The 59,917-nt window shown below is 41.2% G+C and overlaps 4 protein-coding genes across 4 annotated transcripts; 3 read left to right on the top strand and 1 right to left on the bottom strand.

The window, feature by feature from the left end:
* Positions 1–4,111: 4,111 nt before the first annotated feature.
* LOC124193227 lies at positions 4,112–4,986 on the top strand. Its single transcript, XM_046586945.1, has 4 exons — positions 4,112–4,239; positions 4,337–4,447; positions 4,511–4,670; positions 4,736–4,986. Exons 1-4 carry the CDS (start codon positions 4,210–4,212, stop codon positions 4,885–4,887), a joined length of 453 nt encoding a protein of 150 aa, XP_046442901.1. The 5' UTR covers positions 4,112–4,209; the 3' UTR covers positions 4,888–4,986.
* A 17-nt stretch (positions 4,987–5,003) lies between these two features.
* Positions 5,004–7,193, top strand: LOC124193226 (protein angel homolog 2-like). The gene is made up of 3 exons (XM_046586944.1): positions 5,004–5,107; positions 5,271–6,677; positions 6,740–7,193. Exons 2-3 carry the CDS (start codon positions 5,362–5,364, stop codon positions 6,897–6,899), a joined length of 1,476 nt encoding a protein of 491 aa, XP_046442900.1. The 5' UTR covers positions 5,004–5,107; positions 5,271–5,361; the 3' UTR covers positions 6,900–7,193.
* A 1,115-nt stretch (positions 7,194–8,308) lies between these two features.
* LOC124193223 (peroxiredoxin-4-like) lies at positions 8,309–10,185 on the top strand. The gene is made up of 9 exons (XM_046586942.1): positions 8,309–8,599; positions 8,695–8,907; positions 9,113–9,147; positions 9,218–9,311; positions 9,392–9,459; positions 9,518–9,644; positions 9,712–9,803; positions 9,878–9,985; positions 10,045–10,185. Exons 2-9 carry the CDS (start codon positions 8,733–8,735, stop codon positions 10,102–10,104), a joined length of 759 nt encoding a protein of 252 aa, XP_046442898.1. The 5' UTR covers positions 8,309–8,599; positions 8,695–8,732; the 3' UTR covers positions 10,105–10,185.
* Positions 10,186–10,430: 245 nt separating this feature from the next.
* Positions 10,431–12,483, bottom strand: LOC124193225 (probable RNA-binding protein EIF1AD). Its single transcript, XM_046586943.1, has 3 exons — positions 11,012–12,483; positions 10,712–10,929; positions 10,431–10,641 (listed from the first exon to the last, which is right to left on the bottom strand). Exons 1-3 carry the CDS (start codon positions 11,096–11,098, stop codon positions 10,455–10,457), a joined length of 492 nt encoding a protein of 163 aa, XP_046442899.1. The 5' UTR covers positions 11,099–12,483; the 3' UTR covers positions 10,431–10,454.
* Between the last annotated feature and the right edge of the window lie 47,434 nt (positions 12,484–59,917).

Below are 59,917 nucleotides of genomic sequence, written 5' to 3'. Positions count from 1 at the left end.
AACGGGAATGAATACTCAACCAATTCGAAAACTTCCCGGAACGAAAAAAGAATTTCCTTTAGTCAAATCCAAAATCGACAATAAGAGACCGGTCAAATTGGCAAAACCAACAGTCAATGCGATCAAACCAATGACTTTGAATCCGGATAAAATCCATTTAGTACCAGCTAATTTCACCATGGCTGATGGGGCCCCACAAATGCCCAAAGTTGGATTCCGTTTTCAAGGATTTGGCTCGACCTCAATCACGGCAGCCATTCCCAAATCCCAGACTATCCGTCCATTACCAACTCATTTGGACAAAAAGATCCATCCGCGTGATTGGTCTTTTTCCCCGAAACCTGAATTGACAAGCGCTATTAAGAAGACTGACGGGACAGATTTGAAACCGAAACCTTTCAAAGCCAACCCTGTTCCCAGCAGTCACTACAATAAGCCTTACCAAACTCCTAAGAAAAGCAAGACTGTAATGACCAAGAAACCTGACGCCAAGAATACGGACGGGACAGATTTGAAGCCTTTCAAAGCCAAACCTGTTCTCTCGACTCCCAAGATAACCAAGACTGAAGTTGCCAAGAAAGGCAACGCTCCCGGACTTGTAAACCGAATGTGGCACTCGATGATTGACCCAATTTTGCATCCGCATAATGAAACATCACCTGAAAAAGTTCCTTTACCGGACAAGAAGAAAAATTTTGACAATTTCACGAGCAAAAGACAATTCCGAGCCAATCCTGCTCCTCCCACCACTTACAACCCGTCGATCCCTGTAGTGTCCCAAAAACGCCTACCTGTCAGGAAAGTAAAAAACATTAAACATTTGGATGCGGATGAAAAGACTGAGCTGCAGGAATTTGAGTTGACTGAAAAGGCAATTCATAAACAAGTGAATGCCCACAAAGAGATGACTCCGTCTCGTTCCCTGAAGAAAATTGGACCCGAAGAAGAAGATGTCCACAACGCTGACTTACCCGACCATCCCGGATTGGCGAACCGAATGTGGCATTCGATGGTCGATCCGATTTGGCATTCCAAGAAACCGGAACCGGATGAGAAACCGATTGCAGGAAATGAAGCGGAAGACAAACCGGATGAGAAGCAGACGGATTTTCAGGATGAGGCATCCACTGAAAAAGTCATTACCTCAGAACCGGAAAAGAAGGAAAGTGACACAGGTCATTCTCACCCTAAATTAGAAGAAACTGCTCAACCGATGGCAGACAATGCTGTCTTACCTGAACATCCCGGATTAGCAAGCCGAATGTGGCATTCACTTGTCGATCCGATTTTGCATAAAAAACAGGAACCGGATGAGAAATCTATCGCAGAAAATGATGCTGAAGAAAAACCGGATGAAAAGAAGTTGGATGTCCAGGACGAGGTCTTAGTTGATGAGGATCCCCAAACACCAGAAGCCGACACCTCAGAGAAATCTGAACTGGATGTTAAATTGCCGTCCAATCCGGAAGCACACCATGTCAAAAAGATAACAAAGGAGATTGTGACTGTAGCAGCAGTACCGGATGAAAATGAGATTGCACCAAACCCAGAGGCCGATCTGGATCCAATACGAGAGGCTGTTGAGATTTTGCCTTCTACTCGGACAGTTGAATCTCGGTTGGAGACGGAAGCCACTGGTACCCGGAAGGTAAGGAGACGACATGAAAAGAAACGTCGTCATTCTGAGAGTCATTTGTCTAGACCGAAACACTCTGAAGAGAAACCTGAAAAGCCCGAGGAACCCGTCCGTCCGGGACTACTAAGACGCGCCGTGGGGGGAATCAGTTCGACTGCGCTGTCCGCCGGTAGGTCGGTGTTGTTTGGTGTTGAATCGGTGTTGTCGAGTGTTGGATCGGTGGTCGGGTTGGGGAGAAACAGGACATCAATTTCTATTCCCGAAGAACCGGCTGCTAAGACTGACAAGAAGCATCGTCATCATAAGAAAAAGTCTCATCAGAAACGTACAGAAAAGGATCTATAAGTGACGGCGGTGACTGGTGGAATCAGGAAGGAACGGAGGAATCGAGGAGAAACGGAGGAGGAACCGAGGAGGAACGGAGGAGGAACCGAGGAGGAACCGAGGAGGAACCGAGGAGGAACCGAGGAGGAACGGAGTAGGATGACGCGCTACACTGGGGAGATGCTTGAGCAACGACTTTAACAGTTTTCTAGTTTGTCAATCATAAAATGAAATTTCCCTCAATTCAATAAAATAGAATTCAATCCAAATTCAATTTGTTAATCTCAATTAATTTTTTTATAACAAGTAAAAAAGTTTGGATTAAAAGCTAGAATGTCGACAACGGTTGATTACTGATTTCTATCGATATCTTAGCATGGCTATAGCTATAGGCTATATTGGCTAATTAGAATTGGTGTCGTCTGCTTTCGTTTGGAGAGAAAGAGACGAGGTTTAATTTTATCGAGGCTTTAATATTAAAACCATGCTTCAACCTTAAGCCTAAATACCATGCTTTAAGTTTAATACGAAAACGGGACGATCAATTTGGGAAACGTACGTGGCTGCACGATGAATAGCACAAAAAATAAAATTACGAAAATGTGGTCGTCTTGTCAACTCAGGTCGCGTATCTTTATGGAATCGCTTCATACACACTCCATGTTTTTAGAAGAAGAGAAACCTGCTTTTAATTTGGGTGCCATCTTTTTCCTGATACAGCCGAGCGAAATATCGTCCGGATTGCGCCGATTATGTCTCAAAAACAGGCCGTCGCTAGTTGTTTCCAACGTGCGTCTAGACGGAAGTTGAAAGATATTTTTATAGAAATGATTCCGGCCGCCTTTAGCGTTTCAGTGTTATCTCATTTTCAATTTTTCAGTTATTTTGTTTTCAGTGTTTCAGCGGATCACTCAACTTCAAAAGATTCTCTACGCCTTGTGTAATCACGGAATAATGATCCAACAGAAATTTTCATCAGCTTCGTCATCAAGCCAGTTGTTTTCATGTAGCCTACTTTAAAAGATTATTCTCAGCCATAGACGGTTGACTGCTCCATGGAATACAATTTATAGTGTGTTACTAGCTCATCATCAACAACTTTTACTGCAGCAGCAACAACAATGGAGTCAACAATAATTTCGACTTCGGCCGGATTGCGGATACTTAGTTATGAGTATTGCAGCCGTCAGCGCGGTAGACAGCGGCCGTGGAACTTATTCTGAACAGCATTCGTCGTCATCTATTCCCATCATAATCATGAACAGCCGAGTCATCCTTCGCAACAATTATTGGTAATCAGTGTTAGGAACGTCACCAATTGACTTAAGTCATGACTTAAGTCAAATTTTGACGTATACGTCGACTGCGACTGAAATAAAATTTATGCGTGACTTTTACGTTGACGTTTGACGTGAAAAAAATTTGGAATCTTAAAAAAAGTCAAAATAAAAACGTCATCTGGCAATGTTGACGAACAATGCCGTGGATCGGAAGATTTTTTCGACACCTCTATAGGAATGCTTGATAATTATCCACAGATTAAATCTTTGTTTGTAAAATATAATACTGTCATTCCAACTAGCGCTCCAGTAGAGCGTCTTTTTAGCTTAGCAGCATTAATTTTAACAATAAGAAGAAATAAGTTGTCCGATTCAATGTTGGAAATGTTAATATTTCTAAAAATTGCTTTAAACTTGTAAAAACCACCTGTCAAATAGCGTAAAAATACATGACTTATTTTGTGACTTAAGTCATGACGGTGACGTAATTTTTTTTGGCAGTTACGTTGACTTTTGTTTTTTGACTTTTGACGTTAGGTTTTCAAATGACGTATGACGTGCAAATTTTTTCTAAGTCACTGAAAACTCCGTGACGTTCCGAACACTGTTGGTAATTGAGTTACTTTTCCATTATTATACAAACAGAGCCCAGTTAAAGTTTACTTCACGTCGCAGTGTAAAACATGCTATTCTGCAGCATTAAACAAATAAGCGAAATTTTAAGCGTCGCGTGATATTGCAACATCTTCTTTAAAAAATATTGAGGATAATGTGAATACCGTACCCAACGACCGGATGGCAAGGAATGCCACACCGGCTTGAGCGCCAAGAAATTTTTTAAATAGTTTAAAAGATTTTCTGCTAGGTGGCGTTTCTGTTATTTACGAAGGTAGTCTGTAGACTTGGTAGGCTACTAACTTTATAGTTTATACGGTGAAATGATTGATTTATAATCGTCGGACGTTTAATATGAGTCGATCAATTTTTGAAAATTTTAAGGTGAAGATAACATTTTGTAGGAATAAATTCAATAATAAATAAAAAGGAAAATGTAAAAAAAAAATAATGCTTGCGTGGTATGTCGTTTACTTTTCAGATTAACAAGAACTGTCTTGTTCCAGTCGAATTCCGTTTCATTCGGTGCAAAATTATCATTAAAGAAAAAGAATATGACACCTTTGAATGGATGGACAGCCAACTGTGGAAAGTATTATAGCAGCTTTAAGTTAAGAAAAAATAAAAAAAATTTCAAATCATTTTCTATTTTAAGGAGTTGATAGAAGCAACCAAGACAGTTTTTCAAACATATGGCACCTTCAGTAAACTTTCTGCATTTGAACCTACTTCCACTTCAACTCCCAACTTAAAATTAGCATTCATAGTGAAGGACAATGACCTCAAACAGCCCATTTTCATGGAACCAAAAACAGGCAAACTAGGTTGTTTAAATTTAGACAATGTCCTATAATAACTTGTATTGACATAATTATTTTAGGGTTGTATGAATCATTGTCAAATTGTGAAAAAATGTTGATTATGAGTGTTAGTTTGAACAAGCCTGAAATCAAGCTAAAGGATTTGCACACAGCTTTATCACAGCAGAACCAGGAAGAAAGGCAGATAAAGATAAGCAGCTACTTTGTCTAGGCGTGATACTACTATGTTAATTGTGACAATTTTGTAAAATAAACAAACATTGACCGAGAATAATAATCATTCCGCAAATACAAAGGACTAATGCGTGGATATTTATTTTGGTGTCTGCTTTGATTGGCTGCGTAATAGTGGTAGACGTCGTTAGAGGTCGTTCAACCTCTGATACAAGTTTTCTCTTTCTTTCTTTCACCCTGTCATCACGTGATCTGACGTAAGTTTTTGCAAAATTGAGGTCACACTGTCACAGTATATTTCTCGTGGCTTGCAAGTGTTTCTGAGATGCTGCGCTACCTTCTTTGAGTGATATTGAAATTTCTTCCTTCTACAAGTCTTTCATAGCTTAAAGCAAATATGTTTACTTCAATACCTTGCAGGTGCCTCTTATTCCGCACGATTTCGTCATCCAGGTGCGGATTTTTGTGTCAACGACTTTCTCTTGTGACTTTTAATGGAAAAGACATCACAATGTCTAATGAACAACAAAAACATTTTAAAAGATATTCGTCTGTAAGATATTTCCATCATTCATCCAGCAACCAAGCGATCAGAAAAGCTGGTATGGGAACATCAGGATCACAAGCACCTACTCAGAACAGAACTCAAGTCAGTGGAAATCAGCAGCGAAGACAAGCATATGCATATGGATGTGCAAATCTTTTATATGAAGAATCAGAGATTGATCCCATCAAACTCAAAGAGAAGAAACTTCGTTATCGATTGAGTTCTTTAAGAAAATGGGAGTATACAAAGTTTGGCAGAGAGCTTCAACAACGACAAATCAGGCCCCCAGCACAGTCTCTTAAGTTTACAGTTCTATCTTACAATGTGTTGGCTCAACATCTTTTGGAAGAACATACTTACCTGTACAGGAAAGCAGATCCTGAGGCTCTTGACTGGAACAGTCGTGCTGAAAGAATTCTACGAGAAGTTAGAGACAATCAAGCAGATGTTTTATGCCTTCAAGAGGTTCAATCAGACCACTACGAAACATTCTATGTTCCCAAACTCACAGCAATGGGTTTTACGGGAGTTTTCAAGAAGCGAACCGGGGACAAACCGGATGGATGCGCTATATTTTTCCGAGATTCCAAGTTTGAATTGAAGAATAGCATATCAGTTGAATACTGCAAGCCAGACGTAGAGCTTCTTGACCGAGACAATATTGGTCTAATAGCATTACTTACCCCGCGCATTTTGCACTCAAGAAATTCTGCAGATGAAGATTTACCGTTTATCGTTGTTGCTACCACACATCTTCTTTACAATCCGAGACGACACGATATTAAGCTTGCTCAATTACAGCTGCTTTTCGCAGAATTAGACCTCATCGCTTTCAATTCAAGTAAAGCAACTTCCAAGAACAATAATGGAATTTCTTACCACCCCACAATCCTGACAGGAGATTTCAACTTGACACCGAACACTAGCATCTACGACTTCATCACACGTGGTTCTCTACAATTTAAAGGACTAAGTCGAAGGCAATTGACTCCTGAGGATCGTGGACACGTGCTTGATAAGGAATTGATACCACCGCATCTGAATGTCACAGACCAGTGCCAACACCTCCATGCAACTGAACGACGAATACCTCTTGTGGGCCATTCAAGCTCTCAATTGTCAAATGGTGAATCTTCTGTCGAACGGTTTTCCACTGGCCAGCTATCACATCAGCTTCAGTTGCAATCCGTTTATCCTCATCGTCTAAACCGTTTAAATGGAGCTAATGAAGCGACCACTTTCCAGAACGAATGGGTCACTGTTGACTACATTTTTCACAAGTATTCTTATCACATTTCGTCATATTTTTATAATTAAACTAATTCATGTGTTTTGTTAACAGCGGTTTTCAATTCAAGAACCCGAACCTGCAGTTGCTAAGTCGCTTAGGACTATTAGCGGGACAAGAATTAGATGGCCTTGGGGGCTTGCCATCATTGGCTTCACCTTCTGATCACTTGCCATTGGTAGCCCGTTTCCTCTGGAAGTATAAAGGACTTTAAATAAGAGTTACCAAAATGTCATTTGTATATATTATCCTGGAAATTTAATGTCAGAACACGACGGGTTGAAAACTCTTTGAAACTTTAGTCACTTCTCACTGAAAGTAATATCCTGATAGTCTGTTAATATACAGTACATTACATGTATTATGGTCTGTAAAGAAATTCTGAAATAACAAAATTCTTTTCCATATATAACTGCACTCTGTAGTTTGTTTATGTCTTTTTTTTCATAAAAATTTGTTTGAGCATCTTTTGTGGTTAAATCTATCAAATAGACACTTGGATCATTTATTTGTCGGAAATTTGTTTCTAAAGGATTAGTACAACTTAAAAAAAAAATAACTTTACATTATGATTTATTAAAATATAAACGAAGAAGAAAAAAAAACTTTTTCGAAGTTATTTGTGCTTTTACGAATTGCTTAAAGATGGAATATATTAAGTAACATATTGCTACTGGAAGGCGATTTTAACGACGATTTTTTGCTGAGCTTGGCAGCTTGATAAACATTGCAACCCGGAGTGGCAGAAATTTGAATTTGAAAACAAGTTATCAGTAGGGTGCAGCTCACGCCAATGCCAACTCGAAAGATAAACCATTGATCAACAGTAAACAGAATCAAGAATCAATTTGAAATATAATCTAGAACCGGCGGATGTTTTTTTTTACGTTCGAGACACTTCGCAAAAATAATCTGCATTTTTCAACCAATGAACAAAATAAAAATCGTCGAACCTTCTCGGGTCAATAATGAGTTGACGTAGGCTACCGTACGTCTGCACGAGGATGTCGACTATTCAACTATTAGGTCCAATAGGGCTCTTCGGGATCTGTTTTATTTAGCCGATTTATCTGGCAACGCAGCATGGTTCGAGACTTTTTTGAGGGAAGAACGGGGAGAAGAGGGAGAATGGGACGAATGGGGGAGAAGAGGAAACGTGGGTCCCCTTTTTTTTCGTACGCCCTCCTCCCTCCCACTCGTCCCATTCTCCCTCTTCTCCCCGTTCTTCCCTCAAAAAAGTCTCGAACCATGCTGCGTTGCCAGATAAATCGGCTAAATAAAACAGATCCCGAAGAGCCCCATACTAAATATAATCAAGGTAAGTTCTGAGTTTAGGGCTTTCGGGAGAGACACTTAATTCACGTTTGCTTACTTGAAGATTGTATTAGGCTAGTTCGCTACAATAGTGGTGTAATTTATGACACACAAAGGAAATATTTGTCTAATAACTTGTCCGAAATATCTTGCAGCTACTACAATAAATCCAAATCTAGTAATAAGAATCAAAATTTAAATAACTTAATGTATTTAGAAATAATTCTCAACTGATATTTTTCTCAAAAATTTTCGTGGGTAAAAATATATGCTTTATACTCGGGTAAACAGATGGCACTGTAACAGTGTTCACAAAATTGGGTTGAACGCCGCGGCCCGAAATATTTACTGCGTCATTCATGTTTGGTGTACACAGAACACAGTTTTGAAAGTGGCAGCGGTGGCAGGCAGCAGGGCAGAGTTGATTCTGCTACATTGTTGGTTTGCTACTGCCCTACTGTGGGCACTGGAATCTGGATATCAGTGCATGGGTGCATCAGTCAGACACTTGACAGTCTCTTTGAACACAGGTCATTGATTCGTATCAATATCACGTCAGTGAGTGATCACAGAAGGGATCAAACTGTATACTGCGAAAATGTAATTATTTAACTACATTATCAAACAATAAAATCAATGATTTTTATTGTTGTATTGATTGTCCATATGTATTTAATGGGTATTTTTTATGCTAGAGTGTTTTAAAACAGGTGGCTGTAGCGATAGCAAAAGAATGACGACGGACTCGAGAACGAAGTCGTACTATTACGTGGCACGATTAGCAATCTTCTTGTTCATAGCAAGTGCGGTAAATGGAGATGTCTGTCAGACTTATGCTGGGGGTGCTGTCTATCCAAGAGAAACAGGAAAAAGCAGTGGCCATTCGTTGCAATGGACAAAAGCCATGAGTATACTTTTATTACATTTGTGAATAATAAAATATATGATATTTAAAATCAGCATTATTTCTAAAATACAGTTTTTAATTGATCGTTCAGAATTTTTCTACATATTTATTGACATTTAGGAAAATTAATTGGTTATCAAACATTGAATTAAAAATATATGAACTGCAAACAATTTTAATGATCATTATTTCCTTTCTTATTTTAGTTTCAAAGCAAGCTCCTCTATGGGAGGGTACAGCGGTAAATACCTTTTGTATTTTCTTTGTATGCATTCTTTCATTATTTATTTTTTTTTTAATTTCCTGTTTAGGTGGTTAATGGCTCATTTAAGGACCTTAAATTGACTGATTACAAAGGCAAATACTTGGTCTTCTTCTTCTATCCCCTGGACTTTACTTTTGTCTGTAAGCTGTTTTATTATTCTTTCTAATCTTTCTGTAAAACAACAAACAAAAAACATTATTTTATATGAATGTCTTTGCAGGTCCCACAGAAATTTTGGCATTCAATGATAGAATTCAAGAATTTCGCGCGCTTAACACTGAACTTGTGGTAAAAAGTACATTTCATTTAAAAATTGAACTCAGCAGCTAATCCAGTTATTTCATAGGCTTGTTCAGTGGACTCACATTTCACTCACTTGGCTTGGGTTAACACTCCTCGAAAGGAAGGTGGACTCGGTCCTCTAAACATTCCGTTGCTCTCAGATTTATCACACAAGATTTCCACTGACTATGGTAGCTTTTTTCACAGTACTTAACCTTATAAATTTGCACCTACTTTATAATTTTTATATATTAATAGGTGTCTATTTGGAAGATGTTGGACATACACTTAGAGGTTTATTCATTATCGATGATAAGCAAGTTTTGAGGCAAATCACAATGAATGACTTGGTAATTTTAATGTGTAGAAATAGGATTTTCCAGTTTAGGATTTGTAATAATAAGCAATATGTGTTTCTACTCAGCCTGTAGGTAGGTCTGTTGATGAAACCTTGAGGCTTGTTCAAGCCTTTCAATATACCGATAATCACGGAGAAGTTTGTCCTGCTGGATGGAAACCCGGAGCCGACACGGTAAGGGATGACATAAGTAAAACGCAAAATAATTAATGCTATGAAATTTTCCTCATCAGATTATTCCCCATCCGATCGAGAAAAAACTATACTTCGAGAAACAAAAGGATGAAATTTGAATTATTAATTCACAAAAAAGATTCAATTTTGAATTGATTGTTGGTTATTGGGTTCAAGTTAAATAAATTGGATCAACAATATTTTAAATTGTTTGAAATTGAGTTTTAAATAATACAAATTGAATCTACTGACGCCAGGATAGACTGATGAGAGTAATAAAGGAAACCTGTTCAAAAAGTCTAGTTATTTTTCTAACTCTTACTCCTCCTCACACATCATTAGAATTGTATTTTTTGTCCAGAAACACATGGCCAAATAATTCCATATAACAAGTCATGAGTGCCCAGTGGTACAGAGTTTTGTAGCAAGTTATAACAAGGGAAAGCATATTAAAACATTTAGTTTATTTTTAATCGTCATCTTTGTTGGCACCAGAATCAGATACTTCATTTTCACTACTGTCTGTTGATTCATATACACACTGAGGTCTGTTTGTATTTACAAACAAATCATCACTTCCTGAAGAACTATCATCATCATCAGAACTAATGTCTGCACAAACTTCTGTTGAAGCTAATGGGACAAATTCCTTGGGCCTAAAGTTACATTTGAGATTTAAATGCTTCAGCAAATAAACATGGATAATGCATGGACTGTTTGACTTACCATTTCCCCTGACTCTGAATGTACTTGATTTGCTCTGCATACAGAATGGCAACAATTTCTGCCTTTACTTTTTCTCCTTCTTCAATGGGCTGAATCAAGACAAAATCACCTCGCTTAATCCACACATTTTTCCTAAATTTTGTTGGCATAGAAACTAAATATTTTTCACCTACAGAAGTTTCTATTTCATGCAAATTATTTCCTTTTCCTCCTAATATCTAGAGGTAATGTAATAATAAAATATGTTTTTAGTAAAATTTAAAAAATATAAAAAAGTCAAAAATTTCTTAATATACATACCTTAACTATTTTCTGATTATCTTCTGGGAGCACATAATCATCCAATACCTCCTTTGTGACATGCTTTCTTTTTGTAGCTTTGGACATCCGGAAAAATGTTTATTTCTGATTTTTCTTACTATTCTCTGAAGAGACGAGAATCGAAAACACGTGTACGTAAAGTAGCAGAAACTGCAGAACACAAACGCGCACAAATGACAGCATTGTAGCAGAAGACGCAAGTTTGACAGATTCTGGCTGGCATTGCCGGATGCTGCGCGATTTTTACGACCAATGCATAATTTTTTTAACTGTTGACCATAAAGCATAAACTGCGACCAATGACCAAGAAATCCAAAGATAAACGTACAACTAAACATCACGAATAAGTTAATCCTTGTTTTAAATGAACTGCCATGCGAAAACTGAAAATCCTCGTCCGGACTATCTAGTATCTACAGTCAAGTGGTGCAAAAAGAGCAAGAATTTAAGCGCCTCTCGTGGCTCTTCTGGGACTTCCTAATCGTTAATACATTTATTTCCCTCATTAAATCTAAAACCAAGTGTTAAATTATCTTTACTTGTTTCTTTTCCTACTGATGAAGTGATGAGACAGGTAAGGCACCCTTCAATGCTTCCACATCACACGGTACATAGCATATGTAGTTTTGAGTTTTGACATTCCTGAATTTCGAACTTTGAAGATTGAATTGTCAACACATATTTTTAAATATTTTTGCGAGCCCGAAGGGCGAAGCTAATAATCGCATACGCAGAAAAATAAAAACCATGTCACTTTGTATGTCTGTATGTCCCGCTCCATAGCTCGGAAGCGCCTAAAGCTCCTAAAGCGCCTCTAGTGAGTGTGTCAGCTACTACGTTCAGCTACTTTTGAGAGCCTAGATGGCTCTTTTTAACGTTTCCACTTCACAATTCTGACAGGCTACGCCCTAAAATCTCTGAAAATCGGCTTTCATTTACCCTAAAACCGGGATGGGGAAGCCAACACAGCCGTGAAGAGATCAGGAGTCTATAGCAGAGCCATTACTTATGGGTACGCGACGCGTCTCTTATGGCGGAAGATTCTCTCGGAGATGGCGTTGTCTTGATGGGTCCTCTACGGACATGCGTCCTTCAAACTCAGTTCCGCCCCCTCGAATTCCTATCAAGTGGTCCCGCCACTAGCGGCGATAGTCTCCACTTATTACACATACGGCGAAATCATCAAAATCTTACGAAATGATTGTAACAAAATGCATTCGACTTCAATAGGACTTAACTTAGTGGTTAGAGCGGCATGGTCCGGAGACAAAGATTGTAGGTGCCATCCTAGAGAAGGCCAAATCATTTTTTTTGTAATTTTACCTAAATTTAATTAGCTTGCAAAATATTGAGAGGAAACCAATTAAGACAGCAAGCCAAACCTATAAAGACTAAGCACAGTCTTGCCGTTCGCTCAAACTTTTTGAGCTGTGCGCCGCACCTCCCAAACTAGTTTAAGCTGTGCGCCCGCACCCCTCAAACTAGTTTGGGAGGTGCGGCGCACAAGGTTTTACGCTCATTGAACCGCTCATTTCGCCATGACATCTAGCGGTAAAAATTACACCTCTTGGTGAAATGACAGAATAGTGTCTTTGTATATAATAAGAGATCAGGTGGAAATCAATATGATTCAAATCAGTTTTTTACGCTGATTCTCATAGTCTTTTTAATTTATTTTTAAAATTATTATTTCCCCAAGTAATCTCTCTTCATAGTTGAAATAAACTCCCCCCCACTTTATAACGCACCCCCCTCCATTTTTGGTGGAAGAAGTGACCTTCATCCAAATCCCCCTTTTCGTGTTCCCCCATTAGACCCTTAGGGCAAAAGAGGGTTGAAGGCAGCACGGTGAGAGAGGGGGAGAGGCAATCAGAGGCATGGTCGCGCTGATTGGCTGATATCGTTTGAGCGGATGTTGAGCGTTCACAGCTCAAACTTTTTTGTGCGGCGCACCTCCCAAGCTCAAACTTAGTTGAGCTGTGCGCCGCTCAAAAGTTTGAGCTTGGGAGGTGCGCCGCACAAACTTTGAGCCGCTCGTTGCAAGACTGCTAAGCAGTAAAGCAATAGTCTCCCAAAACGGTATGGAGCAGTTGGACATCGTCTGGAAATCTCATTTGTGTCCAATAAGGGCCAATCAGCGTACAGCGTTTTAAAGAGGCTGTACGCTGATTGGCCCTTTTGGACACAAATCAGATTTCCAGACCTGGCAACGCAGGATGTCCAACTGCTCCATTGTTAGAACTTAGAAATTGCAAATGGTAGTAAGGTAGCGCCTGGCACGTAGTGTTGTTACACACCCACCAGGTGGCAGTAAAACTTGATAGGAATTCAAGACGACGCCAAAAGCTTATGGAAGCCATTAACGTTGAGAGCCGTAACCATAGTAAATGGCTCTGTCTATAGCTCTGGCTCTGCTCAAAGAGTTGAAACTGGAAAATAATAAGGTATAAAATTTTTAATTTTTGGCAACGCCGAAAAAATTGTGCGCGCATAATAGAAAAGGTTTGAATTCATGCGGATTAGAGCTTTTATCATTAGCCATTTTAGTGGAGTCAAGACTCAAGATATACAAAAAGGGGGGTTACCGGGAACAAACTGCATCACGAACCTCTTCATGCGAACTTTATTCTTTGTATTAATTTTTAATTGTAGTAAAAACCCTCCGAAAAAATATTAATATTTACTGTAAAAAAATGCTAAAGAAAATGTAAACCTTGGAAAAATCAGAATAATCTAATGAATTTACGTAAATAAATTATTTTTAAAGCTAAAAAATGTTCCTTATCCTTTTTTCATCATATTGCCAAGTTTTAGTGTCGTGATCGTGAAGGACTATGCTGAAAATTTCGTCAAGTCAGGAAAAGCTGTTTACAAGGTACCTTATGGTCAGTCCCTTCGTAAATTCATTGTTTCTAGCTATGTATTTTTCCTGAATTTTTTCTATTTTTCTAAAAAAATAGTTAAGATAAGTTTCAGACTGTAAAATACAATTGCAATTACAGTATGTATTATCTTTATTAAGTTATTCAGATTTAAATATTGCCGATTCCGCAATAGTTCACTCAGCTGTCGCCGCATACATAACCAAACGCAATTTGTATGCGGCGGCGGCTGGGTATCTATAGGCATGGCCTAATAAATGGTTAAGGCCTGTAGACTTCTATCCACTGCCATGAAGGCGAGAGGCGTGGCCAAATTCCCTAGCCCTGCTCCTGTGATAGCCAATCACAAGAAAAAATTAGGGTTGAACTTCACCCTACATCTGGCGTTTTAAGATGTAAATCTCGTTGTAAAGTGATGAAGGCGTAATAACAAGTTGTTAGATGCCACGAAATGCGTTTTTATTACTTAGTTCATCAGCAGTTGTTGAGGAAAACGACTAAATAGGGTAAAACTACATGTTCATAATTCCCGCAAAATTTGTCTATTCAATTACTCCGTGAAACGCAACCTTTGTTTTAAACTGCAAATTAATAGATTTTCCTCCCGATCGAAAATTGAACGCCGTACCATGGCATGGTGGCAGACTTCGCTAACCTCACGGCTACCATTGCTGAATGCTGAGCGTAAAAAAAATTTGTATATCTAGTTACCAGCTACATTCTAACCAGATAGCAGTATAGAACGCCAGATGACGAAGTTTAACCCTCAATTTTTCGTCTGATTGGCTCTTGCCCGGGAGAAGGATAGGGAATTTTGCAGCTTCTCTCGCCGACATATGGCAACATCCAAGTTTACAGGCCTTAACCATTAAGTAGACCATGCTATAGGGCTCTTCGGGGGTCTGTTTTATTTAGGCGTTTTTCGGGCTGTATTTTCAAGTATCATGTATTTTCAAAGATCATGGAGTAAGAACAATTGTAAACAAGAACAGTGTAAGCGCGTACTAAACAAAGGAGTAGAGCGAGCTTATTCCTTTGTTCTTACTCCATAATCTTTGAAAATACATCATTCCCGCACCTGCTTCTTCACGCTGCGTTGCCAGATAAAACGACTAAATATTCATTTCTCTCCCAAAATTTATGTGGCAATGCTGCAACCCCTCATTTCTTAGCTGCCTTCTCTCACCCCCCCCCCCCCCCCCCCCCCAATTTCTTCTAGAAACAGGGCAAAACACTCCCGCTCTCCCATCGACAGGTCGATGTCTCTCGCTCTCTATCGTCTATCCGAGAGGAGATTTTGAGGAAAGAGATTCCAATGCTGCGTTTCATAAGTCGAAACTACTCTTAGACTTATGAAACGCAGCATTGTCGGGGACATTCCACGACAAAATTCTTTTATTGATGATTAATGATTAATGGTGTTTTTGACGACCGCCTTTTTAAGAGCCACATCGCAAAGTAGATTCCTCTTCTCCAAAGTTTCAGGGTCGTCTTTGAAGAACAACGTCATAATTCACTAGACATTTAAACAATTTAAACATTAATATTCAGTTATGCTAAGCTGGGAAATTAACAAACAGAAAAATGTGGAATGATACAAATCTACATGTAAAAACAGAATATTTACTGATATTGTGAATAGTGACAAAAAAAAATTTGTTTGTCATAAAATGATGTAAGTACAGACCGTTAACGGATTTACCTCTTATGTTCATCCACTCGGTGGATCCTCATTTTATCCTTTCCGGAAGCCCCAATCTCAAATCTCACCCTGTAATTTTCCCCTACTTTCAGAATCCTACGTACTACCATACTGCTGTCAAAAAATATGTCGAACCTATTTACCTATTACCTAATTTCACCTTTGAGGGCTTCGGTGACCAAGACGTTTTTCCTGGCCGCCTTTTTGTCACTCACGCCTTCCAGTGCGGTTCTATCCATATCAGGATCTTCAGTGGATTCATTTTCTTCCAAATGCTTCCTCAGGAAATGAGCACGGGTGTTTGAATAGGACGAATAGTTTTTAAAGCTCCACTCAATAGATGAGGTACATTGATATCTAGTTGAAAAAATACAACATTTTAAGAGATGGCATGATTAATTGATAATGAAAGCATGGTTTAAGAGCTTAATGGTAGGGACACTCCTATCCCTGAGAAGTGTTGTCGTTTTCAGGATTGTCTGTTTAGCAGCGCATCTGTGGATCCTCATTTTCTCCTTTCCCGCGAGCCCGTTCTCGAATTTTACTTGGAAATTTCTCCCTTCTTGCAGAATCCCACATACTACCTAAATTTGAAATTTCTTATTATTTATTTTACGCCAAAAGGTAAAATTGATTACCTCATCCCCTTCCGGTTTAGCCCCTTTTAGGGTAGCAACAGCTAAGTGCCGGACTCGTAAGCGCCGAGCAGTGATATTTGAGTGGCACTTGAAATGCAAATAGGAAAATACATTATTATTAACAACAACAAAGAAAAGGCTTAATAAATTACCTAGTTTTACTCTTTGATGGATCCGTTTCGTCCGACAAAGTGTTTACTGCTCTTTCTTTCTCCTTAGTCTGTTACTCAAGGTTTTTTTTCGTGTTGCTATCGGCCGCCTTTCTAAGGGCACATCGCCAAGTGCCTTCCTTCCCTTAGGCTTAGGCTTTGGCTTATGCTGTGTCTCAGTCTCGGGCTCAGTTTCTCCATGAACGTCGATTAGGTGCCTTTTCATATTCCATTTATACTTGCTTGTTGTACAACACCAATCATTCGATGTCAATGGGCATTGAAATCTGTGAAAAAATTTTTTTTATTGAAAGGCGTTAAAGGATATCGGATCCGTTACAATTTATGGACTGCTAGTCGGTGCTCCTTCATTTCACCTTTCCCCTCTAGTCCTTTTGGAAATTTCACGTCGCAGCACTTTCCATCATCATTCTTAATATAACAACATACCTAAATTTGATTTAATGCGAAAGTGGATTAAAACCTTTAAGAAAAAAAGGTTAAATTTATTTACCATGTTATTGATTTCTTTGGCCCCTACTAACTCGTTGACCACAGCTTCGGCCATATTGTTGTCCTTCCTCTTGTTGTTGCTGTTGACAATGATTTAGCTTGCAAGTGCTGCCGAGTTGCTGGGATGTTTGTTGGCTATCTCAAATCTAAAAGAGAAAATAAAAAAGAGAATAAGAAAATTATTTTTCTCGGTGGAAATAAAGTTCGTCGATCGATCCTACTATTTTTTATATTTATTAATGCTAGTTATTATTCAAAATCAATGCTTACATTGATTAATGGTCCAGTTAACTATGGCGTCGTATGTTGGTCGTATGCTGGTGTATTGTTTATGGGGTGTTGTATTGTTTATGGGTCGACACTTATTTATTAAATAAATAAGCTATTCTTTGCTATTCTTGGCTGGGTTTACCACCAGTGTACCGGTGACTCCTGGGTATGGTGGATTCACGACAGCAGCGAAAGAATACTGGACCACGTAGCCAACTTGCTACACAACAACGTCAACATACGCAACACCTTACTACACCAAGGTTCCAGAGTATTGCACCACAACTTATGGTAATTAATAATTCGAATGAAAATGAATAATTAAAAAATGGGCAGTATTGAAGTGTTACTTGCGTGACGTGTCATGTTCGAATAACCCATATCAAGTGCGACATTCAGATGTAAATTACGGTTTACGTTACGCATTTTTACCACATAGTTTCGACTCGTAACTGATTATTTGTTACAAGATTAATTTAGTTATTTTCATACATCCTTCAGTACAAACAAGAAAACACAAACAGAAAATTTTGATGGAACATTAGAAAATTGCAGCTTCAATGTTCACATCTTATCTCTTGTTTTCTGCACCTGAAGTTGAGGATAGAAATGCACATGGTTGCATGATGATATCACTTTAAATAATTGATGGCAATATAAGAACTTATATGATCTAAATAACAGATAGCAAACGTAGTTTTCGTTAAGAAAGCAAGTTATGGTTAGCTATTAAACAAATGAAATTTATTTTAAACGTTGATGTGCTCAATAGCCAGTTCTAACATGTTCACTTTTTTTTTTCAAATTGAGAATCTGAAAGTAAAGTACGCTTAGCATTTTTTGTAAGACGATTTGAATCCGTATTAATTGATCGAAACAATTTTGTTCTCTCTTAACCCTGCGGGTATAAGACTCGTATCTCTTCTATTCGTCAGTTTATTACTAGGACATAATGGTCTTAACAAATATCAATTTTGACCAGTACCATTCAACGGTACAGACGTAACTCAAGTGATTCTCGGTAGCCGACCTACATATTTCTCCTATTTTCATTGACTTCCCACTGCATGCGGACTTGATCGATTACGAAGAAAAAATGAAACTAACGACGCAGTTCAACTTGAAACGTCGGTTAGCAACGTAGTTTTCCGCAAAAAAATGCGCACAGAGAACCTTTAACAAAATGTGGGCCGTCTTCCGTTCTTAGATTCCATCGCCAACTCGGAGAGAGGGACAAAAACGAGCACGGCATTTAATATCTCCCCAAAAAAGGGCGTTGGCCACGGTATAACAAAGCAAGTCCAATACGCATAAATGACTCGACCTCCTCGTCTAATAAAAAACCCTCTATGCATTATTACGTCACGAAAAATCTAGATCAGAAGAAAAGAGTTTATCGAAGAGAGCGCGTGCGCATTTTGCATTCGTCTGTCTGATTTCCTGATTTAAAATCCTCCGACTGCAATTCATCATGAGCTCCTCCCTCCTCGATCTCTGAGTCTGAATCGTCAGAGAATTCGGCTTCATCTGCTGGCGGAATTGATTCTGTTGAGGAAATTTCTGGTTCCTGAGCTAAAAGATTAACTGAGGAATTTGGAGCCATTCCTTTAGAAGTCTTAGAGGTTTGAGATTTTGTCTCTTCTTTGGTTTTGTTATTTTTGAAAGCCCCTACAATTCGGTGACCTAGCTCTTTAAATTTCTGATCTAATTCGCGAGCTTAATTTTGTAATTTTTTCAAAAATTTATTAGGTATGTTTTCTGTTGATCCTGTGGAACCTTCTTCCGAATGCTGATTCTTTGCTTTTACCTGCAGCTCTGCTTTTCCCTCTGCCTCTGATTCTTCTCCTGAAGCCTCTCCCCCATCGCTGATGGTGCTTTCCTCATCGCTGGCGTTTATGACTGTGTTATGAGCTTGAGCCTCACGAGCCTTGACTAAGGCATCGAAAGCCTGTTCAGGATCATCATTTGCTATAATTTCTTCAAAATTTGCGGCGTCGGCTTCTCCCCCGAAGCAGTGATATTTTAATTGTATTTTTGAGGGCTTAAATAATTAAATCGAGTAATTAAATTTGTACGATTTGGGTACCATCTGACGAACTTAAAAAATAGATATAAGCTATCTTCTCGTTGTTTTGAGAATCTGGTGAGTCCACTATTTTTACAGATTTGACTTCTTTTTGGAATTTAAGAAGCTCTTTATTTGCATCTGCTCTTAAATTCTTAAGCAATAATTTCTCAGGATTGTATCCTTTTAACAATCTTTGCACAGGATTATACCCTGATTTAAATTTGATGACAGGATGCTCTTTAGGGCCGGAGACATTCTCTTGTGCACCAGACGCAAAAAATCCTTCTATATCATCGGCAACACCAGGGAATAAGTTTCCTGCTGCCTGTGCATTAGAGAGATACCCTTTAATCGTCACACTTGAAACTTTTTTTTTGTTGTATTTGAGTTCCACCGTTGTGAAAACATGTTCTTTTTGATCCGGATTCTCTTGATTATGGGTCCGGAAACTAGCGATACCTTGCTTAGGGGTCACAAGATAAATCTCAGCATCTTCCAAGACATTGTTTGGAATTCCTGTGAAGAAAGTGTGAGTTTTTTCAACAAGATCTCCCCTTTGCTTAAATCTATTATAAAATGCCTTTGCAACTCTTTGACTTGTTTTTTTCTATTTGATCTTGTGGAAAATCAGGAGAAACCTTTAAATGAATTTTTCCACTTTCATGGGGGTCTCTTCTTCTGATATCTCTCAAAAAATTCGAAAATGTTATATCTTTTTTTGCATCTCTAGTGAAAATCCATTGATTAACACCGGAAGGCTCTTTGGTAAGGACGATATGCTTTCCAACAGAAAATCTGTGTGTTAAAGGTTTTTGCCCTTTTGCCCCGGACGGAGTGGTGGATGCCTGATTTTCTTGAGGTGAAAGAGATATTGGAACGCCACCCGTCTCCACAGCCGGTTGTGAAGCCTGCACAAATTTTTGGGAGCTTGGTTTTGGAACAACCATTGGGGCAAGTGTTGGAGCAACCATTGGTGCAGGCGTTGTACTGTTCATTGAGGGTGAAGACAGGCCAGACCCTGTTGCGGCTGGAAGGGTAATTTTTTGTTGTCCTGCTCCTTGAAAGCCCAAGTTATATATTTCCGTTGTTTTTTGGGCAGCTGTTTCGTTATCAGATTTTTGTCTTCGAAGACAATGGGTTTTTCCATTCTCAAAATGACACAAGAATTCTTCACCCTCTTGGGATTTAAGGAGGGATTCCTTCCCTAGATCGCCCCCAAACATTCAAGTTCTCCCTTTTCACCCTGATAACAGATTAATTTTGGGCCACCCTCTGATTTAAAAATAGTCAATGAGGAGAGCGGCTCTAAAAGAGAGCTCTCTAAGCTTTGACCTTCTTGTCGTTCAGGGTTTTTTTTGCTCTATTTTTTTTTTTTATTTTTTAAGCTGTCTTGTTCATCGGAAATATCATCACACACAATTTGTTGAGTGATGGGATCGATTAGGCAATTGGACAATTGATCTATTGTGTTGAAGGAAGATTGGGCAATAACAGATCTTTCAGCTTTTTGAATTTCTTCAAATTCTGTCCCCATCACAAGGGGTTGAGCTACAAAATCCTTTTCCGCAAACACCCAAGGAGAAAAGGTAGCATTCCCTAAAACACTGCACAAAAACCAGAAATAAAAACAAATTTTTCATATGATCCTGAAAAAAATAAAAACCAAAACAATTGGAATTATTTTTATGAAAAAATTTAAGAAATTCATTATTTTTATTCTGATAAAAAAAGCCCGCAAGCCATTGATTTAAAATTTTAATTTAATTTTTTTAAAGAAAAAACTTCACTTTAGAGGACATCTCTAACAAGACAAGTTTCAGTTAAATATATCAAAACAACTCCTACAGTAATCTTCATAGGTATTTTGTTTTCAGTGATTATGGGTAGGATTAATTCAGTGAAATATATTGTTTTTTTATAGGCTATTCTTAAACAATTCTCCCCAACGGAGATCCTGTTTTTTCACTACAGGTCTTTTGGTAACAGGCTTGACGCTCTTATCGGGCTGTCATGAAGAAAAAAAATCACCTCCTCTTTCTGTCCCAGAGGTGTCAATATTAAAATAGGAACCCCAGACAGCCCACTTCTTTATGGATTTTCCTGGTGGAACCGATGGTTCCCTTATGGTGGAAGTCCGTGCACGCGTGGAAGGTATTCTGTTGGAGCAACTTTTCACAGAGGGAAAAAGAGTTTTCCAAGGAGAGCCTCTTTTTAAAATTGATCCCCGTCCTTTTGAAGCTGAGGGACCCCCCTTTCATCGGAGGCGAAAGTCTTTATTTCCCTAACGGACGACTCTCTTTATCCTTACGTCGGTCGTCTGATATTTTTGATCCGCTGATTGATCTCAAAACAGGAACGTTTCCTCTTCAAGCCTATTTCCCTAATCCGAATAATCTATTGAAAGCGGGGCAATTTGTGCGCGTTCGTCTTCAATGGGGGGAAATCCCTGACGCTCTTTGTGTTCCAAGACGTTCAGTATTTGAAGGAGCCAAAGGACAATTTGTTTTTGTGAAAACCCCTGATAACAAAGCCGACATGCGGATTGTGGAGGGAAAAGCTTGGGGAGACAATTTTTTTCTCGTCACAAAAGGTCTCTCAGCAGGAGAAGAAATTGTCGTCGATGGTGTGATGAAACTTCAAAAGGGCAGTCCCCTTAAGGTCACCTCTTTTGTAAAGAATCAGGTCCCTTCTCCCTTTAAGGAGAAGACTTAGATGTTTTCGAAATTTTTTATTCATCGCCTTATTTTTTCAGTGGTGATCTTTATCACCCTGACCATGACAGGTCTTGGGTTGATGTACACCATGCCCGTTTCTCAATTTCCAGACATTGCGCCGCCGACAGTGGTGGTCAGCGGAACCTATCCAGGAGCCATTGCTGAAGCTGCAGAAAAAACCGTGACCGTTCCTCTGGCGACAAAAATAAATGGGGTTGAGGACATGATTTACATGTCTTCCGTTTCCAAAAATAACGGTGTCAGCGAAACAACCGTCACTTTTGATGTAGGGTCCAACACTGATATGGTGGTCGTCAATACCCTGACGCGGGCTAATCTGGCAGTTCTTCTATCCGAGGTGATGAAAACAGGCCTTTCCGTCAGTAAAAAATCCCCCAACACTCTTCAAGTCATTTTTTTTGAATCCCCCGACAGCCGATTTTACGAGATTTACTTAACCAACTTCGTTTTGATCAACGTGGTGGAAAGTCTCAAAAGAGTTCCAGGCGTTGGAGATGTGACGATTGCTGGGTCAAAACAGTATTCCATGCGCATTTGGTTGAATCCCGATCAAATGACCAAACTTGGTCTCACAGCTACAGATGTTGCCCAAGCCCTTCAGGAGCAAAATGCCTAGTACTCTACCGGACGCATTGGCATATATGTCTCCTTCAGCAGAGGCCCTCGATATGACCTACAACATCACGTCGAAAGGGCGCTTTCAAACCCCGGAAGAATTCGAAAATATTATTTTACAAACAAACCCGGATAATCCTTCCAATGTGCGCATTAAAGATATTGGTCGCGTCGAACTAGGAGCAGAAGGATACGAATTTATGGGGCGTCTTGACGGCGCTAAAGCAGTGATGACCCTGATTTACGCATAACCAGGAGCCAACGAACTTGCTGTAGCTCAAGCAGTTCAGAAGGAGATGAAAAAACTTTCTCGTCAATTCCCTCAAGGAATCAAATATAGCATTCCCCACGACACAACGGTTTTCGTGGATATTTCCATTCACGAAGTGGTGAAAACGCTTTTTGAAGCCACTGTTCTTGTGTTTTTTGTTGTGTACATGTTTTTACAGAACTGGCGGGAAACACTGATTCCGATTGTGGCCATTCCCGTCTCTTTGATCGCAACGGGCCTATGACGTTCCGGCCCTATACCATTCCGGCCCTACCATTCCGGCCCAAATTTGGAAAATTTACGCTAGGGCCAGAAGGGTGTCCTCTCCGGTCCCAATTTTTGAAAACCCTTCCGGCCCCATCTTTATATTTACTAGAAATTTGCCTTTGAAGGCCATTCGGCACTTTACGTTTAGTAGCTGTTAGTCCAGAATCATTTTCATTGATTCATTTAATGGCGAATTGACAGATACAAAAACAAATACAAAACAAAAAATCCACATGTTGCTGCTAGAATCGATCAGACTCATTCCAACGACTTTCTTGTTACCTAAAGGTGTAAAAATTGCGAGCAGAATGGTTCTACCAACAATAATGTTGCACAGAAAGTGTGATTTCAACGGGGTTCAACCACCCTTTTAATAAGAAAGAGTTCTAGTCAATAGTGCCAATGATAATAGTGAGCGGTACTACAGTATATCACTTAATACCCAGCCAAGTTGTAAAAGGCTGAAAACAAACGAGGCATAAGCAACAATTGCCAGAGATTCAAGACACTAGATTAGACATTTTTAAATCCCGCTCATAAACTGGTCGCTATTAGTGTTCGGGTAACAAATGGCATGACAATATTGACTTCTATCACGGCCGTGTTCAAACTAGCGATTCATTAAAAAAAAAAAAAAAACTTTTGAAAGTAATTAGCCTGTGAAAACACTTCGAGTTGTTGCAACCACTGCTGGTCTGTGAATGCATCCACCTCGTTAATTAACGTCATAACGTCAGCAAATTTTTAGGAATATTATTGCTTAAAAGGCTAGAAAGGAGTGACATCGATAGTAAATTCCAAAACCAAAATGATTCAAAATATGAACACGCTGCCATGACTGCACAATAAGCAGAGTACATGGCGATCCGAATATCTAAAATGAGAAATTTCCCAAAATACAAATGAGTTGCAATAAGCAGATTCAGGTAACTTCCCCATGTCAGCTGTAAAACATTAAACACAGACCTAAACAGAAAAGTGTTTCCCGTTTTCCTGTGTGCCAAGTGCGCAATTCTTGTAAATCATTTCTTCACAGTTTCACAGGTGTCAAAGGATTCAACATTTATTGTAAACAAACATACGGTACGAATAGTCATCCGTTGAGATGAAAGTGTATGCTGTTAGGCAACGCCCAACTATTCCACCGCGAAGAAAAAAAGTAGTGGTAAGCAAATGGTCGGCCATGATAGATTCATTTACTGTCTCTACCTCCCCATTTCAGATAACTATCGGATATTTCCTTTTCAAAATTTCGTATTACTTTTACTCATCGAACAAAAGAATGGCCGACAGGAGGAAAGCCGTTTCCTCCATACTTCGCTTTGGGGCCGGAAAGGACACCCTTCCGGCCCTACCTGTGATTTTCCAAATTGGGGCCGGAATGGTAGGGCCGGAATGGTATAGGGCCGGAACGTCCGAGACCCGATCGCAACCTTTATTGGCATGAGCTTTTTGGGGTACTCCATCAATACTTTGGCCCTTTTGACCCCCCCCCCCCGCGAGGCCACCATTAAGGCCATGGAAAAGTCAACAGCCCTATGATCGCCATTGTGTGCGTTTTATGTTCTGTGTTTATTCCTGTTGCTTTTTTGGGCGGATTAACGGGAAAACTGTATGAACAATTTGCCATTACCATTGCCATGTCGATGATCATTTCAGGATTTACGGCTTTAACATTAAGCCCTGCTTTGTCAGCTCTTCTCTTAAAGCCAACATCCAAGCCTTCAAATCTGTTTTTCCGAACCTTCAATGCCTATTTTGAGAAAGCAGTCCATCTCTATGGTCGTGCCGTTGCCCTGACAATCAAACGGTCTTTAATCGCTTTTTTGCATTTTGATGGACTCATTTTTGTGGTGGTGGGGTTGTTTTAAAAACACCCCGACTAGCCTCGTTCCTGAAGAAGATCAAGGATACCTGGTGGCTCTTGTGAAAATACCTGAGGCTTCCTCGCTCAACCGCTCCTTCAAGGTGACGGAAAGGCTCGAAGGGATGGCACGCGATATCCCAGGCGTAGAGAACACCATCAGCCTGATCGGATTTGATTTCTTGACGGGACAGCTGAAGCCAAACTCGGCCTCTTGCTTTATTCGATTGAAAGATTGGCAGGATCGTCCCTCAGAAGAAGAACATGCAAAAACAATCTTAAAAAACTTCTATCCAAAGTTTCTGAGATTCAAGAAGGACTTGTTTTAGTCTTTCATCCCCCCCCCCATTCCAGGGCTTGGAAAAACGGCGGGCGCAGAATTTTATATCGAAGATCGGAGCGGAAAAGTGCTTCAATCCCTCCAGGAAGCGACTCAAAAATTTCTTCAAGAAGCACAAAATCTTCCAGAAATAGCCCAAGTGTCGACAACCCTTAAAAGCAATGTGCCTCAGTACTTCACTAACGTTAACATTGAAAAAGCTAAAAGCATGGGTGTTGCCTTGGACGATATCTTTATGACCTTAAATGCTTTTTTGAGGTATTATTATGTGAATGATTTTAACTGGTTAGGACGCGTCTTTAAAGTCAAAATTCAGGGAGAGGAAGAATTCCGCTCAAATCCGAAGAGTCTCAAAGAATTGTATGTGTGCTCTCGGACAACCCAAGCCATGATCACCCTCAGCAGCCTGTGTACTTTTGAGCAAGTAGCAGGTCCAGAAATGATCGATCACTTCAATGGTTATGCAGCAGACTATATGAATGCTGCTCCTAAAGCAGGGTATAGCTTTGGTCAATTGTCGGGAGCTTTGGAAAAACTGGCTCTCAAAAATTTACCCTCTGAGATGAACCTTTCCTGGACAGGTGCTGTTTACCAAGCCCAAAAATCTGGGTCGAAATCGGTTTTTGCTTTTATTTTGGGGTTTATTATGGTGGTGTTGATTTTGGCCGCTCAATACGAAAAAATTCTCCTGCCCTTTTCTGTCTTCTTGTCGATTCCCTTTGGTGTGCTGGGCGCTTTAGTTACTGTCAATCTAAGGGGCCTTTCAAATGATATCTACTTTCAAATAGGCCTTCTCACCCTCATCGGATTGTGTGCTAAAAATGCCATCTTGATTGTGGAATTTGCGATTCTTGGGCGAGAAAAGAGTCTTTCGATCATAGAGGCCACGATCCACGCCGCTCGAATCCGCTTCCGGCCCATCTTAATGACCTCTCTTGCCTTTATTTTGGGAGTCCTTCCCCTCTTTCTCAGTCATGGCGCAGGTGCTGCCAGCCGGCATTCCATTGGAACAGGTATTTTAGGAGGCATGGTAGCCGCCACTTTTTTGGCCATCTTTTTTATTCCGCTCTTTTATGAGAGAGTTCAGCATTTGAGTGAATTCATCAAAAATTTCTCTTTCCGTCGTTCGGTCCATAAGGATTCCACCCCATGATCTGGAGAACATTTTCTTTAGGAGCTCTCATGCTTTTAAGTGCTTGAGCGGTAGGGTCTGATTATGTCCCTCCCGTTGTGGAGACGCCCGCTCAATGGAGAGTTTCTTTGAAGGAAGCGGGCGCTTATGCTTCTTTGGAATGGTGGAAATTTCTTCAAGATCCTCAGCTGAATAAACTGATTGAGACAGCCCTTCGTGAAAATCAAGACTTGAAAATGGCTGTTGTCCGCATTGAAGAGCACCGAGCCATTTTAGGCGTCAAGAAAAGTGCTCTTTTTCCCGCTATAGATCTGTCAGGAAATGCAACCCATTATTACTTAAAGGAGAACGCCCTAACCACAGCCGGAGTAGCAGCTCCTTCGGATGAATCTAATTCCTTTAGTTACAACGCGTCCCAAATGTCGGGATCTCTTTCTTATGAAATTGACTTTTGGGGCAAGATCCGTCGCCAAGGAAAAGTCGCTTTTGCGTCTCTGATGGCGCAAGAAGAAAATCGCCAAAACCTGATTCTTTCCTTAGTCACTAATGTGGCTCAGTCTTATATCTGTCTTTTGGCTCTTGATCATCAATTACAAATTGTGCGGGAGGTTCACGCCAATCGAATCCAAAACGAAAAATTGATACGGGATCGGTTTCGGTTTGGCTTATCCTCAGATCTTGAATTGAAGCAGGCAGAATCAGAAACAGCCCTTGCAGCAGAGCAAATTCCTCTTTTCGAAAAAAATATCGCCCCAAAAGAAAACGCCCTTTCCGTTTTGCTGGGACACAATCCTTAAGCGATTCCACGCGGCCGATCATTTAAATCCCTTAAAAAATTAGCCTGGAAAGTGCCTTCTTTACCTTCCACTCTTTTGAAACGACGCCCCGATATTCGTCAAGCCGAAAACTTAATCAAAGCAACAACGCAGAAATTGGCGTGGCTATGGCGGACTATTTTCCACAAGTCAATCTCGTCGGTGTTCTGGGATTAGGGTCCATAGAACTCAGACGCTTGTTCGACAGACGGTCATTTTTGGAGCAACATGCAGCAAGCTTTTCCCTCCCCCTCTTTAACGCTGGGCGAATCGAAGAAAATGTGAACATCACTAAAGCACGCCATCAACAGGCTCTTATTTCTTACGAGTAACCTGAGCCCCGTTCAAATCCGGGGAACTTTTGTCTAGCGTAAAGTCGGACTGTTTTACTATTCGCTTTTCTTTAGCTTAATCATCTGCCCGTAATAGATTTTATCGTGGGAAATCTGCCCAGTCAGTACCTTACTTGAAGATTTCGTCATCACGGCGATGCTATAGACATTTGGTGGTGATGCTGGTTGTTGCGTCATCAAAGATTGCATAATCACGGCGACGACATCTGGTGGTGATTTGTTTGGGCATGTTTGGGCATGTTCCATTTTGGGGGAGGAGCCTGTGTTGACACAGACACAGGCTCCTCCCCCAAAAGCTTGCTGTTTTATTAAATATAGATGCTCAAACAGTTCAGGTAGTCTTTCAAGAAGTGGAAGATTCCCTCATCGATTCTCAAAAAACAGCCGAGAAAGAAAAAGCCAAACGACAAAGTGTCGAGAGCCTTTCAAAGACACTTCAATTAGCAAAGGTTCGCTACCTAGAACGAATCAGCAGCTATCTGGATGTCGCGGGTGCAGAAAATCAGCTTCTTTCCGCGCGCCTTTCTCTGGTAGATGTTGAAACACAAGCCTTTCTAGCCACCAATAATCTGTATAAAGCCCTGGGGGCCTGGGGGGTGGTTGGGAAAAAACATCCCCAGCGTTTCCTGAAAATGCCCAGGCAAAGGGGCGGAAAGGGTATTTTTTTTTTGCGTTTGGGGATGGGTGAACCTCAACGTACGAGCGTGAAGATGCACCGTTGATCGCCCCGAAAGATGAGCCTTTTTACCCCCATATTTTCCGTCTCCTAAAAAAGGGCAACCCAAGGTGGCCATTTGAAGGCGCAACTGGTGGGTACGCCCCGTTTCGGGATGCAACTCCACAAAGACAATTCTCCTTCTTGTCCAAGATCACGGTAAGTACAGATAGCGTCAAGGGCTCCGAAGTTTCAGCAAAAACTGCCTCCATCTTTTCGCCTTGACGTCCAGGCCTTTTAGCCATCCACATTTCGTGCTTTCCTTCCCTATGAGGTAAGGCACCCACACAAACAGCCCAATAAGTTTTTTGAATCTGGCGCTGTTGGAATAGGGCCCCAAGGGCTGTCGCCACAGACGGCGTTAAAGCTACAAGCAAAAGGCGACTTGTAGCTTTATCCAGACGATGAACTAAATAGGCTTTTTGATTTCTTTCCTTCAACAAAGGTTGAGGATCTCATCCACAGAGGTCTTAAGGCCTGTCCCCCTCGAGTCGCAACCCCCTGAGGCTTGTTCAAAATCAAAAGCCCTTCCTCTTCTCTCATAATCCAAGAAGCGATTTCTTGAGATCTCTTGAGGGTTTCGTGGGAGACGAGAGGTTGCGGACGAGTTAAAGAGAGGGCTGCCCTTGAAGAGAGGCATTAACCGAAAGACAATCGCCTGCTTTCAAACGTGTACTCGTCATTGCCTTGATGGTATTCAGACGAATTTTTTTCTGGCGTAAACTTTTCTGGAAGAGGCCCTGGGACATTCCCGGCAAATGACGACTGAACCACCGATCCAGACGAACGTCTAGATCTTCACAAGGAACCACATAAGAGGCAAAAGAAGTAAATGACATAAGACTGTTATGCCACAAAAATTGTAGAACTGGAAGAAATCTTTTGTCCCAGCTCTTCCAAAAACATTTTGAGCTTTTGATATCCTTCAGAATTTGTTGTGTCCTGCAAAAGACGTAGCTTGTGATCATGACTCAAGCGACAAGGCAAAGAAGTTTGAGACAAATGCTCTAAAAGGCCCTGGGGGTTGGGGAAGTTGTTTTGATAAAACGTCAAGACCGCATTCTTTTCCCCCATGTATAATTTCTCCACCCACGCCTTTTGGCACAAAATCTTTTAAGTCATAATTTGCAAAAGATTTTTGACATCTTGAGGCAAGGGTCCAAAACGATCAATCAACTCGGCTTCAAAGGCCTCAACATCTGACGCCTTTTGCAAATCACTTAAGCGACGATACAGACCTAGCCGCAAATTTAAATCCGTAATATAGGTTTCAGGAAATCGTAAAGAGGCAGGAAAATGGATGAGGGGCGTCCAAGAGGGTCGGAGAGAGAGATCTTTCCCTTCTCTGGATTCTTGGCGCAGCGTCTCGACCGTCTCTTGCAGCATCTGTTGATAAAATTCAACTCCCACCTCTCGAATATGACCCGATTGCTCTTCCCCCACCAGGTTTCCAGCACCTCGAATGTCCGCGTCGTGACTCGCCACCGCAAATCCAGCCCCCAGGTAATCCAGAGAATGAATGACCTCAAGGCGCCTTTGAGCCGTCACAGAAATCCCCCCACTCTCAGGTGTTGTGAGATAAGCATACCCCTGAATTTTTCCCCGGCCCACCTGACCGCGTAGTTGATAAAGCTGAGCTAAACCGAACAAATCAGCCCTTTAGACGATCAGGGTATGGGCCGTTGCAATATCGTCACAATGTTCGTACTCAAAAGCACATCAAAAGCACCGGTTTCAAAATTCCACTTTCTTCAGTCACTTTTTCCAGTTGGACAGGAGACATCTGACAGTGGGCCACATCAAAACGCACCTCTGGTACCAATTCTTTCAACTGAGACGCCAATTTCTCGAGATACTCCACCCGTGGACAAACGTAGAAAACTTGTCACCCCCGGTGATATTCCCGCAAAATAGCCACTCGAATCACCATAGGATCAAAGGGCAACAAAAAGGTTTGTACCGCCAACCGTGACAAAGGAGGCGTTGTGATCAGGCTCATCTCCCTCAGGCCGCTTAAGGCCATTTTCAACGTACGGGGAATCGGTGTGGCCGGAAGGGTTAAGACGTGGACGTTGGCTTTTAATTTTTTCAGCTTTTCCTTTTGGGCGACCCCAAAATGCTGCTCTTCATCAACAACCAACAAGCCTAAATTGTGAAAATGTAAATTTTTGCGCAAAAGAGCATGAGTCGCGGTCACAATATGGCTTTGACCTGACGCCATGGCTTCCGTGACTTCAGAGGCTTCACGCGCTGACACCAGCCGAGACAACTGGACGACACGGTAAGGAGTTCCTGCAAATCGATTTTGAAAGGTCTGAAAATGTTGCCGTACTAATAGGGTTGTGGGGGCAATCAAAGCCACTTGATAGCCTGCAGACGCCGCGATAAAAGCCGCCCTTAAAGCGATTTCCGTCTTTCCAAAGCCCACATTACCGCCAATCAAACGATCCATAGGGCGGTCGCCTTGCAAATCCTCAAGGGTCTCTTGAATCGCCCGTAGCTGATCATCCGTTTCCACATAAGGGAACTGGCGGCAAAAAGCTTCAAACGCATGGGGGTTTGCGTTTTCAAAGAGGGGTCCCTGCTGCATAGCCCGCTCTGCCGCTACCTTCATCAGGTATTCCGCTACCACCTTTAAAAGATTCTTAACACGCGCCTTGCATACCTGCCATTGAGAAAGCCCCAGACGATCCAGCGTTGCAGAAACCTCCTGAGAGCCGCACCGTGAAATCAAGTTTATGTTTTCCACAGGAACGTACAGCTTATCTTCACCGGCATAAATCAGCATCAGACAATTATGCACCCCCTTAGCCAACAGCTAAGGGGGTGTTTCCCTGTTTATAAGCGACCAGTAGGTTTGGAAATTTCGCCAACAAAAGAACGCACGCAAAAGCCCCTTTAAATTGACGAAAAAGGGGAAACAGAACCTCAGGCAGGTCTGCTATTTCCGAGATCCCCCCCCCCCCCCAAAGCCCTGTCAATCCATAACGCTAAGACTTCTGTGTCGGTTTCTCCCTCAAAAGACACACCCTCTTCGATGAGCTGGGTCTTAAGGGAGAGATAATTTTCAAGAATCCCATTGTGCACCACTAAAACCCGCTCATTTCCTTGAGGGTGGGCATTACGCTCACTGGGAACACCATGGGTCGCCCAACGGGTATGACCAATGCCTGTTGCGCCCTCAAGAGGGGATTGAAGATCTTCAAGGGCCGAGACTTTTCCCTGCGTGCGCCGCCGCTCTAGCTTTTCGCCTGCCGTGACACCGATTCCCGCAGAATCATAGCCCCGATATTCCAAACGCCGCAAACCCTCCAGAAGGCGGAAAACAACCCCTTCGTTTCGGCTTGTGATTCCGATAATGCCACACATCAGTCCCTTAAAACCTCCGCTTTTGTGCTACCTAAAAATCTTTTTAAATAAATAAACAAACGGATAACCCTAAGAAAATGGCAAAGCCAAAAATATCTGTCGTCGTGTTTAAAAGAGGCCCCGCACTTAAGGCAGGATCCATGCCTAAGCGTGCCACCAAAATGGGAAGCAAAGTCACCGCAAATCCCGCCCAAAACATGTTAAAAACCATGGCAATTCCCAACACCAGACTGAGGGAGAAATCCCCGTACCATAAAAGGGAAATTGATCCCACCAAAATGGCACAAATGAATCCGTTTAAAAGGGAAACAGCCACCTTCTTCAAGACGGCTCGCTTCATATTCAATTGATTAAGCTCTTGATTGGCAAGGGCCCTCACCGTCACTGTAATAACCTGCATTCCAGCACTGCCTCCCATGGCTGCCACAATTGGCATGAGGACGGCGAGTGCGACTTTTTTCTCAAGGGCCATTTGAAAATGAGAAATCACTGCAGAGGCCAAAAGGGTATTCAGAAGGGTCACCACTTACCATTGAAGTCGGGCAAAGCTTGTGGAAAAATCGGAAAATAAAAGTCTGAAGAAGCAATACCCCCTAAATGCATAATGTCTTCTTCCGCTTCTTCGTCGATCACGTCCATGACGTCATCGAGGGTGACCATCCCTAAAAGACACCCCTCCTCGTTCACCACAGGCGCAGAAAGCAGAGAGTACCGTTTGAACATCAAAGCCACACGCTCTTGGTCTGTCTCCACAGGAATCGGCTGAAGCCCTTGGGTCATAATTTCCTCGAGGGTTGCCTTCTGAGACGAACTCAAGAGGCGAGACAGCGGCATAAGTCCAAGGGGATGGTTTTCCCTATCAATCACAACTAAATCATAAAACACATCAGGAAGAGCCTTGTTCCGGGCAACATAACGAATCGCTTGAACAACAGTGCATTCTTTAGACAGAGCCACGATCTCTTTTTGCATCAGACGACCGGCGCTATCTTCAGGATAACTGAGGCTTTTTTCGAGACTTTGTCTTTCCTCTGACGTGATGGAACTTAAGACTTGCTCTTGCTGGTCTTCATCGAGATCTTCGATCACCAAAAATGCATCGTCACTTTCGAGATCAGAAACGGCTGCATCCAGCTCCTGGGGATTCAACAGACGCGTCACCTCATCGCGAACCGTTTCATCCAAGAATGCTAAAACTTCAGGATCTAGATGAGGCAAAATAGCGTGGATCAAATCCGCCCGCAAATTGGGGCGCAAATATTGGATCAACTGGGCCGTATCACCGGCATGCAAATCCTCGAGTAAAGAGGGTAAAGCTTCTAAATTGCCTTCCTCCAACACAGACAAAACCTGTGCGGCACGTTCTTCAAGAGCAAGAAGATTAATTTCAGCCAACACAAAGAAAAACCCTAAAGTTCAAATGCAAAGAAAGTCTTTTTCTTCTTACGCGGCCTCTGCTGGAAAAGCAAGAGGGGGACGGCTAAGCTCCTCCCCCTTGGGCCTATTTTTTTCCCCAACGCGATAATCTCTTATGAGTCATCCTCAAGTGATCATGGGATTTGCCGTAGGGTCCAAAAATCAGAAAACCCCTCAGAACGGAAGGATTCCAAGACCGGAAAGACAAAAAAACGCGGGTGGCTGCTGTGCCGGCATTGGCGGTTCAACAAATGGGTCTCCTATGGGATGAACACCGAAAGAAGCAAGCATTGGGGGTTTGACTTTTGTGTCAGAGGCCTTTATCTTTCAGCTCTATATTAGCAAAGTACTTTTTTTCAGGAGCGCTGGACGAAAATGGTGATGGCTTTAAAAGCTGAAGAACGGAAGGGAAATGGTCCAAAAAGAGACGTTCGGGGACTTCGCAAGGAAGGCCGCGTTCCAGCTGTGATTTATGAGGGTAAGGACGCCCCGCAGTCTATCTCCATCGCGTTAAAAGATATTGTGAAGGAAATTGGCCGTCCTGAATTTTTAAACCATATTCTTGAATTAGAGTGTGGCGGGAAGCAGGGTCGTGTGCTTCCGCGCAATGTGCAATACCACCCTGTCACAGATGTGCCCCTTCATATTGATTTTATGCGTGTCAGCAAAGATGCCCTCGTGACGGTTGCGATTCCGTTGAAATTTATCAACGCCGACAAATTTGTGTGCCGATATTCGGTCAAGAGAGCGCATGTTAACTGCAGCTTCAACATCAGCGACTGTAAAAGAAATATTGGACTTAAGTTGTGCTGAAAGGGGTGACTCAAATTTGAGCGTCGATTTTTCAGGCACTTCTTCTCTTTGAAACTCGATAGGTTTGAGTGTTCGGTTCAGCAAAACTGGAGAAACCGATGGATTTGAACTTGGCGGGGTCTGCCGAGATGTTTGGCGGGATCGATTGGTATGAAAAGATGAAGGGGGAGAAACTGTCGGTATATAAGTCCTGGCGGTGTTGGATTGCTTTCAAATCCGGGTATCGCTCGGGTGTCTCTTGTGTATCGAGTCGAAACACGCCTTCGATCCGCATATGCTTTTGCCTCAGGTGAGATAGAGAATGTGGCTATATCATCTGGATCTGTCCTTTTCTGAGAAGTAAGAAAGAGCGAAGAAAAGCGCACCTGGCTTGTACCATCTTCCAGAGAAGGCTCAGCTGACATAAAGAGCGCTCAAATCAAATTCCCTTACAAAGCTTCCACAAAGCTTCAACTTATTTAATGTGCACATGCCACATGTATGTAGTTCCGCCAACACTTCTTGCCAAACGTTTTGGCACTCAGCCAGAGTCTGGTAATGGCGCTCCATTTTCTCTTCTTTGATTTCTAAAATTTCGGAACGAGGTCGTACCTAGTTTGGACCAATAATCCCGTTTTGTTAATTCAAGATCTATGGGCATGAATGAAGTTTTAGACAACTAACTTTCGCAAGACCTATCTTTTTTCAAAGAAAATTTCTCATCAATTTTTTCATTGATATCAACACTGGCAACGGATGTAATTATTTGAATTTTTCTTCACATTTCCGGTGAGTTCGCTCCGAGAAAATTACGATGATATGCTTGAACTTATTGAGATCACATCGATCCATAATTTTCATCAATCGAGGCTATGCTTGATGGTGAAAGAACTGGAGCAAATGTTGTTATATTTTATCAATCAGCAAGCCGTACAGGTCGACGAGAGTGCTGATCAAACAGACGACCCTGTATGCGTGATCACTGCGTCTTACTTTGTTATTATCAATTGTATATGCACCGGTGGTTACATTAAATTGGTCTTTGAGTCTTCTGTCAATTTTATTTTCGATATTTGGTGTTTGATCCTGCCTTTCCACAATAAAGGTAGTCGTATAATTTTAATAATAAGACTACTTCACTTCCTACTTTGGTTATGCTCTTCTCATGGGATGTTTCTAAGTAAAAAATTTTTTTCACCTCCCTCGGAAAAAATTCGCTGTTTCTTATTACGCGAATCAAGACAAGAAATTCTTGAAGTTTTAAGAGATTGCATTTTCTCTTCAGAATTACAAGCTGTTAGCCGCTTCTTGGAAACGCTATCTCTTATTTTCGGCCTTGAAGTCAGGAGTGATTTGATTTGCGATTTGCGATTTGCTTGAGCTTCCCCCCAAATTTTTCACCGATTATTTTGAAAAAAATCCTTGTCGATTGAGAATGAAAGCTAACTCTTCGATGAACTCGTTTAAGCAAATTATTGAAATCATTTGTACCTCAGAGAAGCCCTACTCGCTTTCTCTGGAAGATATTGAACAACATCGTATTTATCTTTCGATCCCTCAATTATTTTTATAGCCATTCACTATGCTATGTCTCATTTTAGCAACTTCTTCGGAACATCGAAAATAATTCCAACGTTATCTTTGTCGTCGAATATATTTGACTACATACTTTCCGAGAATATTTCGATCAAGTCTGGTCTGAAGCTGAACGAGGATTACTCAATAATAAGGACAAGAGGAGTTATCACGTCAATCGACGATGTCGATTCAAATGCTGGCAGGCCTTTCAAAAAGAAAAAAACGCATCCAAATGAAATCGAAACAGAGGAGATTATTAAGATAGATTCTTCTACAATTGAGGAGAATCATGAAACTTTGTTAGAAAATATTAAGAAAGCTATCGCTGAAGATGGTTTTTCTCTTTCTCTTCCCCATGCGGACTGTTTTGATCCAACGCTATCACAGAAAGTAGAGCAATTTGTTTCTCGGTTCTCGGGGATTTTTTTTTATCTTCCAATCTTTATCTTACACCTTATCCCAGACGAAGTGGCGACGAAGAATCCTAATCCCCGAGAACCGATCACAGTGCCAGATCCCAAGGTATTCAGAGCCATCACGATGACCATGATGTTTGGGTCTATCAAGTTAGCGGTCAAAAGCACTGGCTCGTGTCATCTTCCGAATCCTATGTGCGCTTTCCAGCGTTGTATGGTACTCGTTTAAAGCCATCTTCATCATTTTTGTGTTCATCAAGCAGCACTGCTTCTCCTGGTACTGGTACTTCTGGTAGCGAATTCTATTCGTTTCATTTGGAACAAAACGAAATTCTTTACATCCCTCGAGGTTTTGTGCACCGAGCATTTACGTGTACATGTGCGATATCCTCCGATCTTTCGGCAAAGAGCCCTCCGTTGTGTTGCGAGTCTAGTGAGTCTAGCGAGCCCGTTCTGTTTTCCAATACTAGTAATGACGATGACGACAACACGGATACACGAGGATACACGGATACACGAGGACAGTGTGCATGTTTCGTATGGTTTGCAGTGCGATATAACGGTGAGTTCCCTGATCTATGTTTTGTATCTCGATTGCTGTTCATCTGTGATGCGATCATTCTACGCGTCTCCGCCAATCACTGATTTCGTTTGCCTTGTCTATCATTATTCATGGTTGCTCGACTGCTATCGGCGCCGCTGTGACGATTCTGCGCATGTGCCTGCGCCTGGACTTATTTCTGCAGCGTCTCTCGCTTGTTTGGAGTCCACGAGCACGTCTCTTCGCCGCGTGTGTCCTCTGTTGGTGAATGGTGTCGAGAAAAGGAGGCCGTCGGGTACACTTGTTGCGCTCCATGCGCACGTGAGTTCTCTTGCGACGACGATCGGCGTTGAGAGGCTCGCGAGCCTGCTTGTTCGACTTGCGTCTCCGAGTGAGTGTGACTGCGATGCATGTGGGCGTGCTTCGGTTCTCTGCGAAAGTTGGCCCGAGAAATACCTCGCGGCAACTCAGTCCGTGAGCGCGTTCTGTGAGGAGTGCACCGACTACGTTGTCGCCTCGCGCAGAGCCCTGGCACACAGCAGCGAGGAGAGCACGGCTGCAGACGAGTATTATGTCGCGCTTCAGAAGTTGCGCCATTCGCGGCACGCGATCCTTCGGCACCTTTCGCGCCGCGTGCACATGTGTTCAAATCTCGACGGTTTGAATTTGAATTGAATGAAACACCAAGTGACAAACTAGGCAGGCAGGTAGACAGGCAAAGCGGGGTGGATGTGGTGGACTTTTGTGGTGGACTTTTGTGGTGGACTTTTGTGATCAAGATACTGTTGGACTGACTTTTGTGCGCGAAATACTGTTAGATCTAAGAACGAACGGAGAACGGTAGAGCGATGTAGGGTCGATAGAAAAGTAGTAGCGAGACAGACGGCGAGAAACAATGCTACACGAGAGCACGAGAGCTGACCACACGAGCAGCAATATAAATGGCATGCAGAGAAATGGAAGCACAACAAACAATAAGAAAACAAAAAAAGAAACAAACTTTGCGCTCATTTATGAACCAACAACAACAACAACAATGTCCTCAAGTCTAAGGGAAGGGAAGGGAAGGGCTTTAGTCAGAAGTGCTAATCTTCACGTTGCTGCTGTTGTTGTCACTGTTGCCGTTTTCATCGACGGCGAACTCGATCAAGGCCAGCGCCGGCGAGCGTCTGGACGCCTAATTCGCAAGACTGCCAGCAGATGTAAGGCAATGGGCGTCAAGCTCAACATCACAGTTCTCACTGCTTCCCGCCGCAACCATCTCGATGTTCTTCTTCGCGTCTTCCGACAACATTGACATCGCGTTTAGTCGCGTCGGTCCACGAAAATTAATATGACCCGAAGCGATCCAATACACAGCGCCAATCAAAAACACTAGACCGACAACCAGCATCGTGTAATTCATATTATCAGCAGTCACAAGAAGCTCAGTCGGCAAGAAAAGAAATACAGACGTTACCGAGAGCCACAGCACAGACAACAAACCGAGTGGCTTCGAAATAATACCGAGCGTAAATAATTTCTTTTTAGCTTCAGGATTAGAATGGAGAATATCTAGCTGATTCCCCGGAAGGAGGCGAAGAAAAATCGGAATCGCGTACGAAACCTGAAAGCCGACTGTAGCTAACCCTAAAATTGCTTGCTGAGAAGGGAGAATAGGACAATAAAATGAAAAGATGCAAAATAACAAAAATACCTGGGCTATAAGTCCATTCTCGTTATTAACGGGCATTAATAAGATGATAATGTCAAACATCAAAATCATGATTAGCCCTTTCACCGGAGTTCTCAAGGTTTTGTGAACTCCTTCCATGTATTTTGAAAATGGAAACGCTTTGTCACGGAGCAGAGCGTAAGTGATTCTTCCAGTTACCGCAACACTTGCTAATCCAGCAAAAAAGGAGTTAACGACAACAATCCAGGCCACTACTGCACCACCAGTTGTTCCGAGCTAAACAGAAAATAAAGCCTCAGTTCCGACAGAAATTAAAATTTACCGTGTAAACAAATATAGTGATAGCTGGGTTCTCAGTAGGATCCTCCAACGCAGAACTAACATCTGGGTAAAAGAGCGATGGGTAAAAATCCAACTAAAAAGAAAAAACCTTGCATTGCGAAAAGCATTGGGAAAAGAACACGGATCCAGCAAGCGCAGTAGCCACGCACGTCCGAATAAGGCCACGCGGCGCTGCTTTGACTGAGTCTGTGGTCTCTTCTGCCATATGCCCAGATGCCTCGTATCCTGAAAAGGAAAATAGAATGGATAGCATGCCCGTCGCAAGAAGGTAGCCAGTGGTTTCGCTTGGCGTATTTATGGCTGCTTCAGTGAAAACAAAGCCGACGCTGTTCAGAGAAGGCGTTACGACGAGCATGGCGATACCGATCCCGATAACACTAGTAACTTGCGTGATTGCAGCGAGATTATTGAGCCAACCAACCTAGAAAATAAGGAATATAGTTATTCTAATAATAAAAAAAAGAACTTTCTCGATATTTATCATGTTCAAAAAGGTCCATACGGTGAGAACTGCGACAAAAACAGCAACAGTTTCACTGTCATCGGAGTAATGTTAGCTTCAGCTGTCCCATTATTGAAAGTGTTTCCGTAGCTTGCGACCATGGCACCGTTCACTAGAGATGCAAAAGCAGTTGCGAATCCAGCGTCTCCGGACGCATTTCTATGAATGATATCATGTATATTTAAGATCATATAATAAAAATACCCGAGAAAATTGAACCAACCGCATATGAACGCGGCTAAAGGTGACCACTTAACACTAGTCAACTGTCCTGCCCAATGGTAGACACTACCCGCACTTGGATAAGCACTACAAATCTCTGCCATACAGGATCCCACTCCTATTGTGGCTATTGATCCTACGATCCATCCCCAGGGTAGCCATTCCACTTGTGAGACTTCCACATAGAGATGCCAGGACAGCCACTAACCGAATTTTAAAATAACGATAAAAAATAGTCACCTTCAGTAAACCCGAAAGCGAAATTCATTAGTCCACCGAGGCCCCGGTTCTGAAACAAATATGAATAAACAACACAATATCATTATTGACTAGTTCTTGCTTGGATCCTAAAAAATTGAGCAAACAATGATTGTTTTAACCCATCGATTCCATGAGAAGGTCGTCTTTGTTCGTTTTATCAAGAACAATTTCTTCGGGGTCCACCGATTCACATAAATAGAAACATGTACTTCGGAGGCATCTAATAAAAAAGAACAATTAGATTAAGATCAAACAAAGACTAATGAGCGAGAAATCGCACGGCAAATGCAAACGCAGTCCCAAGAGCAAAGTTGATTTATCTCACCCCGTGTTCGACATTAGCCAGTAAAGTTATTGCTAAAGTTTTACAAAGGTGTGTGCTTCACCTTTGTGGGAGAGCATGACTTTGGTGGCGTTCCCGGGTCGAAAAAAGAGGGATTGAACACGTGTTAAAAAGGGGGTGTCATTCCCAACACACGAAGAGAATTTAAACAGATGTTTAGGGTTCGCGTGCATTTCCACTCTCTCTTTAATTTCGACGATGGAGTGTCGAAATAAGCATAAACTTTCGGTTCTTTTTTTTTGTCTGGTTTTCTTTTTCTTCGACAACAAGTCGGTGCTTGCTTCCGCTGCAGACAATTTATGCGTAGATGATGATCTTTCGGTGTATCTTTTGGGTTATTTTCATGCGAATTACGATAGCTCTTTTCGCCTTCACTGGAAATTTTTTGGGTGGCAATTTGCCATTTTTTTCGGCAAATTGCCACTTTTCTCCCATTTTTTGTGGCAAATTGCCGAAATAATGGCAAATTGCCATTAAGTTGCCAATATTTCGGGAGTAATTTGGCAACATTATGGCAATTTGCCATTATTTCGGCAATTATTTGGCAATTTGCCAATAAAATTGCCAAAGATAATGGCAAATTGCCATTTTGTTGCCGATTAATTGCCATCTAACTACCATTACGTTGCTTATATTTAATTAATTTAATTGTTTTAACTAAAAGCATTTATTGAGCTATCGGAGCATACAATATAGGGTCCCTGCCTATGCGCATAACAACTTCATATTTACTTTCTAGTTCTCCGTGATTTGCAAGAATACAGCCCACTTGTATTATTTGTTCCGAAGTTATAAACGTCGCAGCTACGGCATCCATAGTTTCATCGCTTCTGTCTATGTACCAAAGGCAGCGATGGTGGCCCACAGTGGGGCAAACATTAACTTTGAACTAATAATAGATGTGATTCCCTGTTGAAAGGTTTGATCGCGTAGATGTCTGAGACGCTTGCGAACGTAGTAAAACAATGACGGCCACGTTGGTCCTCTTTGTAAAATCTTGAAGCGTGTCGCGGCGAAAAACGGTTATGAAGATGGATCGTAGAGTCTTTGGTTCTTTTGTTACTTGCATCTCGCTCAGTACAACCGACTAATATATTTCCAACCCTAATTTTGTCGTAAGTGTATACGATAGATTGCTCGGCATTCGCATGTTGCAAAAAAACTCGATGTTGTTGTGGGTATTTTCTTTCCATCTCTTCGATAAACGCGTCGAATATTTCACCTCGAATCAGACGATTTTTAACAGGTTTTCCTTTCGATATACAGCATACCTTGTCCTTCTTAAAGTCGAACACAAAATTAAGCCTTTCCTTTTCTATTGAACTTTTTCCAATATCAGAGATAAATTCTTGTTTGTTAATTTCTTTGACGAGAGTTAGTTCTGGTTTCTTTGGCGAATGACATTTCTTTTTGAGTACAAACTGAAGTCTTTCAAATATCATCGACCACCAGCCCATTACTGGACCAAAGTCTTTAATATGATCCGGTAAATGGAGAATGAGATAGCTGTTGAGCGAATGAAACCACTTTGATTTGTCGTAGTGCTGCAGCGCTAGCATCGACAAACTTCTAGCAAGGTCCATTTTTAACTCGAATAAAGACTCCTCTGTGTGCGACGAGGAAAGACAACGATTCAAACAGATTCTAAATAAAACAAGCCACCTCAATCGAGGATGATCACAAGGAGAAGGGTGGGCTTCGGTATCTCGATGAATAGTGGAGTTTATGAGAAAAATCAGCAATTCTGAGGCAAGGAGAAATTTATCAGCGCTGGCAATTGAATGGCAACAAATTGGTAACATTGTGGCAACGAATTGGTACATTAATGCATGGAAAGATGGTGGCAAGATATTGGCAAGATAGTGGTAACGAATTGGCAATGGAATGGCAAAAAAGCGGTAAATATTAAAAAAAATGGAATTTAAGCGTAAAAATATTACAAACCTTTTCAAAACGCTTGATCCTTCTAAAGGGAAATTTGGAATACTATATAGCGAAAGATCAGACTGACTAGAGCACAGCACGTCAAAAAAAAACACGGAGATTTTTAGGAAGACAAAACGCAGACCCCGAGCCCTTAGAAAGCGCACTTAAGATGCAAGAAACCTCGTTTCCGATGACATGCATCGGGTCGTTCAGAAGTTGTCTGCATACATCAACAGAAGGGTCGGATGTAAGGATGAGTGGTGTTTTTATTTGGCCTTTAAGTTTGTTGATCAGTTCGTTTTTTTGGCGTTTGTTTCCCACTAATTGCTCAATTTTTTCTCCTCTAGCAAAAATTATTGCATTTGTTGTTTTTTTTGGAGGCGGAAGCAAATGAGGATCTTCGTCGTTTTGTTCCTCATCGCTCGATTGATTTTCGTCACTTTGAAAATCGTGATGAGGAACAAATCCATTATTATATTCGTCGCGCTCTTCTTCAATATCGCTATCATCATCGTCGCTATCATCGTCGCTTTCAGACTCCTCACGTTTAGATTCGTCGCTTTCAGACTCTTCGGAGCCTTGATCTTGAGGATCCTGATCTTGATGCTGAGCTTCCTCTTGACTTTCATCTTCGTTGTCTTCACTATCGCTATCATCTTCTTCTGCTTGCGCATCGATCTCAATCTCAGAATCTGAGAGTGTACCATTTGCTAGTTCTAGCAGTTGTCGCCGAAGAAGGTGTCTAGGAGACAACCAACGATACGGCTGGTTAAACACCGGCGCCTTGTCCTGCTTTTGTTCTTTTCCCCTTTTCGGAGGCTTGTAAAACGCTTTAACGAAAGTCACATCTAAGTGATGGCACGGATGTTTTGAAGGTAATTGCCAATTACTAATTGGCGATGGCAGGTTAAACCTGGCATCCATCGGTAATCTCCTGTACAAAGGGCCATATCCAGATAAATGACTTCCCAGTCGTTAACACCTTGCCCTGTCGAAACTCGTAATCCGTTGCGCAGTGAATTAATTTCTTCGTGAAAAGTTTTAAAACAGAGTTCAGCGTTTTTTGTTGTAGGTCCAGGGCAGGGCGTGTGTGGATCTAACTGCAAAAATTTTATAAAGCATGGCGCAAGGCCATATTGACCAAATTTTGAGTGCGGATACAAGGAAATCGAGTCGGCCGATACTTGGACACAAACAATAATGCGACCTTCATTTTCGCGTTTCTTCGATTTGAAGTAGTCAGCGCTTGTGAAAGAGTTGATGGCGGCAGAGCCGAGCTCTGGAACTTCGACAGCTGCTGTTTTTTTTATTTGATTGCGCAATCTTTTATTTAACCATATTCTTGAAATAATAGATTCGACACTGGTAAATATATTTAATGTATATTTAAAGAGAAATACGGAAGATTGAAAGCGATATAAACTATATATACGTGGCAAATAAGTGGCAAAAGATTGGCAAAGATTTGTCATATACATGAACAATCTTTTGCCACTTATTTGCCACTTATTTGCCATACAAAAAATGATCGTATAAATTTACCTTCGATAATAAAAGTTCACGTCAAAATGAGACCTTGGTGTCTCACATATATAGGGCAAGCCGGCACATTTGAAACCGAACCATCTTCGTTTTCCAAGGCAATGGTAAAAGGAGCTTCATCTTCGTGAAACATATGACATTGTTGGATGCACATTTTCTTCAGCCTCCAATCTCCAAGCTCGCTTTTCATTCCCAAGTCTTTGAAAATTTCCTCCAGAGAACTAGGTATTGCTTTCTTCTTTCCGTCTCGTTGCTTGATTTTGACCCCTGCCGAAGAAAATACTTTGAGAAACTGGTTGAAGTGCGATATGCACTGGTTGGTTCGCGATCTTGTTTCCGACAATTTATAGAGGAGCGACTTGTATTCACAAGGTTGTTTCTCTGGATCCTCTTCCTCGAAGGCAGCGGCGCACCAAGCATTGTTCGGATGCAGTAAAAATTCCTTTTCTTCTGCTTTTTCTTCTCCTTGAGCAATTTCAAATAAATGATCTTCGTGGATATGCAGGTCTGCTTCTTCATCGGTAAAATGCTCGCTTTCTTCGTATTCTTCGTCATCATCTTCTTCGCGGGCATACGCGGAAGGAGAATTCGATCGAGATCTCGGAGAAGGCGGAGAAGACGAACCTTCCCGCAATTGGCCAAGTTTTTCTTCATGATCATGATCATAGCTGAAAAATAATGTTAATATTAGTTTCAAATGCAATTTACCTATTGTAAATTGATCGAAATCTTGGAACATCTTTGTGCCTGTGTCTTGTAGTATGAGACCTAATGCTGCCTTTACAATTCTTGCACCAGCACGGCTGTATTTTGTTAGTTAATATTAAAATTTGAAAATATTTACTCCGCTTCTGTCTCTTCGAGGAGTTGCTTCAGCAGCTTGGCGAAGAAAGTTTTGTTCAAAACTTAAATTCTGCCCTTCGTCTTCGACGTAGACCCAGTTTGGTCTGGCTCTTGGAGGCGCCATCATAACGGGTCAATGCTACCAATGCTACCAATGCTACCAATGTTGAAAGTACAAAAAAGGTGGGCTTATGAACATATGTAAGCGCATCGTACTTTTTTTTCGAGGAAAAGCAAGTGTTAAAGTTCTATGAGAAAAAAAGGTGGCAAAGATGTTGCTGTTGCAAAAGCCAAAGCTCGAGCAAAAGACAAAGATGATCCTATAGCTAAGCTTTCAGATACAATTAGGATCGTGCTTTAATTTTCGTTTTATTTCCATACTCGGACTCTGACTCAGTTTCAGATGGTATTATCTGAATGCCAGGTTAATTAGAGTAGAAGATGAAAAGCGAGACGAAAACAGCGAATCTCATATTTCACAACCAAAAGGTAAAATTAATTTTTGATTATTATTTTCACCCAGCTGCAGTTAAAGTGGCATCTAAAAAATCACGAGAAAGTGAAATGGTGGTTGATAGCCTTCTTCAGTTGCAAGGCGATCGTGCCAATATCGCTCCTAGTACTATTACCGTCACCGTGCCTAACCCCATTTCCTTTCCCGTGCCTAATCCCATTTCCGTCCCCGTGCTTAATCCCATTTCCGTCCCCGTGCCTTTCCTATTTCCGACACCACTGTTGATACTTTTAATTCGCCATCAGAAACCGGTTGTCAGATTTACCCGATTGCTGAGCAAGATGACAGGTTTGCACCTAGTTCATTGATAAATATTTATACCATCTTCTATAAACTTGGAAATAACGGAGTTCCCGCGTCAATAAACATTGACAACTCTATTGGAGAAAGTTACATTTCCGATGTCGTCAACCTCGTTGAAACCTTACATCGACAACAGGGTCGCTTACACGGAAGTATAGTTTATATACTCAAGTCTTTTACTTTATCTAATGTTCATTTTTATATTTAAGTTTGGTTTTTTACAAGCAGCCCTGAACTGAGCGAGTGCTACAATTACACAGTAAAAGAAAGTTTGGAAAAGTCATACGGGACTCGAAGCAACCCAGTGGTCCTTCTCTGCGATGATCCAACGCTATGTTATCAATTGTCTTCGGTATGATATAAATCGATATCATCCCATATTTTTCTTTATTAATTTAGGCAAATACAAATACAATCCGACAAGGTGGACAGTCTCGCACAATGCGATATAAGTCGAAGATCAGTGGCAAAGGAAACTCAACATCCTCCAACTTTCTTTCTTCTGTAATGGCTTTATCACCCAATGCCACTTTATGTTCCTCATTGGCTTCGCCAGCAACTGATAATGCTGATGATCAAGAAGAAGGGACCGAAGACAACGAGGAATTAACGTTCGAACTCTCCGCTGCTCAAGTATCGGCTGCTCGGAGAGCTAAAGCTTACGCACTTAAAGATCAGTTAAGATAATTTATTTTTAATTACTTTATTACAGGTTAACGCTTCGTCGAACATTCAAGTCTGTTCCAAATAGCGTCATCAGCAATTGCCTGAAAGCCATGGTCGAAGCAGCAGGTTATAAGTCTTTCAAAGAGCTCGGAGTGAATGGCGTGGCACTCGAAACGATTTTCAGGAAACTTATATTATTTTCATTTTATTTTAACTGTTCTACCACTTTAGAGATAATGAAATATTTATCAAGAAACCCGTCGTCTTCACAGAAAAAAAAGAAAAAAGAGAGGAAAACAAGGACGAAGAGTTGAAAATGTCGGGCCGCAATCTACCCAAGAAAAGCAGCAATAAAAAAAGAAAGAAAAGCGAAGATAGCAGTGACGATAGCGATAGCGATAGCGACAGTGTAAAAGGAAGTGCCAAAGTGGAAGATGAATCAAACTCAGAAAGCGAGACCGACAACGAAAGTAAAAAAAGAAAGAAGCAGAAAAGGAAAAAGAATGATATCGATCCTGAGGAGCCTCCGGTCGCATCAAACCCTTCAACTGTTGCCCCTAAATCGAAAAAGAAAAATTAAATTTATTTATTTCTTAATTTACTTTTTAAAATAATCAATATTATAACTAAAGTAACTGGCAAATATATGGCAACGAGTAGGCATTCTAATTCTAACTGGAATATATATGGCAACGAATCGGCAATAGAAAAAGTTGCCATGTATATGCCAGTAAAAATTGGCAATTTGTGGCAATAGAATGGCAACAAATTGGATTGCCACTTCATTGCCACACTCATTTTTAGGAATTGCCAATATGTTGCCAAATGATTGCCGAAAGTGGTCACATTTTTGGCAATTTGCCAGTTCGTTGCCACTCCCAGAAATTTACCAAAATGTTCCCAATTTGTTGCCGAAAAAGTGGCAAATTGCCACCCAAAAAATTTCCAGTGTTGCACAGCAATCCCGGCTGAACAACAGGTTCGCTTTCATCACTCTGAGTCATGTGGATTGACATTGATTAAAAAATTGAATCATAAATCCTTCTTCAGAGAGACTTTTCTTCACTGGAATGATGATGAATTTCGAAGAAATATGCGAATGAATCGTCAAACGTTTCTTTTTGTTTGTCGTCGCCTCTACAAGTTTTTAGTTAGGATCGAATCATCCGCTCTCTCCGTGCGGCATCAATGTGCAATAGCTATATATAGGCTCGCGAATGGTGGTCAAGTACGACGAACAGCGCAGCTTTTTGGAGTGAGCGTCAGTAGCGTTGTTCGTTGCACCCAGTGTTTTGTGGTTTCTCTTTGACAATTCCAATCAGACATCATACGCTTTTCAGTGGAAGCTTATGATATGAATGAAACGGCATTCGATTTTTTGAATCTTCCTTATTGTAGACTGAAGGAGGTTGTCGGTTGCATCGATGGGTGTCATATCAGATGCACGCCACCTGAAAAGACTCAAGATATGTATTACAACAGAAAATGTTTCCATTCTGTTTTACTTCAAGCTTGTTGCGACTCAAGGCTTTTGTTTACTGATTTTGTTGCAGGACTTCCAGGGCGCGCCTCGGATTCAAGATTATTAAAGATTTCAACGCTATATCAAGATTCTGGAAATTTATTCTCTGTTCAGAAACGTACAAAGAAATATTACATTCTCGGCGACGGTGGTTATCCTCTTCTGCCTTGGCTTATGGTACCATTCGAAAACCATGGTGCTCTCACTCAAGAACAAAGAGATTTTAATAAATATCTCTCAGCTGTTCGCCAACATATCGAAAGAGCTTTTGGCCTCCTCAAAAGTTGTTTTAGAATTTTGAAAAATTTAAATGTTGGCTAAGAGTGGTTTGCAGATGTTATTATAGCGGCACTGTGTTTGTCTTTTTCGGCACTGCCGCCAGATTTAGTTCCAGGCGTCATGTTTTTGGGAGGGTTGCCAGGTGTGTATTTTTCCGTTTCGGCACTATTGTATTTATTGTATTTATTATTAGATTTATTTATTGGATTTTAATAAAATTTTGTCAAAATTTTAACACCACATTTTGAAACTCTTTTCTTTTTCCTATTCTTCGTATAGTCTAGTGACACGGGTACGGCACGCTAGATAAATGATGAGACGCTTACTCAAACAGTAAGCGTCTCATTTATTTGATTCTCTTCCTAGGGTCTTAGAGTCATCCCCTCGGCTTCGAAACGCCGTTGTATTAACACTGTTTTGGTTATTGCCAGCTTCCGTCGAGAAGCCAGCCGTAGTAAAACAACTTGTAAAGTTGGGGCTTAGAATCGCTCTCGATTACAGGCATTCTATGTGTCGGTACCCGGAAGCATTCCGGCGGACTGACTAGAAGGAGCACACACATTGCTGTGTTTTCGAGTAACACGGCACTCGCTCTCCTTCTCGGGCACCTAGTACGACCTACCGTCGAACGGCCCCATCCCGGGACTAACCCGCCTCTACTCCCGGCCAACTTGCAGACGACGCTGCGAGTAGTTGGATTCACTCGTCTATTCTGAGTTAGCGCCGAAGTCACTAACTTAGTCTGATTTGTCTTTGCAGGCCTGTACGAGCCTTTACATATTCCTCAGCCGAAGCAAAGACTACTTCTCCCGATCTAGATTTAAAGTAAGTTCCGATTGAGCGATCGAATAGCTCTAGGTCCGGCCGAACAAACTGGGAGAAATCTCAGCGAGTTGTCGCCGAGCTCAGCGGCATTTCCCTTGTTTTCTCAGCGTCACGCTGTTGAGCACACCCTAGAAGGCTCTACCCAACAAAAAGCTATTATCTAAAACCAAAATCAAAATTTTGCTTGGGTGAATAAATCGAGTGATTTAATCACATGATTATTGTCCAAAAAACTTCCATACGGGCACAGAATTGGTGCCGAAACGGTGAAATTGGGTGCCGAAACAAACAATAGTTTTTCATGTTCGAGGACGTATGGTTTGCATGGGGTGCCGAAACGGTTGAAGTTGGTGCCGAAACGATCGAAATTGGTGCCGAAATGGTCAAATTTGGTGCCGAAATGGACAATATTTTTTCATAATCGAGGAAGTGTGGTTTGCATAGGGTGCCGAAAACGACGAAATCGAAGTGCCGAAAAAAAGTGCCGAAACTGGTGGACACCGACATGCATCTTCCGGACGAGGCAGTCGATGTGTTCAAAGAGGCAATACGACTTCAGTTCGTAATCTATGCAAGCCGCCTAAGACAGGAACGTAACCAGTCGTCAGGCTCTTGGTTCGCAGGGGACTTCTTAGTAGAACCCTTCTTGCTAATTGATGACTTCTGTTTTCTGTCTTTGTCTGTTTCGTTTTTTTTTCGTTTCGAAGGTGTTTGCTTTGTTCTTGCATACATGGTACCAAATCTTGGGATCCATTTGCCAACTTAATTAATTGGAGCTATCGATATCTTTGCTGATAATTATTGAATAAAAAAATTATGACTGTATATTACTATATTAATGGTAACACCGTAACAATGATAATTATATATAATTGTTGTAGAAATTAAATAGTTGGTATGACTGTATAAATTTGGTTCACGGTAAGCTAGATTAATTTATAGCTCCTGGCTTAATTATGTTTAATTCTGCATGTTTAATTTAAATTACAGAGTCAGAAGGATTAAATTGTATAAGGGAGACTGGAGTAAAACGGGACACCGGGTCAAAAGGGACAGTGGGGGAAAAATAGTAGATGTTAATAAAACTTGAAATTTTTTTAGTATGTTATGTAAATCTGTATAATCTAATTTGGCATGAAATTTGGTTGATTTTTGTCAATAACTGCATGAGTTATTGACAAAACTAAAAAAACGGTTTTTTTTTAGAAATTTTTGTCTCCGCCATTTTATGTTTATAGAAAGAAATAAACGCTAATGGCATGTAAATTTAATATGGAAATGAAGCTGATTCATTTCTTGATCGTTTAAAACAAAAATTAGAATTTTAGATCAATTCATTGACACAGTATGAACTTTTAAAAAAAAGAGTCATAATCGGGAAATCGGGACAGCTGTTTTTGCCTAAAATGGGACAGTTACGGGCCAATCAGCGTACAGCATTTTAAAGAGGCTTGATTTCCTGACCTGGCAACGCAGGATATCCTACTGCCCCATAAGGAATTTTGTTATATAAGAAAAAAGGTTCATTAACAAAATAATCAAATTGAAACATTTATAAACTCAAAGAGTCTATGCAGAGGAACACTTTTTAAATTTTTTTAAATTTTATTAATGAATTTTAAGGCGAAAACGGAGGACGTCCCTTACCACCCACCCCAGTGTCCTCACTTATCCCCAAAAATAGGCTCCTCCCATAAATCTGAGTAAACTTTAAAGGTCTTTTATGGGGAAATGGTTTATTATAAAATTATAAAAAAAATATGGGGGGTACATTACAATAGGGAATACATAAAAAAAATTTTTTAAGAAATTAAATGATTAGTTGGGGAGATATAGGGGGCAAACGAAAACCGTCCCGTTTTACTCCAGTCTCCCCTACATATTACATAGCTTTATATATGATTAATTATTAACTTTAAATCACTGTTTCATTGAGGTAGGTAGTATAACATGTTTATGAATAATTTATTAATAGTATATAAATGCATGCTACATTAATGATACTTGGGATATATCAAAATTTAGTGGAAGACCGTTATCATCAACTTCTTCGATATCCACTAAGGGATATCGATAGACTGATGCCGAGGGCTTGCGAACTCTTATAGGTAATGAATCTACACAGCCTGTGGTGAACACGGAAAAAAAATGTGGTAAAAGGTTGTCGAGAGAGAATCTTCTGTTGTTGTAGTGGCTCATTAGGTTTGATTTCGAAAGAAGGTACTTTATTTGTTGGTGAAATTTGAATGTTATATCGCCGTAATTTGATTTATTTCCGAAATAAAAGCCACACTGGCTGACAGTAGGATACACTCGTAAAAAATAAAGAAGATGGAATAACTCCTTTCTATATTAGTGAAAAATACTTAGAAAAAAATCATAGTCTTACGGATGGGGTAAAATAGGATGATTGCAGAACCGGGTATAATAATCGAATATAGCTGGATGTACACACACTGACGAAAAATTTCGAACAGTGCATCTTCTCCACAGCATATCCTCTTCGAATAGGTCTGTGAACGCTAAGGGTGTGTTTTTGCTGGTCTTTCCCTCCATCTCCAGCCTGAAACAACTTGAATAACATATGTATGCTTAAGGCATCATATGTCAGCACATGCGTAAACACATGTACCTGTTAATTTTTTTTCATTTTTTTTTGTTATATTGGAGTTTTCAACAACAGCAGCATAATCAACAGCAGCACAGTCAACAACAGCACAGTCAAAAGCAGCAAAATCAACAACAACAGAGTGAACAGCGTGCCAGTCAACAGCAGCACAACCAGCAGCAGCATGAGTCAAGTATGCTTGATGAAAACAGCAGGCGTTTGTTACAGGAGAATGATGCATTACAAAGACAATTAGACGAATCCCTTCATCATAATGATGAACTCAAAAGGCAACGAGGTACAGTGATTTTTTCATTTTCACAATTACCTAGAATTGCTGACTGCATCGATGAAGAATCCCTCTTCGTCCGTCCATGGATACTCGAATTCTTCGTCGACGTCCACCTACACCTGCACTAACTATGACATGGTTGTCAACCAACAACAACCTGCAGCTGAACCGACGCTAACGTTGTCACTGCAATCAAACAATGACAAGGAACACAATGATATAATGAAAGAGTATGCCAACTTGGATGGGAAGTGGATTTATCCACAGAATAAATCGAATAACAACACGTCCAACTGCAACGTGGTCGCAAACGCAACCTCAATAAATGAAACTGACATGCGAGGCGCCACCAACCTCCTTAGTCTAATATTTACGCCAGTTTAGGATGAAGAAGTTCCAGAGAACGACGATCAGTCTTCAAATGAAGATAACACCGATGTTACACTAAATAACCCTCTTCGAATCACCTCTACCCCGCCTATCAGGGCATCAGTGAAGCAAATGCGCGATCAACATTCAAAGACAAAGGCCAACAATGTAACAAAGTTTATTTTCTTTTTACATGGATATGATTTCTTAGATTCTCACTGGCCTCGACAAAGCGCTGCCAAAAGTTAAAGACGTGAACACCAAGAAAATAAGAGAAAAGGTAAAAGGAAATCCGCCCGACAAGGAAAATGCCGCGCCTAAGACTAACATCAACCCCGAAAAAAGAGATCAACCAACTTTCAGCCAATTCATAAGCGCTTCTGCTTCTAGACGCGAAACACAAATAACCAACAAAGAGAAAGATGTCGCAGCGAAGCAAAGAAAAGTAAATCATTTTTTTATTCATCAAAATTTCATTATTTATTAATCAACAAACACAGAAAATACGGAAACAACAAGCCAAGGCAGCAAATGAAGCAGCATAAAAAGACAACTATTACTTACACATTAGTCATCTCTAATCCGATGTTAAATATTATTTTTATTATTTTTATACAGAACAAAAAAACCAAAACGAAAAGCGCTCGAGGATGTAATTATTTTTCTTATCTTATTCTTCTAATATTATTTCTCTATTTTTTTATGTTGTTCTTCTCGATCTTTTATGGCAACAAACGTATACAGTTCGAGAGAAAAATCAGCGGCTTACCGAGACGAAAAAGCGAAATAAATACTAAGAAAAAAGAGCCCTTGGACTTCGAAAGCTCCAGCTCTTCCCAACAAGATGACTCCGATGACGAAGACTCAGAGGACAGCGACACCGCTGAACACGACGACGTCAAGGTAGTTATGAATGTAACTGAATAATAATTAATTTCGCGATAGGCGGCCGAAGCATGGAACCCTGTTGCACCTGATGGCTCGCATGAATTTTGTTACGTATGCCTAAACCAAAGAAACCCTATATCTTTGTGACAATGCTGACTGCGGCAAGGGCGTCCACTTGAAGTGTTGCAAGAAATTAGATGGTGAGTTCAAACCTCCTCGCAAGACTGTGTTTTCTACACGCAAAGAAAATAAATGGAAATGTCATTATTGTCTTAAACTGCGTACAGGCGACCCGGTAGCCGATGTCACTGCCCTGAACAACAGAAAAGCCACAACACATTACAGGGAGTTAGACTATTAGAAACAGCAAGCCTTTCCGTTCATCCTCGAAATACTTTTATACCCAAACAAACTATTTTCGACAGATATCTTCTTGTTTTTTTATTCACACCCTAACCTTGCTTTGTCTAACAATCTGAATAAACAACCAATGAAAATATATAAGTTTTAAGCCCTAAGGAGTTGTCTGGGAATCTGTCATTGGTCGCATCTTTTTTTTGGCGTAACGGATGGTCATTGAGAGTGTAACGGAAAGTAACGGGTAGACATTGGGAATCATTGAAAGCGTAATGGGAAATCATTAAGTAAATGACAGGATTATTGGTTGCATTTTTTTCATTGGGAAACATTGGTAAACATTGGTAAACATTGGGAACATTGGTTACAAAATTACTGGTATCATTGGAAACATTGGTTAAATTACATTGTAAATCATTGCGAACATTGGCACACACTGGGGGAGATGTGTTCTCGTCGCGGTAATAAACATTAATAAAGATTGCCAATGTTATTTTAAAAAGAGAGAGAGAAAATGAAAGAGGGGGGGAGGTAACATCGCTTTAAATCCATTATTTCTGCTTCGTGCTGGCAGTCTTCTGCTTCTTTGTAGGCTTACTGGAGTTAGCTTTTCCGCCTTCTGGTTGTTTGCGCTTGCTTGAGGTGATGCGCTTGAACTCCATTATTGGGTCAGAAGGTAGCTTGCTTGTTTCCTCATTACAGTAGTGGCAGAACCACTTACGCTTCGATGAATCAGGCAGAGCTAACCTCGACTTCGTCTTGGCGTTTTGCTTCACGCAACAATCAAGATGAGCTGCTTTGCCGCATCCGTCCTGGTCGCACACAAAGACTTCCTTGCCGTGCATATCTAGACACACGTAGCAGAAAGTGCAGATGCCTTCTTCATCGACAGCAACCCAAGCCGCAGCTTCATCACGATCGGGAACGCATTCAGTGAGATCTATCTCAGAATTCGAATCATCTTGTAACTCATCTTCTTCGTCGTCGTCCTCGTCATACCTCTTTGCTTTTATTGTTGGATTCGTTGTCGGTGTTGGTTGGCGTATCATTGAAAAGATTCTTGCTAATCTCCGATGGTGTTTGAACAACTGCAGCGAATTTAGATGGTCTATAAGAGTTTGACACTGGCGGGGGTGAAACTGTGTATAGAGAGGGATAGGGATATGGAGCGGAATGTGATGAGCTGACAGAGTTCACGGGAACAGACGAAGATGATGATGATCTACAGTGAGAAGTCTTGGTGTGATACTTGACTCGCACCTCACCATGGATGCTCAAGTTCGTTCGGCTTGCAAGAAGGCTTTCTACCATTTGAGGGGAATTTCTCAAATAAGAAAATTCCTCACCGAGTCCGCACTTGCTCAACTTATTCATGCCTTTGTCATCACTCAACTAGACTACTGCAACTCTCTCCTAGTGGGACTGCCGAAGTCATCACTAGATCGTCTCCAGCGTGTCCAGAATGCAGCGGCTCGTCTCATCAAAGGCGCGAAAAAGTGCGACCCGATTTCTCCTATTCTCCTCGATCTCCATTGGCTCCCTATTGCATTTCGAATTGATTTCAAAATTGCTCTGCTCACGTATCATTTTCTACACTGTCTGGCTCCTCGTTACTTGTTGTCCTTCCTCCGTCTACCTTTCTCCTCTCGCTTGGCCTGTGATAGACTAATTTCAATGAAGTCCCGTACCAATACTTATGGCTGCCGGTCCTTCAAGACGTATGCTCCCCAGCTTTGGAATTCTCTTCCTCAGAATGTCCGTATTGCGTCTTCCCTAGCCCAGTTCCGCTCTCGCCTGAAGACCCATTTAATAACTGTTGCATTTAGAGATGTAATTGATCAACGTGCTCGTCGGGAAAGAAAGCGCCTTTGATCATGTTAATGGAAAAGGCGCTATATTAAGTGAAATAAATTATTATTATTATTATTATGATAACGAAAGGTCGATGCCAGAAGATGTACCAGACGATCTGGCCAAATCAGAAGAAGATGACGAGGACGAGGAGCTCGAGGTCGTCGAAGCTTTCATTGTTTCGATAATTTTTTTCAGTCTAGCTATCTCGTCTTTTCCTGTAAGTACCTTTGATGTTTGCGCAGCACTAGCAGCTTGAGCTTTTACTTCCTTTGGTTTTTTCGAAACCTCTCGATTACTGCTCGTCGTTTTTTTTGGATCTGTTTTGGTGGACTTCGTAGGAACACGAGTCTTTGAAGGAGCACTGCTACTCTCCGTCTTATTTTTGGGAACTTTCTCTGGTTTCGGGTCAGACTCTTTGTCAGATTGTTTCTCTTCGCGATCGACTTCTTCCATCTCTCTTTTGCGAATATTCTCGAGTAAAATTCGGCGATGTGGATAAGACTGAATGACTTTGGATGCATCATAGTACTGAGTGAACACACTCTTCAATCTATGCTCGAGAAACATGGCTGGCGTTGCTTCGGCGATAACATTACAGTATGAAATGTAATCGAATTGAAGGGCTGCGTGATGCTGCAAAGTAACCGGGTCCCATAGATTGCCAGAAAATAATTGAATATGATGTCGATCCTAATTATCAATATGACTCGAAATAACTGTTATCACCTTCCTCATCGTGTCAACTGGGAGAAATACGTTCCTGTCCTCGAGCCATATGATGAGGTCGTGGTTGTGAAACTTTGATACCTTTCTTTTCACATGGTCAAGATTCGTGTCGTACTGTTTTCCACCACCGTCAAGGATAAAATGAAAGACCCAAAATGAAAGAAAGGCCAACTGCTTCATAGAGTACTTTGAAGTTGAAAGATTTTTTAGTCTGATAAAGAAAAATTATGAAACTAATTAGACATCAAAAATACTTTCTGGGTTTCTTTGTTTTTTTTCCGGGCTTCGAGTATTTCTTTGTAGTTCGTTGTTCGACTTTGTCTCCGTCGTCACTGTCGTTGGCACTTTCGCTTGCGTTTGGTTCGAATGGTAGATCATCGTCTTCGATGTCATTCGTTTCGATGATGTTGAAATTCAAATCAATATTGGTGGCACTATGCGATACGTCTTCGTCGTTCTCGTCTTGTTGCTGTACGATGTTGTCAAGTGCAGTTTGCTCGAGCTTTTTTGAAAAAGACTCTACTTGTGGTTCTGTTGTGGGTGACAGTGTCTTCATTGGAGTGCTTTTTGCGGCAGCGCTCATCAACAGCTGAAACAAATTAATCGACGTATGATTAGGTAAGTTCATATTAGGTGTGACAGTTGCACACGACGACTGCTTTGGTCTTCGAGGAGTTTCAGGATACAAAGAGCACGCATTACTGCAAATTGGAGGTTGCTGTTGCGTAGGTTGTGTATTATGTTCGGGATTGCTAACAATAGTTGTCGATGTCAGCAATTCATGATTGCTGACACTGGTTGTCGATGTGAGCTGAGGTTGCTGTGATGATAGCTGACTCGATTCTTGATTGCTGCCACTGGTTGTCGATGTGAGCTGAGGTTGCTGTGATGATAGCTGACTCAATTCTTGATTGCTGACAGTGGTCGAAGCGTCATACGTGTATGCTTCGTTGCTACTTGATCTTTGTCGGTAGGGAGTAATTGGGAATGATATGATAGGTGGTTTCGTGGTAGAGACTGCACGTTGTAATGCTAGCGCAGCTTGCGCAATGACAGGGTCATTATTGTCCTTCATCATGCTCATGAACAGTTTCACAGCGGGATTCTCCGCCAGAAGTGCAGGGTCATTTGCCTTTGAAGGAGTCATTTCTTGGATAACTACACGGCTTATCGCAGCTACACCTAGACTCGTTTGTTTTGGGTCTACTAGAAAACATTAGCAACACATAATATACTTACGGACTACGTCACTGGCAAACGTATTAGCAGATCCCGTAGAGTTATGTAAAGAGCGACCAGGTGTGTGTGAATCACCTGAGCTATCAGGAGTCGCTTTTGGGAAGTGTTAGTGTTTAATAATCGAACTAATACGTGTGTCACACAACGGGCTATTTCGAGAATCTGCATTTCTCTCTGTGACGACAGGTAGCGTAGAAGTATCCGAAGACGACGAATAAGATGACAATAAAGCGTCTTTGGGTCAGCGAGTTAGTCGAAACTACAGGAAACTTACCAGTCAGGAGTCTGGTCGAAAACCATGTAGACGGGAGCACGCCTTGGACCAAGCAGTCAATGCCATGTTGCAGGTTATGTGAAAGCGTCGGGGGAATGGAAGACATAGGACTTAAACGATAGATGAAAACTGAGAATATGACAAGGAAACATAGTAAAACACAATGAAACAAAAATTGTCATATAAAAAGGTAGCCAGTACCCAATGACAAGTTGTTGCCAATGACAATGCGACACCAATGTTTTTTAACATAAGTAGCGAGCGCATAGGTAACATATGTCATGGCAGGTCCAAATGTATTTTCTTCTCTATTCGGCGAGGACCAACTATGGAGGACATACACAGTGCGCAACTTCTCGTCGGTTGCTGTTCATCCAAAGGTCTTCGAATTTTATATGCAATTTTGAGGTGTTCCCATCCTTCGTGACCCGTAATCAGTTTTCGTTTTTTTTTATTTTTTTTTCAGACTAGAGCTATTTCATCTCCTCTATTACCTACGAGTATACCCAACTTCAAGTCAACGCGGATTTTTATTTGGCAACAAGACTGGCTATAGTGACCTTCTCGCAAGATTCCACTCTCAAATGAAGTACCTCATCTCAAAAACCGATTATGTCCAACATTGGAAACTTCAGCGTTTTTCTAGAGATAACATTTTGCCACATTTCATGTCTATCTTCACAACCGGCTGCGTCGATAGCGTCGACATCACAACCAGAAAACCAAGCAACTCCAAATTACGGTCTTCGATTTACACCGGCAAATCTAAAACATGTTGCATAAAATGGCAAGTGATATGTGACAATCTAGGTCATATTATACAAGTAGACGGTCCTTTCTATTCTTTAGATTACGACGGTACAATTTGGGAGCAGACTTACCCCAATCTCGATCTATGGGTTGGAGTGAGTAACGACAATCCAGAGCACGCCAATAGATACGAGGTCATCATTGGCGACAATCATTATATGACTGGGACGCAATGCGCAGTGCCTATTAAAAGAAACAATCGCTCAAAGCTTGATCCGATCGAGGAGCAGTAAAACAATTTCATCGGCAGCGTCAGGTCAACAATCGAGCAGGTCTTCGGATAACTCAAGACATGGGCTATAATCAGCTCTGTATACAGAGGAATGCTGTTACACGACAATGGATACTCCTTCCTTTCGACCGCTTTTTTACTATGCTGTGAGCTATACAACGCTCGTTTTACAATCCTTGGGCACAATAAACGTGAGATGAAAGTAGTATTGCGTGATTCTGACGGTGTTCCTGTCTGTCCTCCTCCCAATCTTACACCCGCTAATCTTACGTTACGAGACAATATTCACGCGCAGTTATCGAGATACAAGACCGTATCTAACAAGCCTTTTTATCGTTCTGAAGACATAGACTCTAAAAACGAGATAACAACATTCAAAACAACTGATCCAATATGGATGTTCCATGAACCGTCTCAAGATTTCATTAAAGGCAATATAACTGGATGTCTAAACGGTTTATTCTCTGTTCGCTCTTCTAACAAAAAAATGGCATTTACCTCTATAAAGCCTACCAATCTATTCAAACGAAATAAATCTGGCAACAGCAAACCAAACATCGCCGAACATGCAGCGTCGGTTCTGTACCCAATGGCGGACGAGCATCTTCTTTCAAATAATTCTTTTGACGTTGAAGTCAAACATGATCACACGAGCGATGCATTACAAACGAATAATGCCTCAGTGGAAACATTAATCGATCAACATTCAATGAGCTCCCAAAGCTCACTGACCCATTCATTCGATAAACTCAACGAACAACCTGATGACTACATGCAATCGGAGATGACACATTTAGACGAAGAATTTCTCGAAGAAATGGGTCTTGACCAAATCTCTGATTTTGCCGAATCCGACGACGAATACGAGGAGCAACCAGATCATCATCTCACACAGGACTTGAAGCACGACGATCTAGATCCCTGGCAGACTATCTTAACCATACCAGAGCGTAAAGTAATCTACAGTACTGCGTCGTCATCTGTCGAAATATTCAGAAAGGATGCGGAGTTACTTCTACCTGGTCGGTGGCTAAATGATCAAATCCTTAATTTTTTCATCAAGAACGGCAACAACTACAGACTAGATGAAGATGAAAAATACGAATCTTGTCGTAGTGCTTACATGTGCAATACGTGGTTCTTCTGCAAACTGGCGAATGTTTCTCGACGTGGTGAATTGGGCACATAAATTACAACTCAGTACGCCGTTTTTTCAGAGTCGAGGGAGTTAGACCATGGACTCTGGACTGCATCTGCATACCTGTTCACCTTGGCAACAATCACTGGATATCCGCAATCATTGAGAGAAAGGAATCGCGAGTATTACTGATAGATTCTTTTTCTGCTGGAGATCCTGATGAGAAGCTTGTACGCAAAATAGGTGATTATCTAACGAATTAAAAACAAATAAATCTTGGATTGTCGATCAAGGACACATTTTCTACATCGAAGACCCTTTCGAACGAGAGCAGACGATGGAGGAACTCAATTCCTTTATCGAGTCTCCGCCAGATTGGAAGATACAACTTGCTAGGTACTGGACACGGGACAACGACAACGACTGCGGTTTGTACACGCTTCTAGCAATGTTCATACACTTCGTCGGGATTGGCAGAGAAACTCTCCCAGACGACAACGAAAAAGCATGCGAAGCTGTTTCATCATTTCGCTCAATGTTGCTGAACTTCTTCTGTTTCAAGTATATGACTAAGTCAAATGAAGACCTCGACCCATTCGTTGCAATTGATTTACTGTATTAAACCCTAATTAAAATGAGAAAAATAATATATGATTTTAACTTAAGCAAAAAAATCCACATTTTTTTACTGGTATCATTGGTAACATTGGCAGTAAATCATTGGTAACATTGGCAGCAAATCATTGGTAACATTGGGAACCGATGACAGCACATAACACAACGAATGTGCACAATTTTGTCGCAATGATCATTGGTATCATTGGTAAACATTGCGGAAAAAACAACGATATTTTAACATTGGACCCAGGCCGTTACGTCCACTAGTCACTGC

This window comes from Daphnia pulex, chromosome 4, assembly GCF_021134715.1.
Source record: "Daphnia pulex isolate KAP4 chromosome 4, ASM2113471v1".
Taxonomy (NCBI): Eukaryota; Metazoa; Arthropoda; class Branchiopoda; order Diplostraca; family Daphniidae; genus Daphnia; species Daphnia pulex.
This window is presented reverse-complemented; position numbering and strand designations above follow the sequence as displayed.

Coding starts and splice junctions, on each gene's coding strand:
- LOC124193227 (XM_046586945.1), top strand. CDS start 4,210: ATGAGTCGATCAATTTTTGAAAATTTTAAG. Junction 4,240..4,336: donor CAATTTTTGAAAATTTTAAG/GTGAAGATAACA, acceptor TTTACTTTTCAG/ATTAACAAGAACTGTCTTGT. Junction 4,448..4,510: donor TGGACAGCCAACTGTGGAAA/GTATTATAGCAG, acceptor TTCTATTTTAAG/GAGTTGATAGAAGCAACCAA.
- LOC124193226 (XM_046586944.1), top strand. CDS start 5,362: ATGTCTAATGAACAACAAAAACATTTTAAAAGATATTCGTCTGTAAGA. Junction 6,678..6,739: donor GTTGACTACATTTTTCACAA/GTATTCTTATCA, acceptor TTTTGTTAACAG/CGGTTTTCAATTCAAGAACC.
- LOC124193223 (XM_046586942.1), top strand. CDS start 8,733: ATGACGACGGACTCGAGAACGAAGTCGTACTATTACGTGGCACGATTA. Junction 9,148..9,217: donor CTCTATGGGAGGGTACAGCG/GTAAATACCTTT, acceptor TTTCCTGTTTAG/GTGGTTAATGGCTCATTTAA. Junction 9,986..10,044: donor GGAAACCCGGAGCCGACACG/GTAAGGGATGAC, acceptor TTTCCTCATCAG/ATTATTCCCCATCCGATCGA.
- LOC124193225 (XM_046586943.1), bottom strand. CDS start 11,098: ATGTCCAAAGCTACAAAAAGAAAGCATGTCACAAAGGAGGTATTGGAT. Junction 10,930..11,011: donor ATAATCAGAAAATAGTTAAG/GTATGTATATTA, acceptor CATTACCTCTAG/ATATTAGGAGGAAAAGGAAA. Junction 10,642..10,711: donor ATTCAGAGTCAGGGGAAATG/GTAAGTCAAACA, acceptor ATGTAACTTTAG/GCCCAAGGAATTTGTCCCAT.